At 40.0% G+C, this 72089-nt stretch overlaps 2 protein-coding genes and 1 long non-coding RNA gene across 4 annotated transcripts in view; 2 read left to right on the top strand and 1 right to left on the bottom strand.

The window, feature by feature from the left end:
* MCOLN2 (mucolipin TRP cation channel 2) overlaps positions 1-3941 on the top strand; it is a gene marked incomplete at its 5' end in the record, with an annotated part of 22039 nt that extends 18098 nt beyond the window's left edge. The window contains 2 exons of the mRNA XM_083358150.1: positions 1356-1462; positions 3588-3941. Of these exons, the coding sequence (XP_083214276.1) occupies positions 1356-1462; positions 3588-3624 (144 nt within the window). The 3' untranslated portion in view covers positions 3625-3941. The remainder of the gene's footprint in view (positions 1-1355; positions 1463-3587) is intronic.
* A 7142-nt stretch (positions 3942-11083) lies between these two features.
* LOC310639418 lies at positions 11084-12014 on the bottom strand. The gene is made up of 2 exons (XR_014492302.1): positions 11879-12014; positions 11084-11515 (listed from the first exon to the last, which is right to left on the bottom strand). It is a non-coding gene; the product is annotated as an uncharacterized lncRNA (long non-coding RNA).
* A 12399-nt stretch (positions 12015-24413) lies between these two features.
* LPAR3 (lysophosphatidic acid receptor 3) lies at positions 24414-61843 on the top strand. Of its 2 annotated transcripts, XM_083357984.1 has the most exons (4): positions 24414-24484; positions 45511-46267; positions 48784-48834; positions 58386-61843. In XM_083357984.1, the coding sequence occupies exons 2-4, from the start codon at positions 45532-45534 to the stop codon at positions 58715-58717; spliced, it is 1119 nt and encodes a 372-aa protein (XP_083214110.1). In that variant the 5' UTR covers positions 24414-24484; positions 45511-45531; the 3' UTR covers positions 58718-61843. The 2 variants fall into 2 exon arrangements, with proteins under 2 accessions (XP_083214110.1, XP_083214111.1); XM_083357985.1 differs by lacking the exon at positions 48784-48834.
* Positions 61844-72089: the final 10246 nt, after the last annotated feature.

The raw sequence follows: 72089 nt of genomic DNA, 5'->3' as shown, positions 1-72089 counted from the left end.
GACCCTGGTTTTAAAGGTTGTTTTAGTAGTGTATATGTGCCTGTTAATGAAATACTAGAAAGTTAGAAACCATTTCCTTGAGTACACTTATTTTTCAATCTTGAAGTTATTACCATATCTAAAGTAGCTTCTCTGAAGTGGGTAGCTGAGTAAATTACAAGAGGCTGGGAAAAGCAGAAGAAGTTGGTCCTTCCCTATCACAGTCATCCTTATACAGCAGTAAGAAAGTGAACTGTACCATTGTAATACAACTTTCAGGATGAACAATCTAATTCAGAAAGCAAATTGAATGATCCTTATCAAGGAAGTGAAAGAATATTTGTGGTTTCATTAAGTAATAGATGAAGTACTCTAGCAGAATTAGGTAAGAAGGTAAGATGTTCAAGAAAGCACTTTTCTCTCTTTGTGAGCAGCATAAATAACATTAGATTTTAATCTTCCAATATATTTCAGGCTGCAGATCTCTGCTCAAATGATAACTCTTCTCACAAATCATGCCCCCTTCCCACAATAGGTCAAGAAATAGGAAGTCCAGGCAGTGTAGAGTTTACGTTTACGTTTTACGTTTTATTTAATTTATATACCGCCCTTCTCCCTGGGGACTCAGGGCGGTTCACAGGGCATATAAATAAAAATACAATACTATACAAAAGTTAAAACAGAGATTAAATCAATGCCCAATTAAAAAACAATAATACAATCTAAAATAACAATTTAAAACCCAGCTCCCCCATCAGGCCAGACCGGCCAATTCAAACAAATGGGTCTTCAGACCACGACGGAAAGTTCGGAGGTCCGATGCCGTCCGGAGCTCCACCGGCAGTTGGTTCCACAAAGCCGGGGCACCCACAGAGAAGGCTCTCCCCCTGGGGGCCGCCAGTCGGCATTCCCTGACCGGAGGCACCCTGAGGAGGCCCTCTCTGTGGGAACGCACAGGGCGGAGGGGAGTTGAAGCCGGCAGCAGGTGGTCCCCGAGGTACCCCGGACCCATGCCATGTAGGGACTTAAAGATCATAACCAAGACCTTGAACCTCACCCGGAAGACAACTGGTAACCAATGCAGCTCGCGGAGCAAAGGTGTAACATGGGAGTACCGGGAAACTCCCAAGACAACTCTCGCGGCCGCATTCTGTACCAGTTGGAGCCTCCGAGTGGTCTTCAAGGGAAGCCCCATGTAGAGAGCATTACAGTAGTCAAGGCGAGAGGTCACGAGCGCATGAGTGACCGTGCACAGGGCATCCCGGTCCAGATAGGGCCGCAACTGGCGCACCAGGCGAACCTGGGCGTAATGAGTAAAATTAGTAATGTGAGTAAAACTGTTTCCTAAGAGATTATTCTGTACACTCCTGTTTCAGAAATACCAACAAACTGGGTTCCCAGTTACAGATCTTCATGAATTTCTAAAAGAATCCAACAATGGCCTAGGACAGCGGACATCCATGAACATCTGTTGCTGTACAAGGTTGGTATTTTATTCCCCTGATTCATTATATATTTTTCCTGTATATACTTGGGTTCTCTTGTTATGGACTCTTTTATGAAACATAGCTGGAAACATGAATACAATTTTTAACATCTTTCCCTTTTTTTATACTTATCATTGAAAAATGACTTGAAATTTAGGAAATGAAGGAATCATCATTCTTTTTCCTGGGGAAGAACTCTGCTCTTAGGAGCAGTTAAGTTTGCTTCTATTATGGCATAAATGAAATTTTATATCATTGGTTGTATTTTTTTCACAATTAATTAATAAATTAAAAACATGAAAAGTTTGTACCCATTCTTTTCTGGGGTGAAGTTTATTATTTACTTAATAAGTTTGTTGAGAAGCACCTGAAGCCAGCAAGAAAGAGGTAACAGTTTTTCTATAACTGGGTTTATGTATAATGTTAATAGAGGATTTTAAAAAAACAACCCCATGGTTAGCAACCTGGTTCCCATAAAGCTAAATAATACTGGATAGATTTTCAAGATGGATAAAGCATTAATAAACAAAATGCTTTAGCAATGAAAGCCCAGGATCTTAATTATATTCGAAGATGGGGATTGCATTATTAGTGTTTAAATTCTATAAACATTACAATAACACCCCCAAATTTATTAAAATGAAGATACTTTAAGAAAATTGAATTTTCAAGACCCAAGAGTCCCAGTTTCAGAAAAGTGACATTTCAAATACTTTTTACATTCTATGTATGGCAATAAAACCTAGATACTGACTGAGTTTGTATAAACAATTCTACACACAATTATTTCAAACTATTCAGTAAGCAAAACTGCATTCGCAAGTTCATTCGTAGACTTGGTCAGTATAACAAGGAGAGCAGTCCCATATAACCTTGAATGAAATTTAGGTATTAGTTGAAGCATAAGTAGTATGAACAATAATTGCATAAAACCTGTACTCCAGCTCCTGATTATATTGTAGAATCTGTCACTGCAACTATTTGCATTATTCCCACTGTAATCTAATAATGACAAGAGAAGAGGCTCAAACTTGTTTTTGTGACCATTAAGAGGATACAAAGAAGAAATATGCTGGCCCACTGAGGAAATCATAATGCTGAAGTCAGCAACTCTTTTATGTCGTTGAAGAGAAAAGCAGGAACTATAGAAACGTAGCCAGGAAAAAGTTTGGCTTGAGAAAATGGCTCACAAGAGATAGTAGGCTGAAATGGATGAGAATGAAGCCATTGGTGGGGAGAGTTGAAGAAAAAGCAAAGCAAGGCAAAAATAGGATGATGCAAACTTCAAAGATATCTATAATTAGCAGATATCCTTTGGTATAAAGTGATTGAAACAGAAAACAAAGCAAAATATAAGTTTGTAAATTCTTTACTCTGGGAAAAAGATTTTTATTGTAACAACTTCACAGAAGGAAAACAGCTGTGTCTTTTATAAACTCTCTGAGGACAGGGTATGACCGTGTAGGAAAACGGCTAGCTAATGATGATGAAATAAACAAGATTTCAGACATGCGATGGGTATAATTGCTGAATGTAGGAATATAGATTAAAGCAACCAGGGCAGATGGCTCTTCTGATCCATTCCTCTAAACTCTTCCTCTGTTAACTGCTTCCTGTTCAATAATATTTTATTTTTGCAGTGTATGTAACTTTTAGTACTTGACTTAGCCAAGTATTTTTAGGTCAAAATTGGGCAGATGTGTAGATGTGACCAAAGTCTTAAGTCATGATTTTGTTAATGGATCCTGATTTTGAATAGATATGACCCACTGTGAAGATAAACAGCTTATGGAATATCTGCTATTTCAATTGAAGGCCTAGGAGAGGCTTATCATTTTCTGCTGTGTTCTCTAAGTAATTTAGATAAAATCACAAAGTTTGGGCTTTTCTTCTCGAATTACTTTTTTAAGGCACAGGATGGCAACCATTGGAAGTATGCAGCTGAGAAGAGGGATAAAGATGGCAAGGAAGGGCACATAAAGGCCAGTTATTATTTTGGAGAGGGATGGCAACCTACAAATTACTAACGCTAACATTTTGATTGGTCCACTCATACCTCCTGCCAACGTTTTTTTATTCCTTTGCTGATCTAAAATAACGAACTATTTCTTCTTTCTACAGGCGGAAAAGTGACGATAACCTTTTACTGATTAATTAAAAATGGTTGGCATGGCCCAAATTATCAACAAACTGCTGGAAGCTGGCCATCTTGACTTTATTGGAAACACTGTGTGTTCAAGTGTTTTCCACAAACTCATGATCTTAATGTAGCTCAAGGAAAAAGAAGCAGCAGGGGTTTTTTTTGCAGTCAACAATGGGAAGCCCAAAATTTGTAGTACAAGTGTTGGATGAACAATTTATAAATTAATTGCAATAGCTGATCTTAAGAAGAATGTGCATTGGGCTCCTGAATCTTAAGTAATTGTTACACGCTTTTCAATTGTAACTTGCTTTCTAAATATTTTTATATTAAAGTATTTAAATGAGACCTGCTTTTTGAATACAATATTGTAATTCTTGGAGGTTGTAGCTCTTTTTTGGCTTGTTAGATATTTACAATGGAATACAGTCGGTTTTTCCTCAGAACATAATTTATTTGTTCAGTATTGCAACCCTCAGCACTCTCTCTCTCTCTCTCTCTCTCTCTCTCTCTCTCTCTCTCTCTCTCTCTCTCTCTCTCTCTCTCTCTCTCTCTCTCTCTCTTCGGGTTCATTAAGCTGACTTAAAATTGCCAGATGTTGAATGCTCATTTGATTATGTAAGCATTTTTCTCTCTAAAACCTCAGTATTAGTCAGTGCTGTTTTTATTTGTTTTGAATGCCCAGAATCCCCTCCATTAGCTATTGAAATCTGATGCTGCAGTTCTGTGTGCCCTTAAACTCAAAGCCTCTGAAACTTTGCTCTTGAGTAAACAGCATACAGTTGGCCAAAGTGCTAGAGTAACTGAAGCATCATTTGCTAATGCATAGGATTTGATATTGGAAAAACTACAGCTTACTCCTCAAATTAGGACAATATGATAATAAAGAAAGCTTATTTGAGAAACCCTTACTAGCCATGGTTCATACTGAAGTACCTCTGAAAGAATTCGAGCCAACTATTGTCACTTTCTACATATTCATGGCCAAATAAGAATTTTGCCTGGCCAATGTAAATGCCTACAACATGATTGGAGAAATGTATATCTGTTTTCATAACAGAAAATAAATTGCTATTTTAGGCAATCAGAAATCCCAGTTAGTAAATGAAGTTGGCCCGGATCCTTGTGGGGAGAGAAAGGAAGAATAGCTGTTTTTTTGTTATGGATGTTTTCTTTTACTTGCTTCCCTCTTCCTGTGTTTGTCAAAGATGCCCCAAGGGAAGGAAATTTTGGGGACAGAAGGAATATGGTGGATTGGAAAAGAAGAAACCAGAAATTTTCTAATGGTATTCTCTCATTATGTAATATTAATGTTGAGATACTGTTGCTGTCTCTACTACAACCAATTGATTCATTACATATCACCAAGTTGGTGTTGAATATTAACAATGACATAGATAATTTTCCCCCCATAAAGTTATTTCCCTAAATTGGTTGTTCATGTCTTCCAGTGGTGTACCTATTATCTACTACTATTGCTATTACTGTTTTGCCATGGGCTTTGAAAATACAATTGTCCACATATGCTATCAATAGCCACTGCTTTCTGTGCAGCTGCAGTTTCTCTAGATGCTTGACACAACAACAGTTTGTAAATCAGGAAAATGGCCAAGATTGTACACAGAATTTCCACTGACATTTACTGAAGCTAGCTAACACTTAAGAACACTTACAGAGTTCTAAATAATTTTCAACTCCAAGGAATGTGGTTGTATACAGGCAATATTAATCTGTAGTGGTAGATTCAGTGCATATTTAAATTATAGAATTTGCTGCCTTCTGTCGTGATAGTGATCATATATTTTGATGGCCTAGCCCTAGACAAATTAATGGAAAACCAGATTAATAATGGCTAATAGTCTGATGGCCATACTGTAGGCTACTTCCTAAATATTAAGCAGCCTATCTATCTTACAGAACAACAGTAATGGAAGGTTGCTGTATTGATTTCCTGTCCATTCTTACAAGCTTCTTTTTTATAATAGTTTATTTTCCAATTTTACATTTAAGTATTTAAAAAGCAACATGGTGGCTGGGTTAATCAATAGTTCGATAACAAAATCTTTAGTACAAATCTCAAGTTACAACATCAAATATTTCCTCTTTTTCTCTTAACATTTACTGTCTCGTATTTAAGCTAATACAGTTCTTATTATATCAACTCAGTAAAACATCATTATTACATTTATCAATAAATTGTTAGTTTATACATATCTTAATTATTTTACATTCAATCTTCATAAACAATCCATACCCTGTTATTAATTTTTCCCCAATTTTTAGTTTCCCATCAATATTCCAATTTAACCTTTGATATTTATAATTTTCAGGCTTTAGGCAACCAAGATTTCCTATCTCAATTCATAACAGAATCTAATATCCAAAATACATTATTTTATCTATTTGAATATAATCTTGTTCTATTTCCTAAAAGTTATCTATTTCCCACCATATTAAATCATCTACTTAATAATACAATATTCCCTTTAATAAATCAAAACCATTATATATATTACCTGGGTTAATCAATAAATCAAACATATTCATAATATTTTTTTTTTATTTTAGGTCTAATTTTTAAATATTAAACAGATAAAATCCTTACTTTCAACTAATTTCCAAATATTTTAAATCTAATGACCAGAATTCTCCTTATGTCAACTTCTCCCTTTAACCCTCTAATTAATAATATGAAATCCCCTCTAATGAAAACCCCAATTTTCTTCAGCCTTATTCTGGCTTTCTTCCTTTGCCAACTAGGCTTCCATATCAATGCTTTTAGATTGTCAAATAGATCTCCCTCTATTATTATATATGTTATTTGAAATAAAGGAGACCATTTAATTGCCATTTTTTTGGAAGGACTAGCCCATTTGTATTCATTAAGTTGTCTGCCTATTCCAATTCCCCATGATTGTCCTGATATGTTTATCTTCCATTCAATCTGTTCTTTCTCAAATTTCTTCTGATCTATATAGAAAGTCTTTTCCATTTTCAGTGTTGTCACCACTACCTTTTCTGGATTTTCCATTAACTGTATTTGTTGGTCTATTGAGCCCTCTGTCTTAATATTTGATTGTTCCACTTCTTCTGTTAACTTCTGCGTTGTTAGTTCTTTGGTTGTAGTCAAAGTTTGGGTTTGTGTATCTAAGCTGGCATCTTGATCTTTTATGTTAGGTCTTATTTTATCACAAGCTAAAAGAATGGTTTCATGTATTGCTTTCAACATGGAAAGGATCTTTTCCTGGTCTTCATCCATCTCTTTCACATGTTTATAAATAGTCTTTATAGTAGAAATTGTTTGTCAAGCAAGATTTTATAGTCCAAGGTATTTCATCATCTCATATAGTATCTAATATTCCTCACATAAAGAGATAGGAAGGTAATTCCCCACATATAACTCTGAAAGTCAGTAAAGAGCCTTGGTGGAGCAGTGGGCTAATGCCTCCTTAAGTAACACCAGCTGCCTGCAATTAGTGCAGGTTCGCATCCCACCAGGCTCAAGGTTGACTCAGCCTTCCATCCTTCCGAGGTAGGTAAAATGAGGACCCAGATTGTTGGGGGCAATTAAGCTGACTTTGTAATAATGCCGCTTGGGGGTGTGTGTGAAAGCCCTAACAAGCAGGCATATACATAGAATGAAGGCTACTGCTAAGCTTGTAAGCCGCCCTGAGTCTTCGGAGAAGGGCGGGATATAAATGGAATAAAAATAAATAAAAATAAATAAAGATTCACAGTTCAAGTAGGCCAGTTATGCCAGCCACCTGTTCTCTTGCAGCTGAGTTTCTCACAGGTAGTGCCAAGGTCAGAAGAGTCTTATCTAAGGTCTGGGCTTTGAGCCAAGTCTCTTTTAGGAAATAACAAGTTGTAATACCAAACTTTGCTACAAGATGTCACCGATACCATTTAAGGTTTTTTAGTCCAAAATGTTTATAATCCTTTTTCCAATTTTATTTCTTTTTTGTAGATAAAAGCAAAAGTCTCCAATAAAAATAGGAAAAATTTTGGTGTCCAAGTTTCAGGAACATATAAAACCAATTAGATTAAAATTGCTCTTTTAGTGCTTTAATTTCCCTGGGTAGTCAGTTGCCGCTATTCTTAGAGGGTAGGATAGAAATTCCCTTCCCTCTCTCCTCACAGGGGGAAAGATACTTCAGGCAGCTTTTACAGGAAAAGAATGTACTTAGGGTAAAGAGAAGATCGGATCTCACTCAGTTTCATCCGCATTGCTTTCGAAGTGCTTGGTGGTAAGTTTGACTTCGGCTGTTTGCAGCCTAGCAATGGGCCATATTGCTATGGCCGCTTTTTCCTCCGACGGTTTGGAAGGCTGCCCCAGATCGAGCAGAAGGGCTGTCGCCCTCCCACAATCAAGCGGGGGTCCCCTCTTTGCTCGTCGCCCCTACAGGGCGACTTTTGATCCTTTCCAGGGTCCCCCAGTGAAGTGAAACTGAACGCAGAAGATGGAGCTTGTCTTCCAGCGGCCGCAGCGGCCGTGATGGCAAACTGGAAGTCCCATTATTACAAGCTTCTTGAAGTGCCTAAGTAGATGAGTCTAAAAGCTACTTTATCACCTTTTGCTGTTTCCATGAACAATGAATCAAGATTGACTTTTTGATACAATTTAAAATGTGCTGAAATAAGAAACAAGTTGGAGATATGTCACAAGAAAACAATGAAAACCTCTAAAGGACAATACATCTCTGATGAAGAATAGGCACAATTCTTCTAAATTATGATTAAAGTGATTAAATCATATTAAATGGTATATCAGAAGCTAAATGAAAGAATGAGTGGCAAAAGGTATATTAACTTAATTTCATATATATTGTGTATTTGTGTGTGTCTCTCTGTGTATGTACAGTGTATGTATGTATGTATTTAGTCATTTTATATATAATTCCAATCAATGCTGTGTTCTCAGTGTCAACATACCTAACTTTTAAGTATTCAACCTAAAGTACAATATATTAATATTTTAATGGAATATTCAGCTACTTTTAGGCCCAATAGGTCAAGATTGCAGAGAAATGTCTGGGAAGTTAAGAAAGGACGGTCTTCAGAGGAAATGTCAGCTAAGGAAATTGTGGTTTTTCAGACAGAAACTCAGGGGAAGTACTTAGAGTTAGAAGAAATCAACACATCCACATAGTTTCCAGAAAAAAAGAAGCCTCTTTTTTGTCAGCATTTCTATAATTAGCTCTGTGTTCCTTAGCGACATAGGTGTGATGTCTCAGGAATTGGTAGATCCCTGTGCTTCAGATGACAGCTCCACATTGCATTTGTTGCTACTACATTGGATTATTGTTCTGGAGCAGTACAGTATTAAGCAAACAAAGCTTTACTGATGTTTTTGAGTCTGTAATACTAAATTGGACTTTTTGAATAACCAAATTATAAGTTTGCCTATTCCAAATGCTTTGTTCTTGGCACCATAATCATCTTACTGGGTTACCTAGTTTCTACACTTTTCATCTGATACCCTTGCAATTCATTTTTTAATGTTACAATATTAAAGACTTTATTTTACAATAAAGTAAAATACATTATCCTCAGTACACGCACAGTCCTTGTCATCAGAACTAATGTCAAAAGTAATGCCACATTTGAAAATGGCTGAAATTACTTGTGTCTATATTCCAATAGAGGGACGCGGTGGCTCAGTGGGTTGGGATGCTGAGCTTGTTGATCAGAAGGTCGGCAGTTTGGCGGGTCGAATCCCGAGTGCCGCGTAACAGTGAGTGCCTGTTACTCGTCCCAGCTTCTGCCAACCTAGCAGTTTGAAAGCACGTAAAAATGCAAGTAGAAAAATAGGGACCACTACGGTGGGAAGGTAACAGCGTTCTGTGCACCACTGGCGTCTAGTCATGCCGGCCACATGACCACGTAGATGTCTTCAGACAAGTGCTGGCTCTTCGGCTTTGAAACGGAGATGAGCACCGGCCCCTAGAGTTGGAAACGACTAGCACACATGTGCGGGGGAACCTTTACCTTTATGTTCCAATAGAGCTTTGTTTAAGTTAATATCAGAACAGTTACTCTAAATGTTTTTAAAGAACAGCAGTGTAAAATTTGAACATTTTTATCTGTTAGTTTTTAGTTAGTTTTTATGTGATCTAATACCTATTTTCCTTCTTAGTTTGATGGGAGTGTGTTATCAACAAAGATAAAAATATATTTAATTTTTTATTTTAATTATGAGGTTTTAATTATGAGGTTGCAAGTTCTTGTTTTTTCTTCTTTCGATTTTATGGTAGGTCAGAGTATCTGCTTTATCATTTTCCTTTCCATGAATTTGTGTCCCTACTTCTGTTCTTATTTCTGTCCATCACTGCCTTGAATGGGGAAAAAAGAGAAGGAGAAAGAAAACATCTAATGTGGGGTTTTTAAAACAATGTTTAGTTAGATCAAGGCTTTTGAAAACAAGACTTGGTGGTCCATTTAAGGCAATCATTGAGTTAAGCCATGTCACCAAATTTTTATTTTTAGTTCAGAGCTACCACAATTTATTTGATTCATATTCTAACAGGCACTACTGTAATTCCTTCTTCATAGCGTTCACAAAGTATGGTGCTGAAATCAGCTCTGATTTCATTATCCTCTATTCCTTGTTTATAGTGATCTGACTAACACAAAAGAGCACTTTGCATGATCTTAATTGCTATGAAACAGTTCTTCAGGAAGACCCATACCCTCTTTTCAGTTTTATATCAATTTACATCGATGATTTGTTATATTTTGTGGAAATTTTGTCATCTTCCCACATGGTCACCAAAACCATTCAACAACTTTAAATTTCTGGTACTAGCAGATCAAATACTTCATTTTTTCCCCATCACCTTCAAGTTTCCAAGTCAATGAGTAGGTGGAAATGCTGTGTCCTATTATTTGGTTCATTTAAGGTATATGTATATGTATTGATAAGGGATATATGTATTGATAAGAAAACTTAATGATAGAGAGACATAAAATCCCTTCAGACCTACTAGTCCAATTTTTATGTCAGTATTGAATGGTCTCCCTTAATCTGTAATCTGTGGTTCATTATATACAAAGAAAATGCTATGCGAAACTGTTGCGTTATTAAATAAAAGAGCTAGTTTGGCCTACTAGACACTAAGCTAGACACCAGGTAACTGAATTCTAAGGCCACTTTTAGCCATGCAAGCCGGCTGGATGACTTGTGGGTCAGCTCAGCCCAACTCACTTCACAGGGTTATTATGGAGAAAGTAGGACGAAGGAACATTAGGTATGCTCACTGCTTTGAGTTACTTATGAAGTAATAAAGGTGGGATAAAGAAATCTAATAAATAAAAATAAAAGTGCTACGGTTTACCTTAAGTTTACCTTAAGAGATAAAATTCAAAAGTAGTTGAAATACTAGAAAGGACAAAGCAGTCCTTGGGTGTGTTACCTAGTGTAGGTAATTCATAGTGTCCTGAGATATGAAAGCAAAGGATAATGAACTATCATAAGCTATAGCATTGGCATCCTGCTTACATTTTATTGAAATGAAATTGAGCACTAGCGTCTGTTAGGAATTAGATTTATCCACATACAATTTTTGGGGGGTGGGTGGGGGCGGCGGGAATCTTGCATTCCTATAAATGTACATACATCTGGTTGTAACTAGTTAATATAGGAAAGGATATACCGTATATCTCCACCATACAAGTGTAAAATCTGGCATTGCATGTTTCTCAATGCTTTCAGCAATCCTTGTATTTATTTTTAAATCGAATCTGGAATCTCTGAAATGAGTTTGAGATTTTAACACAGTAAAGAAGGAAGTTTGTTCAATGAATATTCTTTTTCATATTAGAATCCAGAAGAAAAGACTTGGCAGCAATGTGTCTCAGATGATCAGATTGGCACATATCACATTTCTAGTATGGACCTGCAGTTGTTTACCTGGAAAGAAATGACAGATTGGGTAAACTTCCTCCCTGGTTAGAATGTTCAGGACTGTAGTTTTAAGCACGCAATGGTGCTGTTTTATTCCACTTAACGAATATTTTAAATTAATAGTACTGAGGAAATACAAAATGAAGCCTCCATAAAATCTTTGTTAAAACAAAGTTTGTTAAAACAAATTTAGTCCAACATCTGGTAAGACTGTATTTGGGGATTCCTCTGTTTATAGACAATACCATGTGTTCTGTTTCAAATAAAGATGTGAATGCTGATCTCTCTTGAAACAGCCAGAATAAACTCAAATGAAATGGAATAAACAAACTACTTTTATTTCTCATGCTTCCAATGTCAATAACTCACGGTTACAGCACTGGTCCATTCGGAATGCAAGATTGTAATTTGAAACCCATCTCATTAGGTGAAAAATGATGATCTTTCCATCCTGGGCAAAGCTACATGATGAAGATGGAGCGAGATCCCCAACCATGCCAGGGTTCATTCCAGAGAGATAGTACAAAAGACAGAGGCAGGAAGTCCTACCATAAAACTTAAAACTCCACCCACTTAACTAAGTAAGCATGGTACTCACTAAACAGTTAGACTACAATTCCCATAAGGCATCTCTTGAGGAAATAACGTTTAACTGTGTAAATGCTACATGTTCTTACATACATTGCTGCTAGTATTAACCCTGTAAATGCTGAATACACTAACACAGTTCTTAATTCCTAAACTAGATATAAAATAGACCAGCTGAAAGTATACTGGTCCAGCACACCATGGGGATAATTGGAGTGGTTGCACAACAGAGATTAATAGTGTGCTCAACATTTACAACAGCAGGTTTGGTTTGCGGGTGGGAAAGGAAGCAGATTCTTATTAAACTGCCAGTGTTAATAAATGGCATCCAAAATGGCTTTAACATAGTGTAAAAACCACTTGCAGTATGTAGTGGTTTGGGGTATATAAACACTTTCCTTGTATGTAGCAGTTGAGAACTTTTGCTACTATCTTGGTAGCAAATGTTTTCCATCTGTAACGCATGAGAGGATAAACTTTGGAAAATGTGTAATTTGCCTGAAACAAAAACAAATGTTTAATTTGCCAAATGAAAATTAAGATGGGAACCATGCATTCTTGTTTATTGTGATTGTTCATGCTTGTAAACATTACAATAGCTTAGAACTGAACCTGATAGGTGATACTGATTTGACTAAGTAAAATGGATGTATAAATTTGCAAGACAGATTCTGAGCAGATCAAATGTTAGGATTTAAAACTGCAGACCACTGAAGACAATGGTCTTGCCTTCTACACACACACACACACACACACATTCAAAATTATAAATTGTACTCTGTCTTTAATATTTATATAAGATATCAAAGTCATACTTGGGTGAATGTGTATTTGCTACAGAAATTTGTACTGAAAAGGAATTAGTATTTAAGATCAACTGGTGTGAAACTACAAATCCTGTACAAATCCTTCTCACCAGCTCAAGGTTGACTCAAACTTCCATCCTTCTAAGGTCGGTAAAATGAGGACCCAGATTGTTGGGGGCAATATGCTAACTCAGTAAACCACCTAGAGAGAGCTGTAAAGCACTGTGAAGCAGTATATAAGTCTAAATGCTATTGCTATTTCTTTGAGTTTTGCTATGATCTGGCTGGTGTACAGCTAGTAAGTTGGTATTAAGGGTGTGGTTCATTAACATTTTGCTGCAGATACCTAGGCCATCCTTTAGAAAGACATACTGTATGACAGAACAGAACCAATCCATTTAGAAAAAAATTAATAAGCTGGTAACTACAGTCTTCCCACATCTGCAGAAATATACAGTTCTTGTTTCTGTTAGCATTCATAGTGTAAAATCAAGTTTCATACTCTAAATATGGTGGAACAGAAAAGAAATAATAATTTGGGGGATATAGTTCTGACTCTTAGAATTAGACTTCTGGCATAGAATATAATTCAAGAAAATATATGTCCCACATTTTAAGGAGCCTAAAACTATGCATATGCTATAAAAGGCAAGTTACTATATTATTCTGATGATGTCATTCCCATGATTTTGGATAATTAAAACCATGCTACATCACATTCATGTTATAAATCTAATGAATAGTCTATTATATAAAATGTGGGGGTATGACTGACAGTGCAGTAGTTAGCTGTTCTATGTCCCATTTTTTTCATATTTGCTTAAATGTTTTCCTCTAGTACTCATCTGTTTTTATTAAAAAGCATTTTATTAAATACAGATAGCAAATAATGAATGAGCTGGGTTAACCTAATGAGAAAGGAAGAAAAAAAAGAACTACCTTCAGTTTGAAGACATTAACCATAAGAGTTTTAGTAGTTAATTCTCCAGAGATAGGAATTTCAATTTCTTGGTTCCAATAATACATTACTGATCGTGTGTGATATAGCTGATCATTTATCTTGCATATTCATAGGCAATGGAAAACTATAGAATTTCACTTGGTTGCCTGCATTGCTGCAATTATCCCCCAAAGCTATCATCCTATTAGTCTGCTTTATAGACAATCAAACTAATATTGACAGGTGGTTGCACTCTGTAGTATTTTCCACTTTGTTTTCCAATCTTTAATCAGACATGATTTTAGTGATTTAAAACTTTAGCATTTTGCATGTATGAAAAGTGGCTCCTGGATTTCTGCTGAGAATACAGTGTTTTATTAGATGTCATGTGATACCAACAGCAGGTTTAAAATCTCTACCATGGGAGTAATGTTGCTCTTTTGTGAGATGGGACGAAATGCTTCCAGACAATTTAAAAAGGGCTCTGTTCTGGGCCCAGTGCTCTTCAACATCTTCATCAACGATTTGGATGAGGGGATAGATGGGGAACTCATCAAATTTGCAGACGACACCAAGCTGGTAGGAATAGCCAATACTCCAGAAGATAGGCTTAAGATACAGGAGGATCTGGACAGACTCGAACACTGGGCGCTATCTAACAAAATGAAATTCAATGGTGAAAAAAGTAAGGTTCTACATTTAGGCAGGAAAAATCAAATGCACAGGTATAGTATAGGTGGTACCTTGCTCAATAGTAGTAACTGTGAGAGGGATCTCGGAGTCCTAGTGGACGATCACTTCAATATGAGTCAGCAGTGTGCTGCAGCTGCCAAAAAAGCCAACACAGTGCTAGGCTGCATTAACAGAGGGATAGAATCAAGATCACGTGAAGTACTAATACCACTTTACAATGCCTTGGTAAGGCCACACCTGGAATACTGCATCCAGTTTTGGTCACCATGATGTAAAAAAGATGTTGAGACTCTAGAAAGGGTACAGAGAAGAGCAACAAAGATGATTGGGGGACTGGAGGCTAAAACATATAGGGAACGGCTGCTGGAATTGGGTATGTGTAGTTTAACGAAGAGAAGGGTGAGGGGTGACATGATAGCAGTGTTCCAATATCTCAGGGGCTGCCACAAAAAAGAGGGAGTCAAGCTATTCTCCACAGCACCTGAAAGCAGGACAAGAAGCAATGGATGGAAACTAATCAAGGAGAGAAGCAACCTAGAACTAAGGAGAAACTTCCTGACAGTTAGAACAATTAACCAGTGGAACAACCTGCCTCCAGAAGTGGTGAATGCTCCAACACTGGAAGTTTTTAAGAAGAGACTGGACAGCCATTTATCTGAAATGGTATAGGGTTTCCTGCCTGAGCAGGGAGTTGGACTAGATGACCTCCAAGGTCCCTTCCAACTTATTATTATTATTATTATTATTATTATTATTATTATTATTATTATTATTATTATTATTAATGTTATTTATTGCATTTATAATATGCCACAATAAAATGACTCTTGGTGCTTTTATAATCATAGAAACAATTATAACAATTTATGTTATACATACAGTGTGCAAATCAACACCGCATTTCCAATTGTTACTAATCAGGGTTTCCATCTTTCTCTGTTTCCAGTGCTTTCATATTTTCCATTATCAGATTTCTCAAGTACGATACAGAATTTGTGAGTGCCAAAAGTAAATTTAAGTAAATTTTTTAAAAGGAAGAAAATAATCAAAACAGTATTATGCAATGAGTATTGTGAATTGTGAATTAAGGCTAAAGCCACACTTGGCCATTAGGTGCTCTCCAAGTGACTTTAATGCTATTGCTCATCCTAGTCTATTTCACAGAGTTATTGTACAGATGAAATTGTACACAGAATACTTATATTTTGCCTGGAGCTCCTACAGAAAATGTAGAATATACATTTACTTAAAACATATATTTTAGAAATCATGATTAAAAAAACAAATTCAGCAAGAAATGTCACGACCCATAGAGATGTCTCAGTGCAATCCATCATTCTTTGCTTGTTTGAAGTGTCCATTAGAAAAGTTAATTATCTAAGACCCAGTTCTTGCTGAAAGCAAAGTGATTTGCATTTGCACTGCTTTTAAGCAACATATGTCAGGATATGCAGCTTAATGGAGGAGGAAGGATGAGTTTAAATGACTGAAATGGTACTGCTTAAAAGCAAATTTGGTATATTGAGATATTAATAAAGAAAACAATGAAAGGTGGCATTATTTACTTACTGCAAATGAGTTTATTTCCTTGCAGTCTTATTTTCAAATATGAATTTGATTTCTGAATTAATATGAATACCAGTAAATTGCATAGAGTTTTTAAGCTGTGAACCATCCTCTCTCCTTTTTAATACACACACAAAATGAATATAATTGAATTAGACTGACTTAAGACTTGACAGCTCTACTTGTTCTTCATTGTTATCTTGAAAACCACCAGTTAGCTTGCTATAAATCACAAACACATGTACAATAAACGAATAACAGAGTTGGAAGGGACCTTGGAGGTCTTCTAGTCCAACCCCTGCTCAAGCCGGAGACCCTAAACCATTCCAGACAAGTGTCCTTCCAATCTCCTCTTAAAAACCTCCAGTGTTGGAGCACCCACAATTTTTGGAGGCAAGCCATTCCACTCTCCTTGATAATCTGCATTACTTCTTGTCCTGCTCTCAGGGGCTTTGGAGAATAGGTTGACCCCCTCTTCTCTGCGACAGCCCCTCAAAAATTGCATGACTGCTATCATGTCACCCCTAGTCCTTTTCTTCATTCGACTAGAGAAGACATGCCCAATTCCTGCAACAGTTCATTGTATGTTTTAGTCTCCACCCCCAATCATCTTTGTTGCTCTTCTCTGTACTCTTTCTAGAATCTCAACATCTTTTTTGAATTGTAGTGACTAAAACTAGACACGTGTGGTCTTACCAAAGCAGTATAAAGTGGTGATAACACTTCACATAATCTTGATACTATCCTTCTGTTGATGCAGTCTAGGACTGCATTGGCTTTTTTGCATTTTGTTGGACAGGATCCCATGTTCAAATCTGCCAAGATCTTTCTGTATCTTCCAAAGTGTTGCCTCCAGCTTAGTGTTGTCTACAAATTTAGATGTTGTCTCCATCCTCTCATCTAAATCATTTATGAAGCTGTTGAAGAGTATTGAACCTAAGATATAACCTTGGGGTCCCCCACTGCATGTTTCCCTCTATGTAGATGTATTGTAGTTCCATTGAGAACCACACGCTATGTGCTGTTGATCAGCCAGTTACGAATCCATCTGGTGGTGATTCTGTCTATCTCACATTTTTCTATCTTATCAAGAACTGGGTTGTGGTCTACCTTGTCAAATACCTTATTAAAGTTGAAGTATACTATGTCCACAACATTTTGCTGATCCACCAATTTAGGCACTATGTCAAAGAAGGCAATAAGGTTTGTCTGACATCTGTTTTTGACAAATCCATGTTGGCTTCTAGAAAGAGCTTTGCTTGCTTTGCTTGTTTCTAAAGTGTCTGCAGATACATTGCCTGATTATCTTTTCCAGGATCTTCCCAAGTATTGATCTTTTTTTCTTGTTTTTTACATGCTAAAAAAAACTTTTTATTACTATTTTTGACATTTGTTGCAAGTCTTAGCTCATTCTGAGCCTTAGCTTTCCTGACTTCATCTTTGCATAGATACTGGCATTCTGCTGTAATTATGTGTCCCTCACAACTAAAATAATCTCTGGTCAATATTGTGTAAATACCATTGTAGTCAAATAATATAATGCACTACTTATGGGGGGAAGGGATTCTGGGTTAAGAAAACTTGTCTGGAGCATCTGAACTGATATGACGTTCCTCCCTAACAAAAATTATACTATTATATTGAAATCATGTTCCTGATTAGGGTATCTAATTTCTGTAGTGTAACTAATTTGCTGATCCCTTCCAAATCAAGAATCGAACTTCTTCTCAATTACATCCCAACTTATCTTTGGCTTTTTGCAGACTTAAAAAAACAACCAACTACCTAGATTACAAGTTAAACCAAATATTCCACCGTGAGGCCTGTATCCATACATTCAGCTGATCCAGCAGTGTACATCTGGCCTCTCTCTGTTTTTAAAGTTTAACTTATGGTCTCAGAGGCAGTTTCATTATATCTGGAATGCTGAACAATTCTTGGCAAGCACCAAGATTTTCTCAGCCTCTCCATCATAGTAACTGAAAAGACATTTGTTGGCATAAAAGGTAATAGGCAAGTTGTGCTCTACAGCAGGGCTTTTCAACTTTTTCACCCATTGGACCACTTTTAGGACATGGCAACATCCAAGTAGCACCAGTCGCCTAGCAAGGTGTCAAAAACTTGATGACACCCCCCCCCAAAAAAGGAAAAAAGTGATGAAGTACAGGTAGTCCTCGACTTACAACATTTTGCTTAGTGACTGTTCAAAGTTATAATGGCACTGAAAAAAGTGCCCCCCAAGCCACAGCCAAGCAAGACACCTGCCTGCCTGCCCAGCGGCGCTCTTCCTCCTGTCCGAGGTTTTCACTGTTGTGAACATTTCTGTTGAGGATTGGCAGCGGGGGTGGGGTAGGGGGTGTTTGGTTTTTATTCCCCCTGACTGCTGGGTGGTTGCAGCAGGTTTTGGTCACTTCACATGACCCTGGGACACTGTGACCATCATAAATATGAATCAGTCGCCAAGCATCTGAAATCACAAGACCCTGGAGATGCTGCAACATTCCAGCTGATCGGCACTTCTTCTGGGCTCAGAGGCGCCAGGATCAGCGCCAAGCTCCAGCTGGAGCCTGGCACTGATCCTGGCGCTTTTGCTGAGCCCTGACAGCCCTGCAGCTCCAGCCGATTCTCGCTCAGGCTTGTGTGATGCTGCCACCAGTTCAGGTTATTCCCTCCCTTGCTACCACTTTTATAAGATAGTCGGGTACCACCTGCCAAGTGCCAATGTACCACAGGTGGTACCCGTACCACTGGTTGAAAATCCCTGCTCTACAGCCTGTAGGATCTGGCAGAGAAATAATTCTCTGGATTTGAGGTTTGATGCAGATTCTAGATTTTCACAAGTATAACTGGTGTCCATATGAATATCCCCATCTATTATCTATAACTTGGTGGCTCTTTTAAGGGATAAGAGTGATAAATTCACCTTCCTTTTTCTATTTACACATCACAGATTTTGATTTCTGCATATTTCTGACACTCTATTATGTAGTTAGCAGCGAAAATGAAAGTCTAACTCAGATCAATCTTATCCTGCTCCGAGGTCATTTAAGTGTAAAGTTTATTTTGCTACTCCTAAGGAATAGCCACGTTTTTATGAGTAGAATATAGAGTCATCTGAGGCCAGCACAGCTTTGATCATGACTAAGCCTGGCACTAGAATCATATTCTAGTATGGTCCCAGGAAATAGAATAGAATGGAATAGAATGGAATAGAAGACTCTTCATCTGATTCTAAAAAAATAAAAAAAAATCTAAAAAATAAACGTCCTCCTCAGAGCAATTTCTGTATTTCCAACTCTGAGATATAACGCGTCTTCCCACGACCTGGGAGAATTGTATTAGGATTGCGTGTGGAGGGGGCTAGGTTAGAGAAGGCTGGTTTAAAGAAACAGCATTTTTTTAATGAAAACAGGAGGTCTTTTTGTAAATCGATGTTAATTGGAAAGGCCTGAAGTTTCAGTGAGTCAGGCAGCCTTTATCCTCAGTTGCTGAGTTGAACTCAAGCCTGGCATGACAGTAGAGTCAGAAGCAAACATAAAACCCTCCTACAATTTTACAGTGTGTTCGTTAACAGAGAGTCAACCAAAAGATATTTGCTAACTCCTTTGCTGATTGGATGATTAGTACTAGGTTCTCCTCATCAAAACTAACATTGACTCAAAAACAGCTGGGACAATTTAGAGTCCTGAAGAACGGACATTTATCAGCAATGCAAATAGCAGTTACTTTTACAGTAAAGATAGTATTTATGTCACCTTACTCACTGGGCCATGAAGCAACTTTGTTGTACTATACTATATTGTTGTACTATACCTTACTCATAGGGCCATGAAGCAACCTTGTTGTACTTCCTATTTTGGATAAAAAAACACACACCTTAAAACATAAAGTAGAAAAGAAGAGTTAACTTTACTTGTTCAATGAATAAATGTATAACTGACACGGGCAAAAAAACCAGTGTCTTACACAAAAATAATTTACAGCAGATTGACAAACTACAAATAGTCCTAAATATGGGGTAGTTTCCTGATAGTAAGCTAGTAAATTTAGGTCTCAGATACTGTCCACAAAGCTATGCTTCCAGAGTGCAATATTTATTTGGATGGTTCCATCAGCCTTTCTTCCTAACCACAGTAATGACAAAATGACAAAACGTGCATTGTGACATTACGATTGCAAGCTCCACTCTTTAACACTTGCACCACCACATCACACATGAGTACATGAAGAACAGGTCTGGCATCACTCTGCGTGCCCCATCCCCCTGCCTCATGGAGACGCCTACAGTTGGTCCTGGTTTAGTTCAACAGTTGCTTCACTTTGCTCAAAGTGGACGTGAAGGCAGTAACCCCGTTTGCTTAATCATATACCTAGCTCAACCTCTTTAAACAAAAGATGAGAGGACGTAGAGAAATCCCAATGAAATGGGATTTTATCTAAGGCTAATGCAAAAAAAAAAAATTAGCACGGAGCAGAGAGGATCTTTTTCCTGTTAAAGCCTACGGTCTGTTTCTCAGTATTTTTCTTCTAGTTTGGTTGGGGAGAAAACCTTGAGTTGATGTACTGAATTGTAGTTTGTCTAAGTGTCTAGTACCTGCCAATGGACTAAAATATTTCATTTAAAACACAGGATGTGAATTTATCAGGCCAACTGCCTTACAAGCTTCTTTTTTCCCAACAGTCTCTAAATTAGTTTTCGAAAAGTGATGCTCCTATGTGTTGCTCATTGATCAGAGGAATGTTTTTAGCTTTATTGTGCAAGAGCCAGAAATTAATCCTTTACTGTAAACTCTCTCTCTCTTTTTCTGTTGATCTTAACAAAGAAAAGAAAACAGATCTATCCTGTACTTTATGTAACTTCCTGGTTGCTGATGAAAATAATATTGATCGTGTGCTGTGCTGCTAAGTGTCTTGTTATCAGCTTTTTGGTTTATGATGTTAAAAAGAAAAGAGAAGAAGGTGTCAAAAAATCTGATCACGCCAAGAAACTGATGGTTAGATACTAAGAGCTGTTTCATAATGCAAGAAAATATCAATATGGCTACCCATCTATTGTTCTGAGAATGAACACACATTTCCCTTCACTGATTGAATATCTATAGGAGTCTAAACTATAGGAGTCTAGACTAAAATGTTCCTGAAAGTGGAAGAGAAATTAAATTAGAAAAGAGAAGTGGCTCATTTGATGGGGGGAAGGAACGGAGGGAGGAAGGAAGGAAGGAAGGAAGGAAGGAAGGAAGGAAGGAAGGAAGGAAGGAAGGAATCAGTTAAGAAAAAGCAAAAGTCAGAAAGAAAATAAAAATGATTATCACCTGCTACATGTGCAGAAGCAAGACAAAATTCTGGACATTTCATTGCCTGCACCTCACCATGATACTATACAAAAATCTTCCAAAGATGGAAAGGAAGGGAAAAGAATTAAACAATTAAACAAAATAATTTAAACAATTAAAGTGCTGCTTGTGAATCTGCTCCCATTATTGTTGCAATAAAGTTTCTACAAACTTTATTTGGTTCAGGTTTTAACGGAATAAGGTATACGAAAGGTGCAAAAGAAACAACCTAGAAATAATAAGAGTTCTGCAGCCAGATCCACTCAATTCTTTCTACAGTATTGTACTTTGTCAAATGTTTTTCTGGATGGTGGACAACTCTCAGCAGTGGGAAACAGGTAAAGTCAGAAGTATTGACTAATTGCTTTGTTTATCACTCGCTACATGCACAGAATCAAGACAGAATCAGTGGAAGAGATGGATTGATTACATCCAGAATAAATATGGGACTAAAAAGTTTCACTTAGCATTTGAATAAGTAGCGGATATATATGATGTATAACTAGCTTGTAGTTATTTTACTAAGAGTTAAAGTGCGATAGAATTTAATATTTTATTGTTGTTTGCATATTTCAGATTATATTTGTTTGTATTTTTATACCCTGTATTTTGCTCTGGGAAGTCGGGGAGGGGGGAGAGGAGGGTTGGGGGGGTTGGGGAGAGGGGAGGGGGAGGAGGGGGGTTGTATTCAAAAATGTATTGTAAAACTTTTCAATAAAAAAAAGAATCATTTGGCAATGAGTCAAAACAGATTCAGTAAAGGCAGCCTATCAACAAAGTGGGCAGCAAATTTGATGCAGTATGTTTTTTGGCAATTTCAGGGATCAGCAATGGGAAAAGACCCATTGTCAAGGCACATGTAGGGTAATTAAATGTATTGCCTTAAATTCTAAAACAGGTTATTCTAATCTAAACTCTTACTCAAAATAAAGAAAACAAAGTCATCATTTTTTAAAAAAACCCAATTGAATTGGGGAAATAGGAACAAGAATGTTTAGTTCAAAGACTTATTCTCATAACCCATTTTTTTAAACACTCCAGCCTTCCACAAATCTTAAGATTTCGGATGTGTAGGGACACTAGAATGTCCCATTTTCTCAGGAATTTCATAGTTCTAATACTTTTGGATGGCACCAAGATGGAAAAGGATCAGTCTATTTGGAATTGAATGTTTAAGAGCCTTCTTAAAGAATAATATAGTTCGTTTTCTGATAACTCAGGAATTCTGGGAGTTGAAGTCCATGAGTCATAAAAGAGCCGAGGTTGCCTACCCCTGACCTATACTGAATCAGTGGGTGGGAAATGTGTAACCTTTCAGATAGGCGAGAATTCCCAGCATCTCTCACCCATATTACTGGGGCTGCTGGGAGTGTGTGCGCCAGAAACATGTGGAAGATTTCTTCTCCCTTCCTTGTGCCGAGTAGTTCTATTTTTATTTCCAATATACAGTTGCTCTACGACTAAATTACCTGTTTAAACTTTTTTTTCCTTTTCCTTTTCAAGAAATGACCTCTGTTTAACTATCGCCCTCCGTTTAACGCGGTCATATTACCCATTATGGATTATATCTGGAATGAGTGCGCCTGGAATGGCTGCAGCTGCATTGGCTCTTGAAGGCGAATACTTTTGGGAGGGATAGTAAGGGCTATAGGCCACATGATCAGGAAGATTTTAATGTGTTTGAGCAACATGGTGGAACTAAGGTAACATACGACATACGACCAAAAATCTTTGCTGGCATGGCGAGTTTCTAATTGTTTTGGAACTGTTGGTGAGACCGTTAAAAGTCGTTGGTGCTGTTTGAATTTGTTCTACCAGCAGCAAGATCTGACTGGTGGCCCAGTGATGGATTGTATTGCAAATCAGGGCTGTTTCCAGAGGAGGCAGAGGAGGAGAGGACCTGGAGCTTATGGAGCGAAGGAACTGGATGAGGCTGTCGGCAGGCCCAGAGGAAGAGAGAGAGGCTTTTGGAGGAGTTGGTGGTGGGTGGCAGCGTGCTCCAGGGGCGAAAAGAAGCAAGGCCCCTTTAAGGAAAAGGTGGAAGAGTCAGGATCAGAAAAAGGAAAAAAGGCGAGGTTGTCAGAATACAAGCTAACTTGAGGGCTAATCCACATGGAGCCCCATTTCCATCTGTCCTGTTTGCCATCGTTCACTCCCTAGAGACTAAAATGGACAATGTGAAATTTGAGCGGGCCACGAACAAGGAGTATATATCGGAGGTGGTGACCCATTGAGAGCTGTATGCAACGAAATTTCATTTTGATGTATGCCGATTGGTGTACATTCAAAGTGACAATAAAATTATCATCATCATTATCATTATTATTTACCAGATCTAATTTGTTACGGCATCAGCCTGCCTTGCACCGACTGATTGATTTATGTGACGTTTGGGCGTTTGGAGCCGATAACGAATTCCATGCACTTTTATTGCAATGACTACCCAAGCCCGGGAGTACAGCCCGCTCTGCTCCGTGTTAACACGAGGAGGTTTTAGAACGGGACAAAGCGCGTCAATAAGAGCAGGACGGGGGTGCCCGGCTTATTAGGAGGAGGAGGAGGAGGAAGGGGCTAGTATCTCTCCACACGGTTTCCCCCGAAGCGTGTGTAACCCAGCGGACGAGCGAGAGGGAACTCCGACGGCGAGGGCCTTTGAAACGCAGCCAGCGCCGCCGCCGGGTCCAGTCTCGGGGCTTGTCCCGCCCGGAGCAGGAAAAATGCAGAACCGAATCCCAGCCACCCGGTGCCGACTTAGCAGAAGCCAGCGCTCGCTCTTGTAGGAACGGAAGGAAACCAGTCCTCGTCCCGGGAAGGCCGTGGGAACGAGGCAAGAGACGGGCAGGGGCTACCCAGGGGAAGGCAACCCCGGTTCTGCAAAGGTTAACCTCCCTTCCCCACGCCCCGCCCCCGGCGCCGGAGGAGCCCGCCCCCGCCCGGCCGCTGATTTAGCTGGTGCCGTTGCCTTGGCCGCCGGTTTGGGGCTGCCTGTGCTCCGGGTTAGGGACGCATCGGCGGAGAGCAGCGGGCAGATGTCGGGCATCTGAGCGCGGTGAGTGAGTGAGTAAGAGTCTGCCTGCCACAGAGACAGAAGGGGCAGATGGAGACAACGTCCCGGCACGGGGACATGCCTGCGCCGACTTTTCCAACGGCGCCTTTGCTAAGGCGGGGAGGGTGTGGGATTTGAAGGTGTGCGTTTTGCTGTTTGGCTCTGGCTTCCCTCTCCGAGCCTCTCATTCTGCAGGGAGGTGGCATCCATCCGTTCCCTGGCTGAATAATAAGCTGGAGTTATCTGTTTGGCTGGGTTCGCACGACTCTCTAACTTCGAGGATGTACGGTTCTGCTTTTAGCCAGGCTTTCTTTTTTCTTCTTCTTCTTCTTCTAGTGCGGACACAGCCTTCCCAAATTGGAGGGCAAAGATGAGAGGAATCTGGGGGCTTTCCATCCTCAAGGTCAAAAAAAGGGATTGGGAGCAGGTGCTGTTCCTGTGAACGTCTGAATTGACTTCAAAGATGCAGCCCTGTTTTCTGGTCTATTCCCCACCACCACCACCACCTTCTCTCTCTCTCTCTGGATGGTGTGGCTGGGCAAATACATAAGTACCAGCCAGTGCAGGCAGAAAGTGAGTAGAGAGTATTGCTGGAGTGGGGTAATCCCAAAATAAATAGAAGTGGCAGCAACCTTTTATTGCCTCAACTTCCCAGAGAAAAAGAAGGGATTGGGATTAGTCAGTACTACCTAAGTTTCTTTTTTCCTTCTCCTATCTTCTCCTGTCTTTTCATGTTTGGTAAAGGTTTTGTTCAGAAGGCCATTTTCCCCATATTGGCTGGGTTTCCAAAGGATATCAGTTTTAAAAAATATTGGCTTTGGCAGTTTTGTGTGTCGTGGAAATGCAGTCTTTGTGTACACCATTGGTCCTAAACTCATGGCTGTATCGGTCAAAGAGACTGCAGGTGTGGTGGGTCCCCTTTTCACGGCCAGCGCTCTAGGGTACTTTGCCCAGGTGGAAGGTTGAATGAGATGGTCGGCTCAGTTTACTCTTGTGGAATATTTTGGGACCAATTCATGCTTATATCTGAGGCAAATTCAGTGTTGGTCTTCCAAGTTCCCACTCGGACCCAGCACAATGAAGCGGAGGAAACTATATCTCTGAGATGTTCTACAGTTCTTAGCTTTGGCTAAGCAGGGCTGGATGTGATTAATACTTGGATGGGATACCAGGAAATCCCAGGATTGTAAACTAGGTTGGAAAGGGGGGAGGAGAATCTAGAAGAAGAAAATGGCAAATAGTTGTACTCTTACCAACAAAACTACACTGACATGTTCCCCTTACGGATTTTTTTAGGTGAAGCAGAAAAAAATGAACTTATGAGTTATGGTTTCAATCATTAGAAAAAAGGGGAGGGTTGTAACTATACAGTAAGAAATAAGTCTATTTCTACCTATAATTGCTGCAAAGAAAATTGGAAGATCTATTTTTATTTTCTTTTTGCACATTTGACTTTTTCTTTATTTCTTTTCTTCATTTTCTTTAATTCATAAATATTCTTATTATGAACATTGCACACACACATATCATACACATGTTCAAGAAGTCACCACGACATGAGCTCTCCTGGACAGAGCCATCATTTGTGTTTCATCTGTAAAATAAAAGTGGAAACCTCAAGTATGATTTTCTTTAAAAAAAATGTACTTGATAGTCTGTAATTTTCAAATAAGAATCAATCACTGGAATTCTGATGCAGGTATCATATTTGTTTCCTATCTGTAGCTGTAACCGATTCAGATTCTGCCTCTCAAAGGCCAATATTTGGGTTTGTAGTTCCTACTTGAGTGTCAGTCACTTTATAGGAAAGCTTAATCCTAATTCACATTCCATGCTTCATTAAATGGCTAGTTTGCTCATTTTGTGAAATGTGCATGAATCAAATAAAACTATAGTGGAGTAAACTCTTAGCTTCATTTTATTTGCTCAGCTGTTTGGAGAACACACTTGAAGTGTTTCTTTTTCTTTGCTGTTTATAAAAAAGCAGGTGTTTTTTTTGAAAAAAATAAATTTGGCTGTGTTGCTTTTTGGAGACGTGCATATTCTTTTCTTTTGTCCCAGTCTCCTTTTGTTCCTTGGTACTTTGATCACACACAGAATTGGGCACTCTTGAAGATTTATGTGTAAGCACTGGTGTTGAAAAAAATAATAATGAAGCCCGATTATTCAAAGGTGAGAACAGTATTTGAAACAAAGCTTCTTACAGTCATGGCAGGTAACACTGTATAGCCATGAAAATGTTACCATCTTATATTAAAAGTGAGATAGGAGTTTGCAACAGTGATTAGGTAGAAAGCTGATTTATTTTAAACTGGGATTCAGCCATAAACTTGTGTGATTTATAGTCTGCAAATTACGTATCTGGAGCTTTTAATGTATTGCCAGAACATAGATAAAATATAAAGGATAGACTCTCCCTGCTGGCAAAAGGAGTGCTTTTTTTAAAGAACGAATTTTCATAGGATGAGTGTTTTAGTCAGTTATGAAAAACAGGGTTAAGCAATTGTACTAATTAACATCTGTATTCATTTGGGATTGAGACACATGTGAATGGCTTTTTTTTAAGGGTACTAACTACAATTCAGAATAATATGTTCTATTTACTGTTTATGGAAAGGTCATGGTCAACAGAAGGCATAGCTTATAAGTCAGAGTCACAGAGTCTGGTAGACAAATAGCTTTTAGAGGGCAAATTATGCATAAAATAGAAATGCACCACAGAGATAAAATGCTACTAAACTGGGTGGTAACAATACATTTCCGGTTATTAAGTACTATAGCTGGGATTTCAACACAGATACACCCAAGTGCTTAATACTAAGATTTTGAATATGTTTCTTGAGTTGTCCCTAATGTACATGCAAGTATTTGGTAAAGTCTGTTTCAAAAAGGTAGTAGAACAATAATTGATTGCTTGTTCTTTCATCTCAGCGGTTCCCTTAAGCATTGTCTCAGATGCAACCTAACTATCATGGCCCAGATGGACCTGAATATGACTTTGGGAAATATTTTCATAGTCATGTGTTACTTAAAATCTGACTATGTACTTTTAAATATCCAGGGACGCGGTGGCTCAGTGGGTTAGGACGCTGAGCTTGTTGATCAGAAGGTCGGCAGTTTGGCGGGTTGAATCCCGAGTGCCACGTAACAGAATGAGCGCCTGTTACTCATCCCAGCTTCTGCCAACCTAGCAGTTCGAAAGCACGTAAAAATGCAAGTAGAAAAATAGGGACCACTACGGTGGGAAGGTAACAGTGTTCCGTGCGCCTTTGGCGTCTAGTCATGCCGGCCACATGACCACGGAGACGTCCTCGGACAAGCGCTGGCTCTTCAGCTTTGAAATGGAGATGAGCACCGGCCCCTAGAGTCGGAAACGACTAGCACGCATGTGCGGGGGAACCTTTACCTTTATCTTACTTTTAAATATGAAATTAGCTCTCCACCCAAAATTTCTTTACCTCACTCCAACTTGTGTGTTGGAATGTGGTGCCAGAGGAAAATATCTGAAATTCTTCAAAGGGTCTATATAGTCTGATCTTAGTAAGTATGTATTTATAAAGCTATTACATTAAGATGGATTTTGGAATGATTAAAAAAAAGCTCACAAAATTGTCTTGCCACAATAGCTTGCTATTTTGTACAGGTAATCCTCGGTTTATGACCACAACTGGAACTAGAATTTCTGTTACTAAGCAAGGAGATTGTTAAATGAACCATGCCCAATTTTGGGACTCTTTGCACTGTTGTTCAAGCGAAGCACTCTAGTTGTTAAGTGAACCATACACTCATTAAGTGAATCTGGATTCCCACATGGGAAGGTCGCAAATGCCTGGGAAGGTGATGCCTGGGAAGGTCGCAAATGGGAATCACATCATCAGAGAATGCTATAACCACCGTAAATACATGCCAGTTGCCAAGCCCCAGAGTTTTGATCACGTGATCACGGGGATGCTGCAGTGGTCATAAGTGCAAGGACCAGTTGTAAGTCAGTTTTTTTTCAGTAGTGTGGCTAAATGAAAGGTTGTAAGCCGAGGATTAGGGACGCGGTGGCTCAGTGGGTTAGGACACTGAGCTTGTCGATCAGAAGGTCGGCAGTTTGGTGGATCAAATCCCGAGTGCCGCGTAGCAGAGTGAGTGCCTGTTACTCGTCCCAGCTTCTGCCCACCTAGCAGTTCGAAAGCACGTAAAAATGCAAGTAGAAAAATAGGGACCACTACGGTGGGAAGGTAACAGTGTTCCGTGCGCCTTTGGCGTCTAGTCATGCCGGCCACATGACCACGGAGACGTCCTCGGACAAGCGCTGGCTCTTCAGCTTTGAAATGGAGATGAGCACCGGCCCCTAGAGTCGGAAACGACTAGCACGCATGTGCGGGGGAACCTTTACCTTTATCTTACTTTTAAATATGAAATTAGCTCTCCACCCAAAATTTCTTTACCTCACTCCAACTTGTGTGTTGGAATGTGGTGCCAGAGGAAAATATCTGAAATTCTTCAAAGGGTCTATATAGTCTGATCTTAGTAAGTATGTATTTATAAAGCTATTACATTAAGATGGATTTTGGAATGATTAAAAAAAAGCTCACAAAATTGTCTTGCCACAATAGCTTGCTATTTTGTACAGGTAATCCTCGGTTTATGACCACAACTGGAACTAGAATTTCTGTTACTAAGCAAGGAGATTGTTAAATGAACCATGCCCAATTTTGGGACTCTTTGCACTGTTGTTCAAGCGAAGCACTCTAGTTGTTAAGTGAACCATACACTCATTAAGTGAATCTGGATTCCCACATGGGAAGGTCGCAAATGCCTGGGAAGGTGATGCCTGGGAAGGTCGCAAATGGGAATCACATCATCAGAGAATGCTATAACCACCGTAAATACATGCCAGTTGCCAAGCCCCAGAGTTTTGATCACGTGATCACGGGGATGCTGCAGTGGTCATAAGTGCAAGGACCAGTTGTAAGTCAGTTTTTTTTCAGTAGTGTGGCTAAATGAAAGGTTGTAAGCCGAGGATTAGGGACGCGGTGGCTCAGTGGGTTAGGACACTGAGCTTGTCGATCAGAAGGTCGGCAGTTTGGTGGATCAAATCCCGAGTGCCGCGTAGCAGAGTGAGTGCCTGTTACTCGTCCCAGCTTCTGCCCACCTAGCAGTTCGAAAGCACGTAAAAATGCAAGTAGAAAAATAGGGATCACTACGGTGGGAAGGTAACTGTGTTCCGTGCTAGTCATGCCGGCCACATGACCACGGAGACGTCCTTGGACAAGCGCTGGCTCTTCGGCTTTGAAACGGAGATGAGCACCGGCCCCTAGAGTCGGAAACGACTAGCACGCATGTGCGGGGGAACCTTTACCTTTACCTTTAAGCTGAGGATTACCTGTAGCCTATAGCCTACATGGGATTAAAGTGCTTGGTGAGTGAACTACTGTATTGAGGAAGAGAGAGTAAATAAGAATCAGAAGGGTACATGCACTCCCCTTAAGTTCTCAGAGTTGAGAGATACAGGTGTTACATTATGTCACATCTTCATTTATGTGATTTCCATCTCTCTCCTTGGAGAAGGGGGAACATTTTCAGTTTATATACAGCAGACATGTCAAACACAAGGCCCGGGGGCCGGATCCGGCCCGCGAAGTGGTTTCATGTGGCCCACGAAGCCATCCTGGAAACAGTGAGGGAACGGCCCCCACTGCCTTGGCCCTGGCCCAGAGACCCTCCTTCTGCCAGAGACCCTCAGATCTGTCCCACTCCTGCCCAGACCCCCATAGGCACCCTTGATGCGAACGATGTAGAGCTGGCCATGCCCACCCAGTAGGCCATACGCACTCTAGCCACGCCCACCCAGTAGGCCACACCTACCCTGGCCATACATACCCGGCCCCTTGAGGGCAACCTCAATGCTGATGCGGCCCTCAATGAAATTGAGTTTGACACCCCTGATATACAGGGTAGTAGATCCTTGTGTGTTCTTTCTGCTGACTAACCAATTCACTTTATTTTTCAGTGTAACTCGGGATATGTAGTTTGACTCGGATATGCATCAGAGGATCCAGGATAGAGCAAATGCTGTTCCCACAAGCATCATTTAAATCACCCTATTCAGAAGGAGGTGATAGATTAAGTGACTAACATAAGTTTTATTGCATTTAAAATAGGCATTTTACAGATTAAACATTTACATTAAAAAAAGGATTATGTAAAGACGCCCCTCTAATTCTAATTATGTTGCATAGCAACATGTTATTTTTCAATGCTAGAAGATAAGACTTCTAAAATATGGATTTAGTTTTACTGTCAGCTCCAGTCAGATAATCATCTGGTTGTATTAATATGCATTTATATGCATATAAAAATAGTGTCCTGTAAGTAAATTATCTGTCAAAAAGGACTTATGTATGCTATAGTATAGCTGAATGATTGGACAGTTATTTTGCATCAGATTTTTTTTGGGGGAAAAAATCACTCTCCGTTGAACTAGGATACTGTATACAAGTAAATAAATAATGTTTTATCTTTCTATTCTATGCCAGATATTATATTCCCAAGTGCCTTGGGAGATGAAATGAACAATATTCTGATTGTGCTATCCCTCTCTTTTTTTTGTATTCAATACAAAGCATGAAATGAGAAAAATATACTGTTTATGGTTTGTTGGCTATTGATAGCAACTTGGGCATTTTTAACTTTGCTTTCTTTGAGTTTTGGAAGAACACCGGAAACTGTAACAAAAATATACCTTGTAGTAGGATGCAAATCCTAGATTTGCCTAGTTTGGACTCTTATTTTCAGCCCACTGTAATCAAGACATTTTAAGAACCTTGAGGGTGTCTCTTTATAGCTCTTTAAAATCAAAAATTGCTTGGATCTTCTCCTGCTCAAGAACATAAACAGTGCATGTTGACAATGTTAATTCAGCTTTGAATACTGTCCCATATATATATATATATATATATATATATATATATATATATATATATATATATATATATATATATATATATATAAAATCAGATTCCTGCAATGTAGATTTAGTAAAATACAATTAGTTTCCTGATTTAATTTCTTTAAAGTGAGTCAAGAATTGTACCCAGTAAAACACATGTCTTTTGTGCACAGGAAATCCCAAATTCATGAAGTTTCCAATCAATATATTGGAAACAGGCCCACAGTTGGAAAATATGTATATCTGCCAGCTAGTCTTTAAGGTTTGAGACTCAGTATATGGACCAATATTTTCCAACATACGAAGAGAAGTGTGACTTTTTTTTAAATCTTTTATTCACCATACAAAAAAGCCAAAAGAAACAAAATCTGAATGGTACTATATGAATGGGCGAGGTATGTTGGTGTGAATATGAGCCCAATTTTTTACATATACAGGTAGTCCTTGTTTTGCGACTTCTGATTTGACAAACGTTTATTGTTACAGTGGTGATTAAAAAAATACAGTCTTCACATTTATGACCTTTGCAGGCCTGAAAAACAAAGGAAAGCTTACTTAAGATCATAAGCACAGTCATGATTTCACATAGTGACTGCTTCACTTAATGACTTAGTTGCTGTTCCAGAATGTAGTCGCTAAACAAGGATAAGTATATGTTCTTTCCAACAGATAATGAGAGTTGTCTGAATATTATAGAAAGATAGTATTTTACTTTAGGACCCATGCAAGTAATCTCAGTTGCTATGTACATGTTAGTTACTTATTTCTTTGAGAGGATCCAAATATCAAATGTTATTTCTGAAGCTGTAGTATCTTTTTGGAGATCCTGTCACTTATCCTTCCTTGAGGGCAGGAAAAAAAACCCTGTGTTTTACTATAACAATTAGAAAAATTAAAAATGAAGCATACCAAGAAATAATTGAATTTATCATATTTTTATATGCACTAGGATTTGATAGCAATGAATGGAAACAGAATATTACTCCATGGTTAGCAGCATTTGTAGGAAAATAAAGTATCATGCAAAAGGCTTTGGGATATCCTAAGAGATTTTTTCCACATTATAGGCTGAATTGCCAAATCTTCCTTTAGAGCCCTACTCTGGGAATTTCTAAATGAAAGCTTAGCCATGACCCTTTTAGTTTAGACTCCATGTATAGACTCCCTAAACCATAATTTCAGAAGATCTCAAATTACGAAAGACTCTATAACCTAAATTTGTGGTAACTAGAGATATACTGGGTGTCTGCCTTTTACAAGTTTCAGAACGTTTGAAGTAATAACTTTAACTGGAAGAATATACTGTAGTATAAAGTGGCCTATAATATCATACAGGATTGCACAATACATTTTTTTTAAATGTGGCTTCTTTCTATATTTGTTTTTCATGGTTAGGTCATCACTGAAAGAAAGTGTTGCCAACTGTTGATTGTTTTGTTGTGGATCTTTTTGACTAAGATTCTTTTTGCAGCTTGGTTAACAGTCATTTGCAGCTGGAATTCCAATACATTTGAATATCTGGTTTAAATATATACTGCTCAAAAAATAAAAGGAACACAAGATAAGACATCCTACTATTATATACAGTACATTGTGTTGTTTAAGTGTTTCCTTTATTTTTTGAGCAGTATATTTTCCTTAGACTAAATATAGAATAAAAAAATATTTAGTATCTCTAGCAATGTTGTGTAAATTGCATTGGGATGCATGTCAGTCAAGAACCCATTGGATATTGACAATTACTTGTTCTTTGACTATATTTTTGAATAAATTGATGATGCTTCTAGAATTCTTCTATTCATTTATTAAACATTTTAAATATCTGTCTTTAAAAAATATATAGCATTCCTGTCAATTCTGTTCAAATCTTTCTTTCTTTTAAATAGAGGTTTTAATATGCCCCTACCTAATTCAAGTCTTCTAATAACTATTTCTAGATTAACTGCACTTTATACAGTCATGGCCGAAATTGTTGGCGCCCCAGAAATTTTTCCAGAAAATCAAGTATTTCTCACAGAAAAGTATTGCAGGAACACATGTTTTGCTATACACAGGTTTATTCCCTTTGTGTGTATTGGAACACAACAAAAAAGGAAGGAAAAAAAGCAAATTGGACATAATGTCAAACAAAACTCCAAAAATGGGCTGGACAAAATTATTGGCACCCTTTCAAAATTGTGGATAAATAAGATTGTTTCAAGCATGTGATGCTCCTTTAAACTCACCTGGGGCGAGTAAAAGGTGTGGGCAATATAAAAATCACATCTGAAAGCAGATAAAAAGGAGAGAAGTTCACTTAGTCTTTGTATTGTGTGTCTGTGTGTGCCACACGAAGCATGGACAACAGAAAGAGAAGAGAACTGTCTGAGGATTTTGAGAACCAAAATTGTGGAAAAATATCAACAATCTCAAGGACAGGAAGGCCTGGAGGAACGTTGTCCATAGGGTCGCGATGGGTCGGACACGACTTCGCAACTAACAACAACAACATCAACAATCTCAAGGTTACAAGTCCATCTCCAGAGATCTAGATTTGCCTTTGTCCACAGTGCGCAACATTATCAAGAAGTTTGCAACCCATGGCACTGTAGCTAATCTCCCTGGTCGTGGATGGAAGAGAAAAATTGATGAAAGGTTGCAACGCAGGATAGTCCGGATGGTGGATAAGCAGCCCCAAACAAGTTCCAAAGGAATGCAAGCTGTCCTGCAGGCTCAGGGAGCATCAGTGTCAGCGTAAACTATCCGTTGACATTTAAATGAAATGAAACGCTATGGCAGGAGACCCAGGAGGACCCCACTGCTGACACAGTTTAACTGGGGTTTTATTTGTTCAGGGACGTATATAATTTTTTAAGCTGTTTTTAACTTTTGTATTTTTTGTTTTAACCACCCTGTAAACCGCCCTGAGTCCTTCGGGAAAGGGCGGTATATAAATATAATAAAATAAATAAAATAAATAAAAAAGCAAGATTACAGTTTGCCAAAATGTACTTGAGTAAGCCAAAATCCTTCTGGGAAAACGTCTTGTGGACAGATGAGACCAAGATAGAGCTTTTTGGTAAAACACATCATTCTACTGTTTACCGAAAACGAAATGAGGCATACAAAGAAAAGAACACAGTACCTACAGTGAAATATGGTGGAGGTTCAATGATGTTTTGGGGTTGTTTTGCTGCCTCTGGCACTGGGTGCCTTGAATGTGTGCAAGGCATCATGAAATCTGAGGATTACCAAAGGATTTTGGGTCACACTGTAGAGCCCAGTTTCAGAAAGCTGGGTGTGTTTCCGAGATCTTGGGTCTTCCAGCAGGACAATGACCCCAAACATACGTCAAAAAGCACCCAGAAATGGATGGCAGGAAAGCGCTGGAGAGTGCTGAAGTGGCCAGCAATGAGTCCAGATCTGAATCCCATTGAACACCTGTGGAGAGATCTTAAAATTGCTGTTGGGAAAAGGCGCCCTTCCAATAAGAGAGACCTGGAGCAGTTTGCAAAGGAAGAGTGGTCCAAAATTCTGGGTGAGAGGTGTAAGAAGCTTATTGATGGTTATAGGAAGCGACTGATTTCAGTTATTTTTTCCAAAGGGTGTGCAACCAAATATTAAGTTAAGGGTGCCAATAATTTTGTCCAGCCCATTTTTGGAGTTTTGTTTGACATTATGTCCAATTTGCTTTTTTCCTCCTTTTTTGTTGTGTTCCAATACACACAAAGGGAATAAACCTGTGTATAGCAAAACATGTGTTCCTGCAATACTTTTCTGTGATTTTCTTGATTTTCTGGAAAAATTTCTGGGGTGCCAACAATTTCGGCCATATATCCCTGTAATATGTTCCATAATTATCTTAAAAGAGGCAGTTCTGTACAGTACATACTTATCTTGAAGTAAGTCCAAGTAAACTCAATTGTATTATATAATGTTTTGTTTTGGTGGTTGACTTATACCAACAAAAGACTTTTTTTAAAAAAATGTGATGACGCTGGATTTAATATTTGATTGCATAAATGCAGTGTTCACAATGCCAGAGTTTTATGTTTCTGGCAACTCTGATTTGCCAGAATGCTGGTTGCTCCATTCTGTATCATTTGTGGCTTTGAAATATTGTAGTCTTTGAAGACAGCGTGATAGAGAGCATATTACAGTAGTGTAGTCATGGGTAACTGTCATCACAACCAGCCTTCAGGGAGGACCACAATAGGTGCAGAAGCAGAAACTAGAAAAAGGCCCTGCCTAGTTACAGTTTCAACCTGCTTATTTAGAACAAGTCCCAAATTTCTCCTAGAGTGCACTGTTGAAGGTTTACCACCGTCTCAACAATCTTTCTTCGAAAGAAAACATTTAAGCCTGAGCAACAGCTGTTTGAGTTGGCTGGATCCCATGTAAGCTTCTTAAGGCCTCTGGTAGAACCTTATTTCTCTGAAAGGTGACTGTCACCTCCCTTATCCAGCCATTCACCTCTCCCTGGCCTCTTGTAGAAGCCATGTTGAATATGGATTTAGCCCACAGCTAAATCTAGTTTTTATGTATTGTCCTGTTCACCGCCCTGAGTCCCTCGGGAGAAGGGCGGTATACAAATTAAATAAATAAATAAATAAATAAATAAATAAATAAATAAATAAATAAATAAATAAATGACCAAGCTCATTCTACAGATCACCCTGTGCAATTCCTCAGAATCAGAAACCCCAACGTATCGTAGGTAATCTCAGAAGACCGGTTACCTCCTTAGATATTGTACAGTATCTAGACATGAATGAATTAAGAAGTGTTATCAGCCAAACATGTCAGGTGTACATCTGGCCAAACATCTTGTAGCCATCCTCAGGTAAATCTTGTGCCTCCCCACTGAAAATGATTGGGTAAAATAAATATAGCCACATGGGTATGCTTTACTGGTACAATAAGGTCAAAGGACCCCTTTCCCATTCTTATACCCACAACCTAGCCTTGGCACAAGCAGTTTTATTCTTGTCTTCTGCTGGAACTCCAGGCATCTCGGAGAGAGACTCATTGGGAGTAATCTGGAAAAGTTGGTCAACGTACTTGGATGAACTGCCTGCCAAATTACTGGAGAACTCAGGATATGAAGACCAGAGAATACTGTAGGACTGCGTGCACAGGTCAGCCCTGATATTCTTTGGGACAAGCCTCTGTTTACCACGACTGTGTGAATTTCTAAACTTTCCTAGAACCTTCTCCTAGGGCAGAGGTAGGTAACTTGGCTCTTTTATCACTCGTGGACTTCAACTCCCAGAATTCTCAGGAATTCTGGGAGTTGAAGTCCACGGGCCATAAAAGAGCAAAGGTTGCCTACCCCTGTCCTAGGGCATAAGAGGTCCACCAGCATCCTAGGAGATTCCAACATCAGTCCTTTCAAGAGATGCTGAAAACATCCTGCCATAAAGAAAGATTGGCAGTACACAAGTAATATTGCTGCCCTGTCATTATAGCCTGATACAAGGCTAGTCTGTCAAATCAGCAGTATGGTCACACCAAGCTTTCTTGAGAGATAATTGCCATCTCCCTCCTTTGCCTCTCCCTTCTCATCCTCTTAGGATGAAGTGAAATAATTGAAGGATTCATATAAGGCATAATGTGCTTTGTTTTACTGATGACTTACTCTGATATCTGAATTATGGTTGAAAACTATAGTTTTTGCCTTAATACAGGTTGTGAACTTAGCTAATTGTGACTCATTCAAAAGTAATTGTTTATAAAATGTTGCATGATGTGCAAATCCAGGCACAATTCATTTATGAATCAGAAGTGCTGAAATCCTAAATGCCAAATGTTTTATAACTGCTAATTCATTCCTTTCATTTATTGTTTTACATATGAACTAAATTATTTCCAATGCCTTCCATGTATTAATGGATAAATTTACATGCTCGTAAACATTAAGAAATATTACAATAAAATATAGATGATCAGAAATGTTTTGTCTTCAATACTAATCAGAAATACATTCCTCTTGCCAACTCTATTACATGAAAGCTTTTGCTTTCCTTTTGCTCTTTTTTATTTTTTATTGAAAAGTTTTATAAAAGTTACAATATTATCCCATCCCCAACCCACCCCTAAACCCCCCTCCCCCTCCCCCACTTCCCAAAGCTGATTACAGGGTTACAAATATATAATAATCATAATCTAATTAATATTAACCAACTATATAAATAACCAAATACATAATGCACTTTAACCCGCCTATAACATAATTGCTTTCCTTTTGCTCTTGAACTATTCTTAAGTAAGCTTGTATGTTACTCTGCCAAAATACTAGGCCATTAGTTTTGTAAACCCGCACTTGGTGATGGAAATCTGGTAGCAAGCCTTTTCTCTGCAAATCAAGTTGCACTGCATAATGTTACACAATGTGCAAAGTTAATGATTCATAAAGCAAGTATTAATTTAACAAGTATATAAAGGTAAAGGTTCCCCCGCACTTGCGTGCTAGTCGTTTCCGACTCTAGGGGCCGGTGCTCATCTCCGTTTCAAAGCCGAAGAGCCAGTGCTTGTCGGAGGATGTCTCCGTGGTCATGTGGCCAGCATGACTAGACGCCAAAGGCGCACGGAACGCTGTTACCTTCCCACCGTAGTGATCCCTATTTTTCTACTTGCATTTTTATGTGCTTTCTAACTCATAGGTTGGCAGAAGCTGGGATGAGTAACAGGCGCTCACTCTGTTACGCGGCACTCAGGATTCGACCCGCCAAACTGCCGACCTTCTGATCGACAAGCTCAGCGTCCTAACCCACTGAGCCACCACGTCCCTTAACAAGTATATAATCAAAGCCTAATCACAGCATTTGTTTTTACACTTCACATTTACACAGTTGTTTCTCAGTACTCTTCTCTCCTATAACCTCAAGTGGCTGCTTTGTTTAGAGTTAACCTTTTGATGGTAGGTGCACTTATATCATGCTAGTTTTTCTCAATGAGGCCATTTTGGGCCAGTCACACACACACAGCACAATCCATCCCACAGTATTGTTCTTGTGGGGAAAATAAGGGGAGGGAATTTTATTGAATACGTTCACCGCCTTGAGTTATTTGTAAAAATAATAAAGGTGGGATGCAAACAAACAAACATAAATAGCTTCCATAGGTATTAAATGCCAAGAATTCCCTTCCATGCTTCTAAATAGGGACACTTGTCAAGTTGGAAAAGCTAATCCATGCTATTTTGAAAGCTTATTGAAAATGCATATTCGTTAATCTTCAAAGTTGCTTCTCTGCAGCCCACTTCATGATTTCAAAACTTGGGCATGTTCCCTAATGCTTTCGTCTGAAAAAGTACATTGAGTAACCATCCACAATGAACTTTTTCAGAAGGGCAATAACCATTTTTATCCCTATTAATCTAAATAGTCTGGCACCAAATATACTGCAACTGCAATTGTCACTCATAAAGCTGGTTTCATTGATGGTCTTTCAACAAGTCGCTTCCTGGATTTTCATGGCCACTGCTAGTCTACGCAGTGTTTAGAAGTGCCTTACCTTTCTCTAAATCAGGGATTGGATTGGCTGGGGAATTCTGGGAGCTGAAGCTCACAAGTCTTAAAATTGCCAAGGCTGGACACTCCTGCTCTAAATTTTAGTTGTTTAGTGGCTTGCCAAATAGACAGGATGATCTTTCCTTGTGTCGTTGTACATCTTGGAGGGTACCTGAAACAGGGAGGGACTTATTTGTCCCAAGCCATGAGTCAAGTGCAGTGATTTTTAACCAGTTTACAACTTTGTGCAGTGGATGCGTCAGAACTTTTGAACATCTGGACTTGAGGATTTAAAGGAGAAGGGGGGAAAACCCACACTCTTCAGCAGAAATTCTATTATGCCTTTTGTTGGGCCATTGTTTGAGGAAGGCAAGTATACTGTGTCTATATGGAACAAGCAGCCTGTTCTTATTCTTTGGGGATAACAATGTTTTTGTCATGGGAAGAATCTCCTTAATGATTACTTTCAGAATTATATGGAGGACTGAAAATAAAATAGTATTATAATAATAGGCTAATATATATATATATATATAGGCTAATATATATATATCTTTGGTCATTCGGGTTTTTTCCCACGTAGAATTGAAGGTGTAAGAGCAACGTTTCGACGAAATCTCATCCGTCATCCTCAGGCTGGTGGCTTCAGCTTCGTTCTTCTGGGAGAAGTGTGTGGTAGTGGCTGTTTGTTCCTCTTTTTTAAACTGCCAGAGGGGGTGTGTTCTGTGGGTGGAGGTGTGCTGTGATTGGGTGGGGGGGTTAGCTGTGTTCTGATTGGGTGGGGGTGTGTTTTGAATGGGGGCTGTGTTCTGATTGGGTGGGTTTTGAGTGGATGGGCTGGTCTCAGCTGCCAGCCTTAGACCTGAACTGGTGAGTTGTGCTGCTTTTGTTCGGCTCCGTGTTTGTGGTGGTGCCATGTTTTTATAGTGGATGTCAGTTTGCTTATTGTGTGGTTTGGAGGGGTTTAAAGTGGCTGATGTTGCAGCTGTAGTTAGGTTTCTGTTTTGTGGTTGTGTGTCGTTATCGTGGGTTCGGATTTGCTTTTTGAATGGTTGTGTGGTGGTGATGTCATGTGATGTTATCATGAGTTTGGGTCTGGTATCATTCTTGGTGGTTGGGACTCGTCTGTCAATCAAGGCGGGTTTCCAAATGGCTGGTAGGTGAGAGGTATTATCTCGTTTGTTCATGCTGTGGGGGCGTTTTTCTATATCTATATAGCTATATCTATATCTATCTATATCTATATCTATATCTATCTATATCTATATATCTATATCTATATCTATCTATCTATCTATCTATCTATCTATCTATCTATCTAATCTATCTATCTATCTATCTATCTATCTATGTATTTATATGGTTCCTTCAAGTCAGTCTTGATTTGTTTTAGATTTTTTAGATTTTTTAATCCTGCCTTTATTATCATTATTATAAATAAGTGAAGGTGGCGAATACATCTTCCAATTTATCCCACAACAACAAACTTGTGACGTGAATTAAGTTGAGAGAGAGTGACTGGCCCAAAGTCACCCAGCTGGCTTTGTGCCTAAGTCAGGACTAGAACTCAAACCATCTCCCAGTTTCTAGCCTGGTGCCTTAACTACTAGACCAAACTGGCTGTCTGTTTACACATCACTTACTCTTCCTCAGAAATCACAGGACTTACCCATAGATGCTGCTCAGTAACTAATTTATCACCCTAACCTAACCTCCTAACTCTCTTGAAGCATAGAGAAAGAAAAAAAAAACAGTTGTCAAACTGATAACAAACTGAAGATTGTGTGAGTTGTTTCAAGATGCAAACTCATAGATGAATGGTGATGCTGGTTCAAATACAGCAGCATCCTATCACCCATGGTTTCTTATACCCAAACATGAAGTGGTACTGGGCAAGGATGAGCAGAGTGTTGGTCTACCTGGGTAATGGGAAGAGGGCTGACATTTTCAATGCTAATCAATGTCAGAGAGCTATGTGAATTCCATAATCAAATAATTCCATAATCAAATATTCACTATTTTATCAGATGGCTACATTGGTAAGTAGAATATAATGAGCTGAAATCCCTCTCCTTGTTGACCTAAAATTGGGTGTTCATTGCCAAAAGGGAAGTTAATTCATATAGAATAAATTGCAGAGATTGCATTTTCATAATTCTTGGTCCTTAGTCCTCTCCACATTTGGAACATTTTTGCTTTTCTTTTGGTAGGTCTTTGAAACAGAGGTTGCTTGATCTGGGGTGGAGTGTTTTGTTCCTTAAGGATTCCATATTCTACTGTTTATGTAATTGGCTGCAAAGATATGTCTAGCTTTATTTTTCAGAGTCTAAGATTTCCTAACAAGAAACCTGAATCTTCCTGTGTTTGCCAATGTACTGTATTGTTGATAGGAACAAGTAGAGGACAGGACTGGACTGGTCGGAAGGAGTAACACTATAGCAATCGAGTAGAAAAATTGAGAGTTCTATGGTTTATTAGTGTGGTTTGATGTTGTTATACTCAAGTGATTTTTTTTGCACTAATTGTAACAGATTTGCTACTGTTTCCCAAAGCTGTAGTACAACTTCCTCAAGGTGTTACCTTCAGACTCAACTATTGTTTTATAAATGCAAGTTGTTACATGTTATTTGAACCTAAGACTCGTGCAATTACATTTCATTCGACTTTCTTTATGGATGTACGTTTCTGAAGTAAAATATGTCTTTCTGATTCATTACAAGCCAAAAGAAAAGACTATTTTACTCTGATTAGCTCACAAATGATGCATTTTAAATTAATATTCTCAGTGATATCCATAGACATGTAATTAAGAACTGAAAACTAGCTATTATTCCCTGGGCATACTGTATACATTTTTTTTTAAAAAAAACAAGTGTCATAATAAAAATGATTCTTTTTGAAATTTGGGCAGATTCCATCCATCAAAAAAAATTTTTTTTAACCGTTTTTAAAGTACATTTTATATTTACAAATGCTTTCCCTTAGAAAACAAATCTGAACTGGAGCTTTTGTTTTTGGGACTTTTCCCAGTCCTTCTTCATTGTTTTATCAACAGCTCTGGCTTTTGTATTTTCAGCTTGAATATGATTGACCAATTGGAGAAAAGGAAACATTTCCTACCACACTTCACCTTCTAAAACAGGGGTGTCAAACTCAATTTCATTGAGGGGCGCATCAGCATTGCGGTTGCCCTCAGGGGGCCGGGTGGGTATGGTCAGGGTAGGCGTGGCCTACTGGGTGGGCGTGGCTAGAGTGCGTATGGCCTACTGGGTGGGCATGGCCAGTTCGCATCAAAGGTGCCTATGGGAGCCTGGGCAGGAGTGGGACAGATCTGAGGGTCTCTGGCAGAAGGAGGGTCTCTGGGCCAGGGCCAAGGCAGTGGGGGCCGTTCCCTCACTGTTTTCAGGATGGCTTCGCGGGCCACATGAAACCACTTTGCAGGCCGGATCCGGCCCCTGGGCCTTGGGTTTGACATGTCTGTTCTAAAACGTTATGGAGATACTAGTCATTTCCACTCACGTATTCTGTTTTGGTTTCCTACCATTCTAGATGTGTGTCTCCTACAAAATTTGAGCTACTGTAAAGAAGAGTTTTGTCCTATGAGACGAAATGTATATATCCGTATAGATCAGCAAAAAAAGAAAAAGAGCCACTGGGAACCGGTTCCATCACATATAAAAAAAAGTGGGAGCCGTGCGCGTGCATCCACGCACGCGCATACGCATAAAACAAAACGTTTTACGCATGCGCAAAACCTTTTGTTTTTGCGCATGCGCGTGCGTGGATACACACGCGCAGTTCCACTTTTTTTTATGTGGACGCACCTGCACGCCAGCGGCGACGGGTCTCCGTGGTGATGGGCACTGGGTTGCGGCGCCGCCTTCAGCCCGGGCGTCGCCGGAGCCACCCCTGGGACCTCCAAACTGCCGCCCGAACACCCGTTTGGAGACCTGCTGGTGCAGCACCAGCAGGTGTCCAAACGGGTGTTCGGGCGGAGGTGCGCGTGCACCTCTCCAAAGGTTTGGAGAGCTGCGCGTGCAGGTCTCAAAACCTTTGGAGAGGTGTGTGCGCACCTCCGCCCGAACACCCGTTTGGACACCTGCTGGTGCCGGTTTAGAAAGCTTTCTAAACCGGCACCAGCAGGTCTCCAAACGGGTGTTCGGGCGGAGGTGCAAGAGAGGTGCGCGCGCAGCTCTCCAAACCTTTGGAGTGGTGTGCGCGCACCTCCTCCCATTCGGAGTGGTGCAAGCGCACCTCCGCCCGTTCGGAGAGGTGTGCGCGCACCGGGTGACTGGGAGCCGCAGGTTGCCGACCCATGGTATAGATAGAAGACCGTTTTTCTTTCTCCTACCACTGATACAAATAGAAAATTCAGCTTTGTGTCCTAAATTTGTAATAGCCATCTTTAAATTATAACATTTAATAGTGTATACTAAGAAAATCGAAGATTTTCTGTGCTCTTGTTTTCTGATTTGAAGACATTCCTCTACTGACATTCTGGGAAACTTAAGAGTATGAGGCTGCACAGCAAGTAATATTAATAATCAGAAGACAAAGATGTTAGCAAATAATATGAAATTAGAAGATTTAATAGAACTAATGTATAAAACTGTTTTTAAGATTGAGAAAAAGTAAAATACATAAAAATGACAAATCTTAATTGTATGTTATTTCAGAAATAATGTGTAAATATGTTAAGATGAAAGAAATTAAGGGAGACACTGTTGGGGAGAATTTATATGAAAAAAATGAATGTTTTGGCAAGAATGTTTTTCAGACAATACCTATTTTGACAAACAATGATGCCATTTAAATAATGGCAGAAAGATATACCGTATCTAAATTTAGATGGCAAAGGAATAAAAAAACCACAAAATTGTTAAAGATGCAAAAGAAAGAGAAGGACTGGGTTTACCAAATTTGAAATTGTATTTTCTTACTTGTTCTATCTGGATGGACGTTGCTGAGAAACGAGGTATTTTTAGAGCTAAAAGATCATGACCTGAGATTTGATAGCATGGATATTTATGGTATGATGATGTTAAAATTAACATGGATTTCAAAAATCATTTTATTAGATGTTCCCTATTGAAAATACGGAATAAATATAAACCCAGGCTGTGCCTGAAAACACCTTTATGGATGTTGGCTCAAGAAGCATATAATAGAAGAGAAACAGCAGACAAAGACAAATACAGGTAGTCCTTGACTTACAACAGTTCATTTAGTGACCATTCAAAGTTACAACAGCACTAAAAAAAACCTGACTTATGACCACACTTACGACTTTTGCAGCATCCCCATGGTAATATGATTTACATTCGGATCCTTGGCAACTGCTTCATATTTATGACAATTGCACTGTCCCGGGGTCATGTGATCAGCTTTTGACGAACTTCTGAGAAGCAAAGTCAGTGGGGAGGCCAGATTCACTTAACAACCAGGTTGCTAACTTAACAATTGAAGTGATTCATTTAACAAGAAAGTGGCAAGAAAAGTCGTAAAATGGGGCAAAACTCACTTGACAAATTTTTCACTTTGCAACATAAATGTTGGGCTCAAATGTGGTCGTAGGTCGAGGAGCATCTGTAGTTGATGTATTGGAAAAGCATCAAGAGGAATTTAACATTAAATCAAGAGCATGAGGCAGAGTCATGGTAGACTTTTGGACAATTGCTAGGACAGACGCAAATGCCCTTGAAAGCATTGCTTTGTTCTACATCTGATTCAGTAAAACACTTAAAAGAAGAGCCCAGAATGGCTTGGATTGTAGAAACACCAAGCCATAAACCATGAGCACAGAATGCTTGCAGTTACGCATTGCCTGTAAATGAAGCCAAGCTTTTGTACTATAACTTGGCAAAATATGTGACCCAATCGTCTTTGTCTGCTTCATCTTAGAACCACAACTAATCTATTTTGTGATCTATGATCAAGGGATTTCAATCTCTGTGGGACAGAAGAGAAATCCTTCTCTTTCCTTTGCATCTTTAACGGTTTACATTTAATTTGTGGTTTTTATTCCTTTTGCTGTCTAAATTTAGATATATCTTTCTGCCATTCTTTAAATGGTTATCATGGTTTGTCAAAATAAGTACTGTGTTTAAAAGTTTCAGTAAACACAAGGGGTGCTTAAATTCATTGATGGTACATGCTGCTGAAGATATTGAATAAGGAATATTTATTTATGTATATTATTGTGCATTCCCAAAGTATATCATAGCTATTGTATTAAAGTTATGGCTTATATATTAAGTCTGGATTTGAAGTTTGGCACATTATCATATTTAACATTTCATTAGAAAGAATGTAATATTTCAGGTCAATGGAGTTCGCAATCCTATCTTTGTTTATTTAAAATGTTTTATTCCTGCATGAAAAATGCAGAAAGTGGAAGAAAATATCTCAGTTCTGTATCTAGCTAATGTTGCAAAGTACACAGAGCTATATTTTGGGCAACATACAGTCGTTAAAAATGTTGATTTAATGGTATTAATGTGAATATCATTTTGGAGTGAAAGTGTAAGAGTTACAGCAATTGTAAAAACATAATGAAGCAAAACTTTAACTACATTTTTTTTATCTTTCCCCCCCTCTAGAATGCAATTCCCAAGTCCAGGATGAATGAATGCCACTATGATAAACGCATGGACTTCTTTTACAATAGGAGTAATGCTGATACAGCAGATGAGTGGTCAGGGACAACTCTTGTAATTGTTTTATGCTTTGGCACCTTTTTTTGTTTATTTATCTTCCTTTCAAATTCATTGGTCATAGCTGCTGTGGTAAAAAACAAGAAGTTTCACTACCCCTTTTATTATTTGCTAGCCAACCTCGCTGCTGCAGATTTTTTTGCAGGCATCGCTTATGTGTTTTTGATGTTCAACACTGGCCCAGTGTCAAGAACATTAAGTGTCAATAGGTGGTTTTTGCGCCAGGGACTCTTGGACACCAGTTTGACAGCTTCTCTGGCCAACTTACTGGTAATTGCCGTTGAGCGGCACATATCTATTGTGAAGATGCGGGTTCACAGTAATCTCACAAAGAAGAGGGTCACATTTTTAATTTTGTTGATCTGGGCCATAGCAATTTTCATGGGCGCGGTGCCCACCTTAGGCTGGAACTGCCTGTGTGACATTTCCACCTGCTCTTCTCTCGCTCCTATTTATAGCAGGAGTTATTTGATATTTTGGACAGTCTCCAATCTGGGAGTTTTCTTCATCATGGTTGTTGTATACATAAGAATCTACATGTATGTCCAGAGAAAAACAAACGTTTTGTCTCCGCATACTAGTGGATCCATCAGCCGCAGGAAGACGCCAATGAAACTTATGAAGACCGTTATGGCAGTGTTAGGTAAGAGATGGGAGATGGTGAGCTGTGCTACTATTATCTAGTTTTAAAAAGTGTTTTTCTCGGCACCTGTATATGTGTGTGTATGTATGTATGCATGTATGTATGTGTGTGTGTGTGTGTGTGTGTATGTATGTGTATACACACACACACACACACACACACACATATTTGTTGTTCCACCCTTCAAGTAATTAGGACTCAGCCTGTGTTCTTGTGATGTATTATACAATCTTGGTCCCATTCTTCAGAAAAATATACTCACTTTATTTACATATGGTTGTCGTGTAACATTGTGGGGGAGCTATGCAGCTGCTGACTCACTGCTAAGGCTTAAATTCCTCCTCTTTAGAGTTTTAATGCATGGACTGTTTTATTAGTGAAAAACATTCCATTTGCAGTTAAGAAAACTGATTCACTTCAGAGTCACTTAAATTCCCAGGCTGGTGTCTTAGTGCAAAAAGAGAAGTCTCCTCTCAAATGACTAGTTTAGATGGTAGTTTCAGCTTTCACTGTTTGTGAGGCTCTTGATATTTATGATAATAGCTTAATTTGGTCCAGTTTCTATCCATGCGAGTACTGGGGGAGTTGCTTCAGGATCATCAAAAAAATCATACAATACATTTGGCATGTGGGAGTAGCAGCAAAACAAGTCAATACTGTACATAGGATATCTTGTTAAGGTGCTGTATCGGAACTATTTGGTTAAAAGATAGAATCCATCAAAGGGCGACAAATATCAAAAGGTAATGTGTGAGTCTGTTAATAAGTAATAGAAGCACTGAAGTGAAAAATGGGGAGAAGTTTGGTTTGAATTTGATAGTTATCACATATGCTCAATTGCCTCTCTAATTTAGAGGAGAATTGGTGTATTCTGTACTTCAGGCATAAATAAGACATATCTAATTATTTAATTAGTTAACAGATTTTTTAAAACACCTTGGTTAGTTGCTTGAATGTCTGATATGGATTCTTAAAAATTGGGGTAACTTGGTGTTCTGCAAAACTAGTTTCAGATACTGGCATAATCTGAGAGGTCAAATTATAGAGGATTTAGGGAATTTGTCCCCTTTAAAATCGCTTGTCTTCTGACATATTTATTTTTGCTTCTTTTTGACAATCTGGATTCCATCAGATGTAATGGATGACAGTTCTCATCATTCTCAATTATGAGGGTGCTGGCTGTAATTTAGCATATTTGAAGGTTATCAGATTAGGAAAGTCTAATTAAAAGTGTTAACTTTCCTTAGCTCATGTCATATTTCCTAATTTGTTAGCAGCTTAGTTAGGATTCCTTTCTTATGTAAGATACTTTCACAAAGATAATTTCTTCCCACAAATTCATTGTCACCTGATAGAAAAGTTGTTATGTTAGAAAGAAACATCTTGGACTCAAGCTGTTGAGCAGGTGTTCAGAAAGGAAGATGAAGTAGCCTTCAGAAGCCTGGGGGTGGCTGCTTGGAGCCTTTATCTCCTTTTGAATAGCTTCTTTCATATTTATGAATATGCCATGTTAATCTTCTTAGAGTTGCCTTCTTGACAGAAGATAACAACAACAACAAAAAAGCATTTCTCTGTCTTGCTGGGGACATCCATATTGTAACACTATGAGATAGACGTAACACGCAGAAGGCCAGTTTAACATTCTTATCTGTGCTAGACTCAAGGACATAGTCTGGTAAGTCATTTCAGTCTGGCAGACAGCTTGCTTCTCATCTAACGAGAATTTAGAGGGATGGGGGGAAAAACCCCCTATCTATATAACCTAAATAAAAAGTGGAATACTTAATAATAAACGTCAGTAATAGCCCAATTCAGGAGAAGGGTTCTGCACCTAGAGTGCGGTCTTCTATTGTAAAAAAAAAAAGCAAAGCTAACTGTTTTACTTATCCAACTCTTTTGGCACCTCTGTCTGATTTTATTTAGCAGATGGAAAACTGTAGTCCATTTCTGAAATTGGAACATATCATTTGGCAGGAGCTTGAAATCGGTGCTAAGCCAAGTAAATCAATGCTATCACTGTTTTACAGATATTTTGTATGCTTATAAATTGTTTGGTATTAATGTAATCTCTTGCCCTAAGCAATAAATTATGCTTAATTACAGTTATAATGCTCTTGTGATGTGAAACTTCTTGCAGAGTTTTTCTTTTTTCTTTAGGTGGTTATACATTACTTCTTATTTTCATTTCCTATCAGAGCATCTGAGATAGATGTTATGGTGTGGCACAACCAAGACAGTCTCTCTAGAAGTGGTGCTAGATCAAACATAAAACTTTCATAAAGTGAAGATTAAATTAAACCATAGTTCACAAATGTTGGCAGAATTTCCCAGTAGTAATTGGTTGAAATCCAAAATATCAGCAATACATTTCCTTTACTATGAGTAAAGCCAAAACAAATACCCATATTGCTGTATTTATAAAAAGAAAATTGTTAAATAAGACACACACACACACACACACACTCCTGCAATTTAGTGCTCTCCAGAAATTTGACTGCAAATCTTTTCTCTCACAGCCAGCGCATTGTTGGTAGAGTATGGCTTCCGAACACAGTTTTTCAGCACAGGTAATATTTACTGGGGCATTTAATTCCTGTTTAATATAGCTTTTTGCTGAAATGAATATTCGTGGTCGCTAGCAAAATTTTAAAAAGGGAACTTATGCAAAAATTTAAAACATAACATCAATTAACAATAATACTTAAAAGCATGGCATAGGAGATGCATCTTTACAGATTTTTGAGGTATCAAGAGTGGGGGTCAAATGCAGTTCCACACTAATTCTTTCCATAGCTTGGGAGTGATACAGGAAAACGCTAACTTCTATGTGGCAGATAAACAAACCTCTGACAGTGAGAGTTTTTTTAAAAAGGGCCTCTTTCTGTAGATAACACCAAGACAAGTTTGTAACAATGGAGGTGGTCCTCCTAGAGCCATGACCCAAGCCATTAAGGGCTTTGATGTTAAATTTTGTCTACTAAGCAACTGACATCCAGAACAGATCTTTCAGTACAAGCATATCATGATCACTATACCTTGCAGCAATTAATAGATTTGGGCAGTGCTTTTTTTGTAAAAGAAAAAGGTGCCAGAACTCACACACGTCATACAACCCGTCTTGCCTACCCTACAAGGTTCCATCCAAAAAAGGTGCCGGAACTCCGTTCTGAGCGTTCTATGAGAAAAAAAGCCCTGGATTTGGGTATATTACTAATTGCAACTTCCAGAAACTTTTCAAGAGAAATTCTTTATAGAATGTATTGGATTGTAGTAATCAAGCCAGGGTCTAACGATTTGCATAGTTGCAAGTTCCACATTTTGGATAGAGAGGACCATTGGTTTGAACACCCCTCCTTCAACAGAGGGGGAGGAATAAGACACCCCCTATCTCCAGTTTACAATGCAGCCCTTGCAGCTGTTCCAAGAAGATTCCACAACCAATTGCAACCTGATTCAGGTGACTCTGATGGCACAGATAAACCTCCAAGTGGCCTCAACAGTTTTCACAGAGAGTGCTAACAACCAGATGACTGCAAAAAAAAATACAATTCTTCCACCACTATCCACCTATCCTTCCATCCCCACATTTCCCAGTTTCACTTGTCAGGAGCTATCCTTCCATCACCACACACACACACACACACACACACACACACACACACATCAGAACTGATGAAAAGTCTTAATGAGAAGTGAAACGTTTTCTTCCTCAAAAGAGAAAAACAATCCAATTGCCTTTTGAAGAAAAAAGCACTTTTGAGACAACCATTGCATAGATTTAATTTAGTAATTTAGCCCACATTGTTGGTATATGTCTATGGAGATTCTCAATCATTCAGGCCATGTTTGCCCCAAAGGTGCCTTTCAAAAGGCAACTGGACTTTTAAACTTTTTTCCTTGAAAGCGTTTTGCTTCTCATTCAAGAAGCTTCAGAACTGAAGACGTTTCTTGGATGAGAAGTGAACTGTTTTCAAGAAAAAACTAAGAAAGTCCAGTTGCCTTTCGAAAAGAACCTTTGGGTTTGTTGATACGTGTTTTTTACAGAAGGCACTTTGATTATTTTTTTTTTACTTTGCCAGGATATGTATTTTTATATTGTAGTTCTAACCTGTATTAGCCACCCACAGTCATGTTAGCGAGATGGGTACCCAAAGAGATCAATTAAAATAATTAAAAAGTTAACTTGCCAAATCTAAGCAACTTAGAAAGAATCTCAGCTGCTTCACTGCAACGGGTACTACAAGTAGTCCTCGATTTACAACAGTTCATTTAGTGACCGAAGCTACAACGGCACTGAAAAAAAAGGGACTTATGACCATTTTTCACACAACCATTGCGGCCTCCCCATGGTCACATGATCAAAATTCAGACGCTTGGCAACTGACGGTTGCAGTGTCCCAGGGTCCTATGATTACCTTTTGCCACTGTCTGACAAGCAAAGTCAATGGGGAAACCAGAGTCACTTAACAACCGTGTCACTCACTTAACAACTGTAGTAATCCACTTAACCAGTATGGCGAGAAAGATAGCAAAATGGGGCAAAGCTCACTTAACAAATGTCTCACTTAGCAACGGAAATTTTGGGCTCAATTGTGGTCATAAGTTGAGGACTCCCTGTACTTTAAAATCCTGTGATTCAAAGCCAGGGAGTACTCTCTAGATCAGGGGTAGGCAACCTTGGCTCTTTTATGACTCATGGACTTCAACTCCCAGAATTCCTGAGTCAGTATGGCTGGCTCAGGAATTCTGGGAGTTGAAGTCCACGAGTCATAAATCTAGACAGAGAACGTCCTCTTTCAGGGGAAGAACATCCCTATCCCTATAAGACAGAATCACTGCCCCAAGTCCAGGTCCCTGTTTATTAGTCTTCTACTACGACTACCTACTCTAGCCCAGTGTTAAACTTAATCAGTGTTCGAGAGTACCAGCTACTTCTTTGAAGTTGGAGGGCAAGGAGTGATATATCTTGATGCCATCTAAGGCTTCAGATGTGGCCTTACATGTGGCTTTAAGCTTCTCTTTTTAGTACGTAAGTGAAATTAAAATCTAGACAACTAGATGAGGAACTGGCTCTGTCACATACACATGTGTCTGGGCATTGTATTTTTTTGGAAGGGCTCTGCCACACATGTTTGCATATATAAAACTGCACTTTATCTTCCAATTCCAAATGCTAAATCCATTTAAAACCTACCAAATGCAGTGCTTAGTTGTTTTCTTCCATAGGAGAATGCTGTCAATCCTTTGTACAGAAGAGAACAAAGAAATATATTTGGTGGACACCATTTTGATGTCAAGATTCAATCTGCCATTAATTACTTCAATTTCTGGAATTCTGATCAGCCTTTATGGTGACTCATAACCTCCTAATGCTTCCCCCCCCCCCATGGAATTCAGGCCTGCAAAACCACATCTCTAGGGCAGGTCTTAAGATCGTGGATTGATTTCCAGAGCGTAGCAGATATTTAGCAACCTAAAAGATTAAAAGCCTTCAGCAGGAAGGCCTTGAAATCTGAATAGGATTACACCCTGTCTCTTTGTCATAGCTTTTTTATTCTTCAAACCTTACTTATTTTTTATTCTTGCAGAAATTCAGGCAACTTTTTCTCTCAGGAATACTCATACAGAAAGCTCAGTTGATGAGTTCCTGCAATCAGGAATATTTCAAGGAAAAAAATTTACAACCCTAGTTAGGAGTTATAACACTAATTCTGAAATTTTTATTTCAAATAAGATCGGTTGGCATTAATGATTCAGCTTTTAATATACACAGTGCTTTTTTTGTAAAAGAAAAAGGTGCCGGAACTCACACATGTCATACAACCCGCCTTGCCTACCCTACAAGGTTCCATCCAAAATAGGTGCTGGAACTCCGTTCTGAGCGTTCTATGACAAAAAAAGCCCTGAATATACATGATCAGAACTGCAAATGAAATGAGCATCTGACACGCAACTCTTGCTCTAATTAAGTACAGTTAACAAGAATTAAAGATGCCTCAAAAGACTTAATGCAAATATGTGCAATTAATGCACATATTTGCAATGTTTCAAGTATGTTTCATTGCCTTTGGGCGAGGAAAAAAGGGGTTTTCCAGTATGAACTACTTGTAAAACAAAGCATCTAGCCATTCTAAACTGATGGAAACATTTTCAGAAATCAGATAAAGGTTCTGTTTGCAGTAAGTTATAACTGATTAATTTGCTCAGCAGAACAGAAATATTTTCTTTAAGGTTGCACGTCATTGCAATTGCTTTTCAGAAGTTTCTAATTCTTTCTCCTATTATGTTTAGAGATAACAATCTACCTAAATTTTAGAATGACTGTTTCCACTCCCTGTATCTGCGTATTTTAGTGGTTGAAAAATTACTATGCTGCTTTCATTTATCCTAAGTTGTCCAATGTCTTGTTTTATTCCCCAAAACTAGTTCTCCATTTCTTAGATATTGATTTGTGGCAATGGGCCAATGGCTAATGTTGTAATTTCTGAATTTGAGCTCTTTGCTGGAGCCTGACAGTAAGTGTCGGGGAGCCCCTGCTGAAAATTCTTTTGCCATCAGAGTGTTTGGACAACTTTTTTTAGCAAGAGGGTAGAGGCTAGCATGGCTGCCATCATCACTGGAAACACAAGGCATAGATTCCTTAGAATAATAAAAAAAAAAACCTTGTAGACTAACAGGATTGTATGCTGACTGCTTTAGCTACAGTAAGATTGAGTTTGCTGTAAAGCAGTGTTGGAAGTAACAATAGTGTATGGGGGCTTATATTTCTGCATCTCTTCTCCAAGCTCTTGATGCTTAAAATTGGACTCTTTTCTTTCTTTCAGATCTCTTGCTATTAATTCTCACTTCATCTTGCATAATAGGCTCTTCCTGATACATTTGACCTTCGCATTCACAGCCCAAAAACTGTTATCTGTAGCTAGGGAGGAAACCTGTATAAAAATTTACTCCCTCTTCTTACTTAAGATCTTTTTTTTTTTAAATGAAGACAAAGAGTTTTTATTTTGGCCAGTTTATTCACTTCTTCATATTCCTTTGGAATAGAAGACTAGAAACCAGAAGTGTATACTGTACATTTGTCATCCAGATTTATACACTCAGTTGTTGTTTAGTAACTGCGTCAGATACTATAGTTCATTTAATATTCTCTGCTTTCCTCCGAAATGAATCTTTAAGTAGTTAACCATAACTAGAAAGAAGTGGCTAAAATAATGATTAAGCAATCTGTATAAAAACATGGGAATTATGGTCAAAATATGTACAAATTATATGTTATATGTAATATGTATTGTATAATATATAATATATACCAAGAGCTAGGAAAAAAGTAAAGCCAGTCATTACTGTCCTGAATTCATGATGCATCAAGGAAAAAATGTACAAACCTTTGAATGATACTACATAAACTTCTGTTGAATATTATACTTTTTCATGTCTCAGATCAGTGTGTTTCCTGACTTTGGACAATTTCAATTTCAAGTCATTGTGCTTATGTGTGACGATGGGATTGCACTTCAAAGCAATATAGAAGCTGCTGGGTTGGAGACAGTGCTCTAGAAACTTCTCGGTTTGCAGATTACTTTTACAAAAGCATCTTGGCTAAAAATTCAAAACAACTTTTTTGAAAAGAAAGAATATGGCATTCCAGGCAAGCCAGCACAAGACTTTTGGTTTGCTAATTTGAAGTGTACTTAGTCGTTGTTGTGACATGCCTATATTTGAGAAGAAATGCTCTTATTTCCCTTAAGTCTCTCCTCATATAAACATATATTGCTTACATTGACAGTACACAAACATTTTGAGTGGATGTTTAAAAATGTACTTTCCAGAACGTGGAATGAAGGAAGTAATAATTGGAGCTAGAGGATTTATCAATGCAGTTTTAAGGAATGACTTTAAGAGAAAATAGATTTAGGCTATAAACACTTTCAATAGACTGGTGAACACGGCTAATATTGTAGCAATGTTACAGAATATCTTCCAAGTCTCAAAATCATCCAAATTCTGAGAAGGTAACAAAAATATATATTCTGATTTGAAGAAAACAAGACTTGCAGTCCAAATGTACTTGCATTTTTAGTATCATATATGAAAGAAATGGGTACCACTTAGAGCAGGGGGTCTTCAAACTTGGCCCTTTTATGACTTGTGGACTTCAACTCCCAGAATTCCTCAGCTAGGCACTGGCTGAGGAATTCTGGGAGTTGGAAGTCCACAAATCATAGCAGGGCCAAGTTTGAAGACCCCTGACTTAGAGCAATCTTATGCCTTGATGGGTTACAAATGTTTGAAAGCTTGGTGTAATTATTAAGGTGCTAGTCCAGAAACAGGAGAATCTTGAGTTCTAGTCTCCTCTTAGGCATGATTGCCGGCTGGGTTAGTTTGGCTCAGTCCTTCTCTCTCTTAGCCCAATCCAGCTCATAGGGTTGTTGTTGGGAAAATGGAAGGAGGAAAGAACATTATGTAAGTTGGTCACCCTGAGTTACTTAGGTAACTAATAGAGGCAGGATTTTTAAAAAAAATCATAAAAAAGCTTCATTACACTTTATTTACTTGTCCCATTTAAATGTTGTTCCAAATATGCTAATATTCATGTATTTGCAAAACATAAAAGGACTAGCCATCTGCATGTTGTTATAACTGCAATTTCAGGAAAAAAAATTAAAATTGAATGTGATTACGTTTAAAAATGGAATTTTCCCCAATTTGGTATTGTCTAGATATGGTGGAATTACAACTCCTATGATGATGGTAAATTATGTAAGCTGTAGTCCAATACATCAGAGAGCAGCAGAATGGGGAATGTTGCTTAAGATCATCTGTCTTGACACTGCTTTCTATAATTATTACTTATAAGAACTTTTTTCAACATCTGAAAATGTTCCATATTAAACCCTCTGTCTTGAATGTGCTTTGAATGTTAAATTATTTGGGGCTGTAAATTAGATTAGGAAGTTGGGACTCTAGAAAGAGTACAGAGAAGAGCAAAAAAGATGATTAGGGGACTGGAGGCTAAAACATATAAGGAACGGTTGCTGGAATTGTCTAGTTTAAAGAACAGAAGGATGAGGGGTGACATGATAGCAGCATTCCTATATCTCAGGGGCTGCCACAAAGAGAAGGGAGTTTATTTTTCAAAGCACCTGAGGGCAGGAGAAGAAGCAACGGATGGAAACTAACCAAAAAGAGAAGCGACCTAGAACTAAGGACAAATTTCCTGACAGTTAGAACAATTAATCAGTGTAACAACCTGCCTCCAGAAGCTGTGAATGATCCAACACTGGAAGTTTTAAGAAGAGACTGAACATCCATTTGTCTGAAATGGTATAGGGTTTCCTGCCTAAGCAGGGGGTTGGACTAGATGACCTCTGAGGTCCCTTTCAACAACAACAACAACATCATTATCATCATCATCATTATTACATTCTGTAAGAAAAAATGCCAAACCACTTTCTATTGTTCCTAAAAAAAATGCAAGAACATAATTGTGGAGTCACCAGGAATCAAGCTTGATTTCCAGACTTTAGCATTCTGTTAGCTACAATTCATGCTCATGTGGTACAGAATGGAAGCATCTAAGATACACATGCAATCTTGACCATATAATCTTTACTCACATGTTGCAGTTAGAAAAATGAAGGTTTTCCTTAAAGTTGCACATCAACAAGTGGGGCACAAACGTAGGAACTGAACTCAGCTCACCTTCCCTATGTCCTAAGAGTTACTGAGGTGGATATCAGTTGGATGGTATGCTGGTAAATTGAACTCTAGGCACATAGTTGAAACAATTATTTCCACATTTCCCTGGTCAAAAGATATCCAGATCACTTGAAGAATACTTCCTTGTTGCCACAAGAACACTTTACTAAAATATTTGTAAACTTTAGAAAAGAGGGGAAAGACTACTTCAAATATAAACTGTGACTTTAAAAAAAAAGCAGATTTTCCTCTGTATGATTTCTACGGCCTGCCTTTTGTGCAGAGCTGTAATTTTTCTATTTTTATAAGCTGGGCTGCAATTGTGGCTTCAGCTAAGCACACATTTGGTTTATGAGTAGCCTTTTTCTCTCTTTCCCTCTCTTGTTTGCAGTGAAATCTTAGAGTACAGACTTGCAGTGTTGGCACTAGATACGAAGACATAATGCATTTGAACTGCTTTATAATTATTTAATGTATTAGAAAGATTTTTAAATATTGTAGTTTTAATTTTTAGTTTAATAGACTTTCTGATAACTGGGAATTTAATAATGGGATGTAAATAAAATAAAATGTACTGCCTAAGCTTTTCTAACTTGCTCACCTACACTTTAGTAATCATTCTATTGTGAAGCCCCTTCAACCCATCGTTTAGTGGGTGGTGCAACTATTACAGGTAAATAAGATTTGCTACATTTATTTTTACCTTCTCGCCAAACTCTAATTGCAGACTTGTGCTATATTACTTGAACGAATTCAATGATGATTTTGGGTTGCCTAGAGCCTGGAAATCAAGTTTTATTCCTGGTGACTCCACAATTATGTTCTTGCATTTTTTTTGTACATATGTTTAAGCTGTTCTTTTTCCCCCCTGTATTGTACCTTCTAAGCAATACAATGTTTCAGGAATACCAGCAATCACTCAGACTTAATATCTTTAGAAGGCGATAAAAACTGAACATAAGATGGGGACCTTCTTTTTATACTGAGAGGCTAGACCAGTGGTGGCGAACCTATGGCACGTGTGCCAGAGGTGGCACTCAGAGCCTTCTCTGTGGGCACGTGTGGCGCTGCTGCCAGCAGCTTGTGCAGGTCCATTGGGCTGCCAAAGGAGAAGAAGCAGCCGGCTAGCAAGCCCGAGTAGACGTGGTAGGGCATGCCCACATCCAGCAAGCCAAAGGCCACCCCAAGCAGGAAAGGCCAGATCCCCATCATTGCCATGGCCCCCCAGTCCCGGCTAGGATTGTGTACCTCTCCCCCATCTATGTGGGGCCTCCTGCCCACCGCCCCACCCGCCTGGATCTCCCCCAACCCTGCCTGGCCCCCACAGGCGTCCCCCCCATGAGCAACATCAAGGTGGCCATGCCCACGCCAGCCACGCTCACCTAGTCTGCCATGACAACCGCAGCCACACCCACCCAGTGGGCCATGCCCCCATGCTCCCCCTGAGGGCACCACAATGCTTATGCGGCCCTGGCACTTTGCAATAAATAAGTGGGTTTTGGGTTGTGGTTTGGGCACTTGGTTTCTAAAAGGTTCGCCCTCACTGGGCTAGACTAACTTATTATCAAAGAGAAAGTAGATGGAGTGGGAGTACAGAGAAATATTATTCATTTCTGTCCATTACTGCTGCTTCCAGAATGTTACTAACCATCAACAGTCTCCTACCAATTCTTAAGGAAAATTACCTCAAGGAAAAAGTACTGATGAATTTATACTCTCAAATTTTACTCCAGGATTGGATTAGAAAAGATCCTGTGGAATCGTATGACCAACTCGTAATCCATCAGGGCTCCTCTTTTTCATAACAGATGAAATGTGTAAACACTGGATTTAAAAAACTGTTATGTAAGTTGAGGAGACATAATCTTTCTAGATGTTGCCATCTGAAAATTCCTCCACTTCTATACCAGCCTGGAATTTATTTTTATTTTTTTAAAAAGAATGATGTTATAACAAAAGTTTACAATACAGGCTATCACAGCAAAGAGAGAAAGTTTAAGTCTTTGTAATTCACGTGATGCTCTCAGTGCTTTGTGAAACAGTCAGCCACTTGATTCATATCAGTTCATAAAATATCTCTTGTAGCATTCCATGCTATCTTGAAGTTTCAAAGTGTTTTAGGCAATAATAATAGAGAATTTTGGAGGAAGAATAAGTTGAGCCTTCTTCTGCAGATTATCTAATGTAAGACTTCCAATGAGCATTGGTGGCTATAGTATACTTTCCTTTGAAGCAAGTATTAAAAAAATAATCTGGAGGGTAAAATAATGGACTCTTGCCCATCACAATCTGTAGATGAATTTTGCAAGTGTGGTACTGTTTTATGCCTGTACATTTTAGGATGAGTAGCATTTTTTTAGAAAATGCAAATTTGTTCTTCAACAATCCTTTTAAATCTTTCCTCTGTTTTCCCTCGTAGGTGCTTTTATTGTGTGCTGGACTCCTGGACTTGTTGTACTACTTCTTGATGGTTTGAATTGCACTCATTGTGAGGTTCAGAATGTGAAAAGGTGGTTCCTTCTCCTAGCTTTGCTGAACTCGCTCATGAATCCAATAATTTACTCTTACAAAGACGACGAGATGTCAAATACTATGAGGCGCATGATTTGTTGCTCATTTGAGGAGAAAAGCCAGGAGCGCCGGTCTTCGAGGATCCCCTCTGCGGTGCTCGGCAGGAGCATAGATTCCTCGAGCCAGTACTTGGAAAATGGCATTAGTCAAGTGACGATCAGTGGCAAAGAAAATACATGAATTCCTCTCCTCCAAATGGGGACCACAGCAGGGGTAGGCCACAGTCCAAATGATCTCTGAGCCACCTGAGATCACTCAACCCTGAAACCACAGAAGAATATGTTCTCTGTACCAAAACCCAGATCCCAGGGTTACCTGACATCTTTGTAAATAATTACTGGATGGGAAAATAATGTACTTGAAGGGATGTGAAAGAATAGAAGGAGTGGTTTCAATTCTGCAAGTGTTCCTTTTAAGTCTGGAAACGGTACAAGCAGCATTATGGAGTCTCCTTCCTCAGAGGTCTAGGCAGTGGTGAGATGTCACTGTGCCAGGGCTGCACCTTAACAGCCAATTGTGGCAAGGTGGCAGGGTCAGCTTCTCAGGGGAGGGGGGGGAGGTCCTCATCCTCTAGTGTGGCTTTATTTTTACATCTTTTGAGGGCTGCCATCCCCAGTTATGTTTTTTTGTGCCTGGCACAAAAGTACCTCAGTTGCCAAACTTTGGACTCTCGGTGCTCAGCACTTCCTTCTGACAAACATTTGTTTAGAATTGGGCATTAAGCAAATATTCCAAAGCAATGAGTGCTTTTCTGCCACCCCAAGAAAGCAGCTGGTTAGGTCTGTGGTGCCAAGTTGGGCATTTTAGTGGCCCAGCAAGCAGGAGAAGACATTCTTCACCCTCAGGTGGCAAGATATGGATTGCACCACCATTGCAGAATTGGGGTTGTTCCCTTTTAATAAAAAAACCACACAAGTAACCAGGATATTACGGAATAATGAAAGCAAACTTCTCCACAATGTTCCAGTTCTTTACATGAAGGGCTTTTTCTTTTGCGACTATCATTTTTGTAATCGAGAGTATTCGATCACTTTTGCTACCTCTCTTCTGTCTGAAGTGGTACAGCCCAGATACCAATTTCTTTCTTTGGGAAGGAGTTACGCCAGGATTAATTTGGTTATTCAGAGTGGCTTTTAAATTGTTTGCTTTAGGTAGCAGCCTACAGCTGCTCTGAACTCTGGGACTTGCTTCTGAGTAAACATAGTCGGCTGTTTAGTTTTATAAGTGGAACATTGTACGTGTTCTGCAATTAAGCATTTTAATAAAGATTTTTCAGTCTGTAAATGTGAGCTGTAGAATCAACATTTGACCTTTATCTGCTATTTAACTTCACCCCATCCACCCCCAATCCGTGTAAAGTAGTAGTTTCTACACATGGCATTTTCTGTTCCAGAGGGACAATATTTAGTAGCATTCCCAAAAAATCTTGCATGCTAAAATCTTCCTAATAACAAGTTATTCCATGCACATGTAACTCCCAATACTATATTAATAGGTCTAGAATGGCTGGGCTTCCAAAATAGTAGCATCTGTTTTAATTGAAGGAGTGGACTGATTGTGGTATGTCATTAAAAATATAAAAGATGTTGCCTTACAGTGATTTATGTACATAAATCCCAGGGTATTGCTAACAGAAGAACATTAGATATTTTGTTAGTAAACAATTTCTTGAATGCATGTCATTTATCAGTATAGTCAAGTTAGTATGTTATAACCAGAAGAAAAAGAGAAAAAGGCAACAATATTTATCAGCTGTATTTGATAGTAGTAATCGTTTCAGGTTAGTCTAAGATCCTGGAAAGATTTCTGCAAAAGCATGAATTTGTACATACATTTATTATGATATTTTCATTTTTAAAAATCTTAATATGTACAGATTGCTTTTCCTATGTTACTTTTTAAATGGTTTAATGCCTGTGGAAAATATGAAAAAAGGGATTATTCAGTGTTTTAAATAAATGCTTTGTATCTGAGTTTGAGCACCTCAAGTTACTGCGGTTTTTTTTAGAAGAAATACTAAAGGTCTAATCACACATGATGTTAATCTCATTACTGCAGTCATGTTTATTTAATTATATGTGATGAATGGGTAATGGTGGATAGTTTCTATTGAGGGGAGATTTATCCTTTTTTTTCATGCTGCAATTATCTTTTTAAAAAATCCTGCCTGCAACTAACAATTAAAAAACAATCACTAAGATTATGTATGGTTAAGTTCCAAAAGGTTGACTGAATTGTTCCCATAAAAAAGGGATAACGAATAGCTGCTTTCCAAGGTGAGAGGAAAATACTATTTGGTATTTATACAGTATGTATTCATTTATTCTGAAACGAATGTTTTGGCCTCAGTTTGGAAATAACCATGTATTGAAAGAAAGAGGTGCATTTTCTCTTCCTGTGTGTTCCTGGCATGAAAAGCAATCAAAGGAGCCCAGATTAATTTAACTTGATAGACTAACTCAGATACAAGCCTCATTCTTTTTTAAAAAAAAAATATTTTTTTTCTTCTAAAAGAATTTCGTTGTAAGAATAAAAGGAAACATTGTATTCTGGATTTTCTGCAGTTGCACCCCACAGAGGCATATGAGAGAATTTGTTGTTAGATCTCCTAGAAGGGCTAAGAATGGATAATGATGAAACAACTTGCACTGTTGTTGTTTGTTACACCTACATACGTTTATGTTTTCACATTTAACACAATTAAAAAATATAGGCCACCCTAGAAACAAAACTATACAGGTTATACAGGTTTGCGAGCACAATTGGGACCAGCATCTTGGTCATTAAGTGAAGTGGTCACTCATTGAAACTGACTGTACTTAAGAATTTATGTCAACTTTCCTTTGCTTTTACAGATCAGCAGAGTCATAAATGTAGGAACTTGTTGCAAAATTACTTTTTATTAACATTGTAACGTGAGAACAGTCACTAAACCAGTCAGTTGCTAAATGAAGACTGCCTGTATGTAGTTTTTCTGTTTCCTACTGTATCCTTTATTAGACGCATTCCATGAAAACAAACTCTCATGCCTATGCCTTCCATCTCCTTGGTTCTAGTTGTTATATAGCTTTGAAAAAAATTAATTGTTTCTATATATTTTTACTGTCTGTAAGTCTTATCGGTGAGAGGGGCAGCGTATATATAAATTGTATAAATAACAATAAATAACACTATTAATCTCTTTTCCAATATAGCACACTTTTTCCTTCCCCCTTAAAAAAAAACAAACTCCACTTCTCCGTTTTTGTCTCCTTTGTAGAAGGGGAAGTCATCAAATTTGCAGATGACAGTAAGCTGGCAAGAATAGCCAACACCCTAGAAGACAAGCTCTGGATCCAAAATAATAATAATAATAATTTATTTTATTTTATTTTATTTTATTGCATTTATATACCGCCCATTCCCTGAGGACTCAGGGCGGTTTACAGGGAGTTAAAAATCAAACATACAAAAGTTAAAAACCAAGTTAAAAAATATTAAATCAATCCTGTACTCTTAAAAACCCCAGTTAAAAATTTTCTTCTCAGCCAGAGCTCAAAGAGCCAGGTCTTCAGGCCCCGGCGGAATGATTGGAGGTCGGGGGCAGTCCTCAGCTCCACCGGCAGCTGGTTCCAGAGGGCAGGCGCTCCCACTGAGAAGGCCCTATCCCTGGGTGTCACCCGCCGGCAATCTCTTACCGGCGGAACCCTGAGCAGACCCTCCTTGTGGGAGCGCACTGGGCGAAGGGCGTTTGATGCCGGCAGCAGGTGTTCCCTCAAATACCCTGGACCCAGGCCATGTAGGGCTTTATAGGTAATAACCAGCACCTTGAATTTCACCCGGAGGGCAACCGGAAGCCAATGCAGCTCGCGGAGTAGAGGTGTTACATGGGAGTATCGGGAGACCCCCCATTACAACTCGCACGGCCGCATTCTGCACCAGTTGAAGCCTCCGAGTGGTCTTCAAGGGCAGCCCCATGTAGAGAGCGTTACAGTAGTCCAAACGGGAGGTCACAAGCGCATGAGTAACTGTGCGTAGGGCGTCTCGGTCCAGATAGGGACGCAACCGGCGCACCAGGCGAACCTGTGCAAAAGCCCCCCTGGTCACGGCTCCTATGTGGTCTTCAAAATTGAGCCGTGAGTCCAGGAAGACGCCCTATCAATGGGGGGGTAACACCTCATCCCCCATCGTTAGAGATGGAATAGTCTGGTTAACCCGATATGCCGATATGCACAGCCACTCAGTCTTGGCGGGATTGAGACGAAGCCTGTTTCTCCCCATCCAGACCTGCTCCGCCTCCAGGCACCGGGACATCACGGAGAGGGCATCACTGGGTTGGTTCGGGGTGGAAAGAAAAAGTTGGGTATCATCAGCGTACTGGTGATACCCCACCCCAAAACCACGAATGATCTCGCCCAGCAGCTTCATATAGATGTTGAACAGGAGAGGCGAGAGGACCGACCCCTGAGGAACTCCACAAATGAGAGACCTCGGGGCGGATCTCTGCCCTCCTGTCAACACCGACTGCGAGCGGCCCTGGAGGTAGGAGGAGAACCACCGTAGAACGGTGCCTCCCACTCCCAACCCCCTGAGACGCCGCAGCAGGATACCATGGTCGATGGTATCGAAAGCCGCTGAGAGATCTAATAGGACCAGGACAGAGGAGCAACCCCTGTCCCTAGCCCTCCAGAGATCATTCACCAGTGCGACCAATGCCGTCTCCGTGCTGTGTCCAGGCCTGAAGCCCGATTGGTATGGGTCCAGATAATCAGTTTCCTCCAGGAACAGAGGGAGCTGATGCGCCACCACACTCTCAACAACCTTTGCCAGGAAGCGAAGGTTGGAGACTGGACGATAGTTGTTTAAAGCAGCCGGGTCCAAAGCAGGCTTCTTGAGAAGGGGTCTCACCACCGCCTCCTTCAAGGCGGCAGGGAAGACACCCTCCTTCAAAGAAGCAGTTATTACTGCATGGAACCAGCCTCGTGTTCCCTCCCGAGCCGCATAAGCTAGCCAGGAGGGGCACGGATCCAACAAACAGGTGGTGGTGCTCAGTCTCCCCATGATCCTGTCCACATCATCAGGGGAAACAGGGTCGAACTCAGTCCAGATAACGTGCTCAAGACCGCCTGATTCCTCCACATCAGACTCTGCCCAGTCAGAGTCCAGGCCGGTCCGGATCCGAGCGATTTTGTCCGCCAGATGATGACTAAACTCCTCGGCTCGTCCCTGCAAGGGATCCGCTCTCACCTCCTGGTTAAGGAGGGAGCGAGTCACCCTAAACAGGGCGGCTGGGCGATTATCTGCGGACGCGATAAGGGCGGCAAAGTAGTTAGACTTCGCCGTCCTTATCGCCGCAAGATAAGACCTTATAAAGGTTCTTAACTGCAATCGGTCGGATTCGGATCGGCTGGACCTCCAACCGCTCTCTAGACCTTGTCTCCGACGCTTCATCTCCCGGAGCTCCACAGAGAACCATGGGGCCCAATGGGATCTGCGCCGGGTCAGAGGTCGCATGGGTACAACGCAGTCAAGTGCCCTGGTGGCAGCCGTTTCCCAGGCCTCCACCAGAGCATCGACTGGGCTGTGGGTAAGGGTGATAGGTATAGGCCCAAGCGCCCTCTGGAACCGATCTGGGTCCATTAGGTGCCTGGGGCGGAACCACCTGGTCGGTTCCGCCGCCCAGCGGCGGGGGGTGGCATGACGGAAAACCAGCCTCAGGAGGTGATGATCTGACCATGACAGAGGGGTGATGGACGGGGAACCCCCTCCCAGATCATCCAACCACTGTCCAGACAGGAACACCAGGTCGAGAGTATGATCCCCCTCATGAGTGGGCCCTCAATAACCTGGGTCAGGCCCATGGCTGTCATGGAAGCCATGAACTCCCGAGCTAACTCCGACGACCCTCCCAGTGATGGCAGGTTGAAGTCACCCAGGACTATAAGCCTGGGGAACTCCACCGCCAACCCTGAGAGGGTGTCGAGCAGCTCAGGCAGGGCTGTTGCCACACAGCTGGGTGCCAGGTATGTAAGCAACAAGCCCAACTGAACCCGAGGACCACATCTCAAGAGGAGGGATTCACTCCCGGCCATCTGGACAATGGTGGCCTCCCAGGGACACAAAGTCTCCCGAATAACCACTGCCACCCCACCACCCCTGCCCTGAGCCCGTGGCTGGTGCAGCACCCGGAAACCTGGCGGGCATAACTCGGTGAGAGGCACCCCTCCCTCCGAACCCAACCAAGTTTCTGTGATGCACGCTAGATCCGCACATTCCTCCTCGATCAGATCATGGATGAGGGGAGCTTTGTTAACTACGGATCTAGCGTTAAAATAGACCAACCTGAGCTCAGGGGCCTGATCACCCTCATCCCCGGGTAAGAGGGTGCTAACCGGAGGGTCGGAGCGCGCCACCGCTCGGAGATAGCGGGGGCGCGATCCCAGATGTTGATATGGCCCTCCGCGCAGACACCTGCTGCCATTCTTTATCGCCGTGGGGATTTGAAGCCCCACCCCCACATTCCCAGCACCAGCAGCCACCTCCCCCGACCCCGTCCCGTCAGGACCTCTAACAGGACCAGACTGAGTGCCGGTTAAAGATTCCCTCCCTACCCCCCTCCCACCCCCTCCCTAACCTCTTAAAATAACCAGCTAAAAATTTTATCAGGGGCCTCTTAGCACGTCTTGACTCGAGGCCCCTATCTAAGCCCAGCCACCTCTCGGAGTCCCAGAGCTTGGGCTCGTCATTAAGGGGAGTATGGAAACAGGTGACAGGGCGCGCCCATGAGGCAGGAACCCCCCTAAGGGCATACAAGTCCGCTTCGGAGTAACGATAAACCATACAGCGTTAGAATAGTCTCTTAGGGCAGATGTTATAAATATGTCCAAAGGATCGCTCAATGATGGTGTATAGCTGGAAAAAGAAGTCCAGTAGGCATATCTCTTAGTCTGCAAGGCCATCTCAGCTCTCACCTGAGATGGAAATCCAAGGGACAACCTCAGTCATCCTCTCACTCCGGCTGAGGAGTCCAATCTGGAGCAGAGAGAGAAAAGGGGATCCTGAGCCAGGCCCACCCCAACTGGTCTCTCACACCAGTGAGGTGGTCGCTGACCAGTCCAAAACCGTCCTCCCACCACGGTCCGGTCCCAGCCACACTGGACTGTCAATAGGGGTATCTTAATTCCCATCAGGCATGGAGCTAGCCATAATGCCTGCCTGTGAACAGAGAAAGTAAAGAACAGGCAGGCCAGGCCTCTGTCGATCCTCGCATCACCAGCCAACGCCGCCAGTCTGGGGGGGGAGGACAGAAGCATTCTCTCCCCAACGCCCGTTTGCCAGTCCAGATGATCTTCCAGCGGCGGAAAGAGGCAGTCCCAGCAGCTGTATTGAGTCCGGGAATTCGCCAACATGTCCGCCGAGGCCGATGACCAGGCCCACAGTCTGCAACCACCATCCGGGAGGAGAAGAAGGCTCCGCGCCGCCGAAAACGGCGCCAGCCAGCTGATGGTCATAGAAAGATCTCCGACCGGTGGGATCGTCGCCGCTGCCCCTCCGACAAGCAGGGGGTATCCACGGCGAGCAGGCAGAAGAGGGAAGGCAGGGCAAGGCGTCCCGGACTTCACGGCGCTGTGGCAGCGCTCGGCGCCATAGCGGAGCTCGGCAGGTCGGCAGGCAGTTCTCAAGCGCCGCTAGTTCAGATCAGCAGGCCGCTAGTTCAGGGGGGGGCTCAGCGCCACGAAAAGCAGCGCCCAGCAGCTGTTTTAAAATCCCCCAACCCCCAAAGTCGCCTCGGCAAGCAAGCAGAAGAGAGAAGCAAGGCAGGGCGTCCCAGACTTCACGGCGCTGTGGCAGCGCTCGGCGCCATAGCGGAGCTCGGCAGGTCGGCAGGCAGTTCTCAAGCGCCGCTAGTTCAGATCATCAGGCCGCTAGTTCGGGGGGGGGCTCAGCGCCACGAAAAGCAGCGCCCAGCAGCTGTTTTAAAATCCCCCAATCCCCAAAGTCGCCTCGGCAAGCAAGCAGAAGAAAGAAGCAAGGCAAGGCGTCCCGGGCTTCACGGCGCTGTAGCAGCACTCGGCGCCATAGCGGAGCTCGGCAGGTCGGCAGGCGGCAGTTCTCAAGCGCCGCTAGTTCGGAGGGGGGGGCTCAGCGCCGCAAAGAACAGCGCCCAGCAGCTGTTTTTAAATCCCCCACCCCCAGAGTCGCCTCAGCATACCGTGGGCCTCCCTGAGCTAGTTCCTTTGGAGCCCTCGAAGAGCGCCCGAAGCTTAGGTTGCGGCCGTTGCCATCTTGGGCAAAAATAATAATAATAATAATAATAATAATAATAATAATAATAATAATAATAATAATAATAATAATAATAATATAAAGTTGGAAGGGACCTTGGAGGTCATCTAGTCCAACCCCCTGCTCAGGCAGGAAACCCTATACCATTTCAGGCAAATGGCTGTCCAGTCTCTTCTTAAAAACCTCCAGTGTTGGAGCATTCACCGCTTCTGGAGGCAGGTTGTTCCACTGGTTAATTGTTGTAACTGTCAGGAAGTTTCTCCTTAGTTCTAGGTTGCTTCTCTCCTTGACTAGTTTCCATCCATTGCTTCTTGTCCTGCTTTCAGGTGCTTTGGAGAATAGCTTGACTCCCTCTTCTTTGTGGCAGCCCCTGAGATATTGGAACACTGCTATCATGTCACCCCTCACCCTTCTCTTCGTTAAACTACACATACCCAATTCCAGCAACTGTTCCCTATATGTTTTAGCCTCCAGCCCCCTAATCATCTTGGTTGCTCTTCTCTGTACCCTTTCAAGTTCTTGACAGACTTGAACAATGGGCCCTATCCAACAAAATGAAATTTAATGTGGGGAAAAACAAGGTTTTACACTTAGGCAGGAAAAGCCAAAGGTACAGTAACTATGAGAGGGACCTTAGAGTCCTAATGGACGGTCACTTAAATATGAGCCAGCAGTTTGTGGCAAGAGCCAAAAAAGCTAATACAATCCTTGGTTGTATGCATGAAGTATTAGTGCCGCTTTGTAAAGCTTTAGTAAGGCCACACCTGGAATACTGCTTCCAGGTTTGGTTACCACATTACAGAAAGAGACGTTAAGACTGGAAAAAGTGTAAAGAAGAGCAACTAAGACGATTAAAGGCCTGGAGACAAAAACATGAAGAAAGATTGCAGGATTTGGGTTTGGCTAGTCTAAAAAAAAGAAGGATGAGTGGGGAGATGATACCAGAATTCCAGTATTTGAGAGGCTGCTACAAAGAGGAGGTGGGGGCGTCAACTTATTTTCCAAAGCCCTAGAGGGCAGGACAAGAAACAATGGATGGAAACTAGAAAAGCAACCCGGAATTAGGGAGAAACTTCCTGACACTGAGAAGAATTAACCAATGAGAACAATTAACCAGATTTATTCTGATTCTGATTTAAATTATTTATAGTCCCAGAGCAATATGTATAGTATTTATAATTCCAGAGCAATAAAACACAAGTACAAAAGTACAAGTAAAAAACTTAAAATACAGAAACCAAATCTGAAAAAAGGAGAGGCTATCAACTGGCTTCTATAAGTCATAGGTTAGCTAGAAGCTTGTATTTTGACTGTGCTAAAGTTAAGTACTGAAGATTCATCTATCTCCTGTTTGCCCAGCTTGAAGATATATTACTAACCCCGTGACGACATAGCTGCGTGTCATTCCTAATTCGCCCCAACCCACTCACCTTGAGGTAGTGTTTTAAGTTGGAAGGAGCAGCTCTGCTGCTGGTGTTCTTGTGGGAACAGGCCAAGAAGGCACCTTCCCTTTCTTTTCCTCCCCACATTGACTGCCACCCACAGCAAGAGGAGGGAGCAATGGGGAACTGGGTGTTTTCTCGCTCTGGAGAACCTGGGAGCAAGGTGGCTCCTTTTGTACCAGTTCTATGACCCAACGTGTGCAGTTGGAAAACTGACAGCCCAGGTCCCACAGGACCGATATCTCTTACAGGTAAAGGTAAAGGTTCCCCCGCACATGCGTGCTAGTCGTTTCCAACTCTAGGGGCCGGTGCTCATCTCCATTTCAAAGCCGAAGAGCCAGCGCTTGTCCGAGGACGTCTCCATGTTCATGTGGCCGGCATGAGTAGACGCCAAAGGCGTACGGAACGCTGTTACCTTCCCACCGTAGTGGTCCCTATTTTTCTACTTGCATTTTTTATGTGCTTTCAAACTGCTAGGTCGGCAGAAGCTGGGATGAGTAACAGGCGCTCACTCTGTTACGCAGCACTTGGGATTGACCCGCCAAACTGCCGACCTTCTGATCGACAAGCTCAGCATCCTAACCCACTGAGCCACCACGTCCCTTGATATCTCTTATAAGTAGTGCCAAACGAGACATTGTCCTTTTTGCCCAGAGCTTTCAAGGTGGATGGGACCTCTAATTCTTCTCTGACTCAGCACAATTTTGTGCCAATTCCTATACAGGATAACAGCATGTAGACTGCTGTGGGAATAGCCCTGAATATAAAGCCTTTTGCAAGCAAAATTGTATTACTGCAGCGCCACAGCACAGTCATTTTCTAAAACCCTGTTAATTTATTTTATAGAAATAAAGAGTTGGAAGACATTTTGGCCTTGATCTAGTCCAGACATGTTCACAGGCATTTCTGAACAAACATTTCCAGGAGCTGCAGGCACCTTTTCTAACTAACATATTAAAAGTCATAAGCTTTGGTGAGTTGCAGCTCACTTCATTAAATGCCCAGAGTGACTAGACTGATATAGGGAAGGGTTGGTGGTAGAAGGATTCCAAATAGGATGGGAAGCCCTTTGTTAGAGATGTTGGGATTAACCACATTCAGGGGACCAAAGATTCCCTATACTTTTTTATTTATTTTTTTATTTTTATTGCATTTATATCCCGCCCTTCTCCGAAGACTCAGGGCGGCTTACAAGCTTAGCAGTACTTGATCTACTTCAATTCTTTAATGCAAAAAAAATGCAATGCAGAATAATGTTATATTTCTAAAAGGTACTACTTCCACAGAAGAAGGAACACCCCCTTAATTTCTGAGATAGTCTTTTGCACAGTACTGCCCTCTGGAGAACATAACTTTCCTACTAGATTAAAAACTCTCCTCCTGATGGTTGAATGGAGGCATTTGAAATAGGAAGGTAAATGTGTGCTGATAAGTATATATAAATGCTTCTGCTTCTCCCTGTGCAATCTTGAAAAAACCTGCTTCCTCTTCTCACAAGTCTAAAATGTGATTTAAATAGTAACTTATTGCTTTATCTATTGTACTCATCTCTCTGACATTTTTCTTTCACACTCAATTCCCTTCATTTTCCCTCAGAACTACAGCCAAAGCTATTCACCTCTCCCGTTATTCCAATCTTATGGCACTTGCTATGATTCATCTAAAAGAGCTTCCCATCCTATTTGGAATCCTTCACCCACCAACCCTTCTCTGTATCAGTCTAGTCCAGGGGTAGGCAACCTTGGCTCTTTTATGACTCGTGAACTTCAACTGCCAGAATTCCTGAGCCAGCCATGCATGACTGGCTCAGGAATTCTGGGAGTTGAAGTCCACGAATCATAAAAGAGCCAAGGTTGCCTACCCCTGGTCTAGTCACTCTGGGCATTTGATGAAGTGAGCTGCAACTCACCAAAGCTTATGCCTTTTAAGATGTTAGTTAGAAAAGTGCTAGAAAGCACCTTCTGAGACTAAGAGCATTCAGGGCTGTACTCTAATGGTAATCTACCCACATTAATCAGAAAGCCAACCTTCATAAGAATTCGAACATTGCCATTTAGTTATGTTACGGTCCTATGAATAAACACCCATTAAAAGCAGTGGCTATGACAAATTCTGGTAACTTTTTTTTAAAAAAAAATATTCCACATTTTTTTAATGTGTTTTCTTCAACCATTGCAACCAGGAATGCTGCCTACAGCTTTTAAGTGGGTGGAGTAATTGATTCATGATAGTCAGAGGCAAGGCAAGGCAAGGCAAGATTTTGAGGACAACTGCCTGTATAAATAGGGAATATCAAGTTGGGCAGTATTGTAAGCCACCTAGAATCACCTCTTGGTGAGATGGGTGGTATATACGTTTAATAAATAAATAAATAAATCTGGATGGGGGGGTCAAGATGGCAGGAACAAAACCCTGTGCTTTTTCACATGCATCATATATGAAATGAATTAAAACCATTAACTTCATTGAGCGAACACTGTTTTCTAGAGAATATGAGAGGTAGTGGTAAGAACATCAACAATCCTATGAACTTTTAATGTGTGACAAATTAACTTAATTTTATTCTTATTCTATTTTGTATACATTTTCTATTTCTCACCCTAATACATCACCACCTTAATAATAGAGTATCCTTTATTAGTTCAAACCCATCATCTATATTGTCTGGGCTAATCAATAATTCAAACTTATTTCCTAATAGTTAGTTTACATTTCCCTTGTAAGTCTAAATCCTCAGTATTAGACAGATTAATCCCTTCATTTTTACTATTTTTCAACTATTTTAAGTCTAGTAATCAAATTTCCCCTTGTCTCAAAATCTCCCTTTAGCCCACTAGTTGACAGTTTAGGGTCCTCTCTAGTAAATCAAAAGGCTCCAGTTTTTCAACCTAATTCTAGCTTTTTTCTTTTGCCAACTAGGCTTCCATACCAATGCTTTTAAATCATCGAATAGCTCTCCCTTCATTCTTGTATATGTTACTTGGATTGAAGGAGACCATCTAATTGCCAATTTTCTGAAAGATCTGGCCCATTTATAATCATTAGGTTGTCACCCTGGTAACCCAGATCTCCATGTTTGTTCTGGTATAGCTGTGTTCAATTCGATCTGGTCTTCTTCTTTCTCAGATTTCTTCTGGTTTATATAGAAAGTCATTTCCAGTTTTAAAGTTGTTGTTTCGTAAATAGTAAACTGTACTTGTTGATCTTTAAAGCCCTCTGTTTTGGTATTTATTTCTTCCACTCAAGTTGTTTTTTGAGTTGTTAGTTCTTTAGTTGCAATCAAGGTTTTGCTTTGTAGATCTAGGCTGGCACCTTTATCGTTCATATTAGCTTTGAGTTTCTCAGTATCTGCAAGAATACTTTCAAGTAAAGATTTTAACATAGCCAAGGTTTTTTGCTGATCCTCCTCCATTTCTGACATGTTTATAGATGGTCTTTCTAGTGAAGGCTATTTATTAAACAAGAATCAGTAAATGTTCATCTCCACAGTTCCTAGAGACCAATTTCATTGCCCAGCTGCTCTCTCACAGTTAAATTTCTCATAGATAATACCAAGGTCAGGTCTGGGCTGTAAGCAAGTCTCTTTGTCAGAAATAAATTGCTGTACCAAGCTTCTCCACAAGATGTCCCCAATAGCATTTAAAGTCTTTTCCAGATCCCAGGCTAGGTTCTTATCCAATTTAAATTCTTTTTTGCAAATAAAGTAAAATAGCAGTTCCCAGTAAGAATAGGAAATTTTTGGGTCCCCAAATTAAAAAAAGTATAAATCCAATTATATTAAGTTGATCTTTTCAATGCTTTATTTCCCCTAGGTGATCAGACGCCACCATTTTAAATGGTGGGAG

The sequence above is a fragment of the Vipera ursinii genome (genome assembly GCF_947247035.1).
Source record: "Vipera ursinii genome assembly, chromosome: 3".
In the NCBI taxonomy this organism is placed as follows: Eukaryota; Metazoa; Chordata; class Lepidosauria; order Squamata; family Viperidae; genus Vipera; species Vipera ursinii.
Note: the sequence above shows the minus strand (reverse complement) of the source record. Positions and strands in the feature narration are given on the sequence as shown.

What these genes read in the sequence shown, in the direction of transcription:
- LPAR3 (XM_083357984.1), top strand. Translation starts at nt 45,532, where the DNA reads ATGAATGAATGCCACTATGATAAACGCATGGACTTCTTTTACAATAGG. An exon ending in GACCGTTATGGCAGTGTTAG is followed by an intron (nt 46,268 to 48,783) that starts GTAAGAGATGGG and finishes TTTCTCTCACAG; the next exon opens with CCAGCGCATTGTTGGTAGAG. An exon ending in AACACAGTTTTTCAGCACAG is followed by an intron (nt 48,835 to 58,385) that starts GTAATATTTACT and finishes TTTCCCTCGTAG; the next exon opens with GTGCTTTTATTGTGTGCTGG.